Below are 70512 nucleotides of genomic sequence, written 5' to 3'. Positions count from 1 at the left end.
TTCGATTACGTCATGGGAACAAATGGAAAGGTTATTTCATTGCCAATTTCAAAGGGCTATGCCAGATTTGTTGGTAGCTGATCTCTCGACCATGAAACAATTAGCTAATGAATCTGTCAATTAGTTCGTTTCCAAGTTTAAAAGAGCAAGGAATAAGTGTTTAGTCCCTTTACCTGAAAAGACTTTTGTGGACCTCGCTTTTAATGGATTAAAGTTTGAGATCCGAGAAAGAATGATTGGACAACCATATTCAAATCTGTTCCAATTGTCAATCATAGCTACTAAGCATGAAAGTCTCCTCCAGGAAAAAGACAAAAGGTATGATCGACGGGGTGAAGTTCGTTGGGCTGATGCTGACGAGAGCGAGGATGAAACTGAATCAACAGATATAGCAGATATGGCTCTCGCGAAGATGGTGATTGATAAGCCATACATCCGCAAAGCTCTAAAGCCAGCAAGAGTTAGAGAAAAATCTAACCTCATGGCCAAGGCTAAGGAACCCATTTTTTATTCTTTCGATATCAATAAGACAGAGGAAATATTTGACTTATTATTAGCTGACGGACAGATCAGGCTGACGGAGGGTCAAGTTTTAACCACCAAAGAAGAATTAGCGGGAAAGAAGTATTGCAAATGGCATCATTCATGGAGCCATGCCACCAATGACTGCATTGTATTTAAAAGAAACGTCCAGGAAGCTATTAAACAAGGGAAGATCAAATTCTCTGAAGACAAAGGTAAGTCCCCGATGGAAGTTGATGTCGATCCTTTTCCTGTAATGGCAGGGATGGTGTTATTAAGGACAAAGACCATGGGGCATCAACTATGTCGTTTTTGCGAAAAGTGTAAACGACTGTTGGAACAAGAAAAACAGTACTCCAAAAGTCGAAGACGTCTGCCTAGTGAGGTTGTCGACGGATTTCGTGATTTGGTACTCATTGATTCATATGATGAACAAACTCCTTCTAGGGGTGTTAATCATCATAGAGGTCGTCGAAGCCGTAATAAGGCTATTAAGTCATTCAAAAAAAAGTACGAAGAAGGTGATCCGACTATCGGTACTTTGGGAGAGCCTAGTGGTAAATATGATTATTATGTTAGTTATGCTCCACCACCTATATACAATGGGAAGATCGAGCCAAGTGGATGGGGTTCTAATTTCCCTGATCGAGAAGGTCTTCACACGGACTCTCATCCACCACATCGACAAACTCTGAAGGTGCCAAGAGACCCACTTGTAGATCGATGGTATGAGACCAACCGAACTCAAAATCGCAGTTCAAATCTAACGCGGACTCAAAAAAGGAGAATGCTGAGGAAAAGAAAAGAATATCAGCTCCAACAACGGGTAAATCAAGTTCACATCAAGCAGGTTAAACCAACCTTGATCGTAGAACAAAAGGTCAAGCCAAAGTATCCTAAGCATGGGAATTTACTCTGCAAACGAAAACTAAGAATTCAAGCGTCGACATCTGGTCGACGTCAGCAATCTTCACCAAAGCAAGACATTGAGCCTGCGCGGTACGAACCACAATAATTGTCAAGATCAATATCATCGTTGAGCTCTTGCATGGTTCGAGTATGCCTTCCATCGAACCTTCGGGTTATGACGGTGGAGCCAGATCATCTGACAGAAGTTACAATGGAAGAGAAAGAAAAAACAGAATTTCACTTTGACATAGAGGAGATAGTTGAATTTGAAAAACCTCCACCCAAGGGTTCAAATCATTTAAGGGCTCTGAATATCAACGCAAAAGTTAATGGCCGACCGGTGTCTCGAGTGTTGGTGGACGGGGGATCTACACTGAATCTCATCCCATATCGTTTCTACAAGAAATTAGGAAGACGTGATGAGGAGATTATTCCCTCGAATATTCAATTGTCCGACTTTACTGGAGAAATCTCCGAAATTAAAGGAATTTTCGTTGCCGACTTAACTGTGGATACCAAAACTTCCAGGACGTCCTTTTGTGTGGTCAATGCATATGGGTCTTACAATTTACTATTGTGCCGAGATTGGATCCATGGTAATCAATGCGTACCATCAACTCTCCATCAGATGCTAGCATTTTGGAATGGAGATAAGGTAGAATACGTCAAAGCAAACACCAAATCACAGACAACCTATGCACATGCCTCTCCAACTCGTCAATTGGCACTGGAAGACAGTATATCCATAAGTAAGCCACCTCTCGTTGACCCCAATAGTATTGCATTCTGCCGTTTCGACAAAGGGATCGTTGAGTGGGTCCCGAAGAGTCAACTGGCAGCACAATTAAATGAGGTTATCCATGGAGAACCTTATATTGTCAAAAGACCTCATTGAAAGGTGCTCGGCCTATCGGGCCGAGCTTGCAGAACAATCCGCAGAAGCTGTTGATGGAATCCTTGAATTTGAAGAGTCACCCATAAAAGAAATTAAAAAATCAATTGAAGCTCAAGACCCGTTGCAAGAGGTTAACCTTGGGCTAGGTAATGAACACCATCCTATTTACATAAGCTCGTTGATCGATGATGATTTCAAAGCTCAGTTGATAAGACTCTTGAAGAAGTATTAGGATTGTTTTGCCTGGGACTATAAAGAAATACCAGGATTAAGCAGAGATGTTGTCGAACACCGACTATCCATAAAAAAGGGGTTCAGGCCACATAAACAGCCGTCCAGACGATTCGCCCCGGAGGTTATCCTTAAAGTAAAAGAAGAAGTCGAGCGATTGCTAGCAGCAGGGCTTATTAGAACGGCATGATACGTTGAGTGGTTGTCTAACATAGTCCCAGTAAAGAAAAAGAATGGGAAGCTACGTATCTACATTGATTTCCGAGACTTAAACGCAGCCACCCCCAAGGATGAGTACCAGATGCCAATGGCGGATATGCTAGTTGACTCAGCTTCTGGAAACGAAATTATGTCATTAATGGATGGTCATTCAGGCTACAATCAAATATTCATCACTAAAGAGGACGTCCATAAAACCGCATTCAGGTGTCCTAGGGCTATTTGTACTTTTGAATGGCTCGTCATGCCATTTGGATTAAAGAATGCAGGGGCAACTTACCAAAGGGCCATGAATTTTATTTTTCATGACATGATCGGAGAGTTTATGGAAGTCTACATCGATGACATTATTGCCAAATCAGACCAGGTATGTCATTTAAACTATTTAGAACAAGCTTTTATTAGGATGCAGAAATTCGACCAGAAAATGAATCCATTGAAATGTGCTTTTGGAGTAAGGGCTGGTAACTTCTTAGGGTTCTTGGTTAATCAAAGAGGAATTGAAATCGATAAGAATAAAGCTAAAGCCATCCTAGAATTGCCGCCCCCACAACCAAAAAGCAACTTCAGATGATTTTAGGGAAGATAAATTTTTTGCGTCGATTTATCGCTAACCTGTCAGGAAAAATTGAGGTGTTTTCCCCATTGTTGAAGTTGAAAAGTCAAGAAGAGTTTGTATGGGAAGACAAACATCAACATGCTTTTGACCAAGTCAAGCGGTACTTGGTTAATCCGCCAGTATTGATGCCGCCAAGAGCGGGTCAACCATTGAAATTATACCTGACCGCTACCGATACTACCATCGGATGTATGCTAGCGCAGGAGAATGGTGAAGGCAAAGAACAAGCAGTGTATTATTTGAGTCGGATGTTGAATGATCCCGAAACAAGATACACTGCGATTGAGAAGCTATGCTTGTCATTATTTTATGCATGTACAAAATTACATCATTATATGCTGCCGACTACGGTACATGTGATATGTAAAATAGACGTGATTAAGTACATGTTGACTCGACCTATTGTTAAAGGCCGAATTGCTAAGTGGGCATTTGCTCTGATCGAAATAAATCTGGTCTATGTACCACTTAAAGCAATAAAAGAACAAGCAATAACAGATTTCATTACGGAATATCCTAGAGCTCGAGATGAAAGTTGTGAGGGATACGTTCACATGGTCCCATGGAAGCTTTACTTCGATGGATCTAGTACTCCTGGATCTGCTGGGGCTGGGATCATGATAATATCCCCTCATGGACAGAAAATGAAACTTATGTTCAAAATGAATTTTGAATGCTCTAATAACCAAGCCGAATATGAGGCCTTAATTGTTGGCTTAAATATCTTGGCCAACATGAAAATACGTTTCGTCAAAGTTATAAAAGATTCTCAATTAGTGATAAAGCAATTATCTGGGGAGTACTAGTGTCTTAATGAGAATATTATATCTTATTATTCACTGGCCAAAGAGCTCCTAAATCACTTTAACGACTTTGAGTTGATCCATATTAAAAGAGAGCATAACACGGAGGTCAATGATTTGGCACAAATGGCTTCCGGTTATAAAATATCAAAAGAACTTGTTGGCCATATGATTACTCAGACCAAGGTCTTACCATCGATGGACAATAGAGTCATGTTTACACAGTCGACAGAAACTCTTGTCGACAACACAACTGTTGACAAAGTAATAACCCAAGATTGGAGAACCCCGTTTATAGAGTATCTCAATAACCCAGTCTCTACTGATAAAAACTTCAAAAGAAAAGCCTTCAATTATTTAATGATTGGAGATGAGTTGTATCGTAAGACTATGGATGGGCTATTGCTCAAATATTTGGGACGACAAGAATCTATGATAGCAATGGCTGAGGTTCACGAAGGCATATGTGGGGCCCATCAATCAGGGATAAAAATGAAGTGGTTACTCCGTCGACATGGTTACTTTTGGCCAACTATTACCCGAGACTGTATAAGCTATGCTAAGGGATGTGAAGCTTGTCAAAGGTACGGACCCAATCAACATGTTCCTACAGCCATAATGAAACCTATCATCAAACCTTGGCCATTTAGGGGATGGGCTATGGATATAATAGGAAAAATCTACCTCCTTCGTCAAGAAAACATAGCTTTATTCTGGTTGCTACCGACTATTTTACCAAGTGGATTGAAGCGGTCTCGTATAAGAATATAACACAAAAGACAGTGAAAGAGTTCATCGAGGAACGTATTATCCATCGATTTGGCATTCCAGAATCTATAACTACGGACCCAGGCATGGTTTTTACTGGACAAGAGGTGATTAGTTTCGCCAAGGCTAGAGGCATTAAAATGATTCATTTAAATCCTTATTATGCCCAAGCCAATGGCCAAGTTGAAACCTCCAACGAAGCCATCATCGCACTAATTAAACGACACCTGGAGGATAATCCCAGAGAGTGGGATGTGTTGCTGTCGACTGTATTATGGGCTTATAGAACGTCCAAAAAGACTGCTACCGGAACTAGCCCATATATGCTCACTTATGGACAAGAGGCAGTTCTCCCTGTTGAAGTTACGATTCAATCCCTACGAGTCAAACTTCAAAGTAACTTGGCCAAGGAGGAATATGACGAGTTAATATTCGCCAACGTCAATGAATTGTGAGAAAACAGAGCGATTGCCCTGGAAAAGCTAATCCTCCAGAAAGATAGAGTTGCCAAAGCATATAATAAACATGTAAAATACAAACAGTTCGAAATTGGCGACCTAGTCTGGAAGACCATTTTGCCAACGAGTTTGGACAGTGAAAAGTTTGGTAAATGATCTCCAACTTGGGAAGGACCATTCATGGTAGCCGAAGCATTTGTCGGAAATGCTTATCGATTAATGGACATCGACGGAAAGGAATTTCCCCGTACTATCAACGGTAAATATTTGAAAAAGTATTATCCTACTATGTGGGAGATGCAAGACATGGAGGAAGAAGAGAATGAAAATTCTGAGTAAGTCCAATTTCATTCACAAGCAAAAGACAAATTAAAAAAAAAAGACATTGTTTTTTGTTTTCTTCTTTCCCTCTCTCTTCTTCTTCTTCTCCTTCTTCTTCTTCTTCCTTCCTTTTTTCCTTCCTTCCGAACCCAGACCTGCCAACCATCTTCACTCTCCCGGGCCGAGATCAACATGTTCTCTAAAACGGGCCACGAAGTGCTGCATCCGCTCCTCTAGGCGTTGATTCACCACTTCAGCCTACTCCTTGGCCTCCTCGAGTTTGGGAAGCATCTCCTCCAGGTTCGATATCCGTTTGTTAAGCCCTCGGATAAGTTCAAGGTAGGACTCCACTAGTTCATCCGACTTCTCGGCCATTCTACCCAAGGATGTGGAAGTGGAGTTGATGAAGGTTTCACAACGGGAATACATCGAGAGGTCAATCTCGATTTCATCCTTTCCGGGGCAAGGAACTCCTCGCCTCAGTCTTTTCTCCACCCCCCGGATCCGCTCAACAATCGGCTCCCGATATTTATCAAGATGCTCTCGGGAGGAGTGGAATTGGCCCAGCACGTCAGAGAGTGCGTTGTACACCACATCAGCATGCTCAACCTCCTCTTTGAGACTCTCGGACAAGCGTTCCGTAACGAAGTATGCATGGATGGCCTTCCCATTGTCCTGGAACTGGGACACCCCATGCTCGAAGACGGTCACGAATTCCTCATAGTCAGCCAGGAAAGGATGATCGGAAGACAGGTCATCGGGTCTCCCTTTGCGAATCAGCTTCTCGACCTTGGCTACCGCCTGAGGCTTGAAGACCAGAACGGCATAGGTCAAGCTCAGGTAGGAGATAATCTCCTTCCATAAGGCCTTGAACTTGCGAGCACTCAAGGTTGGTGACGAGGTACTGGATTCCATCATCGATCGGCACAATAAAAGAAATGAGATTTCTCTAGAGAATGAGAAGTTAAAATTCAAAGTCCAGTGGTGAAGTCTTGATCGCAATAGGCCCACTATTTATAGCCCGCAACTGGAGTCCCAAATCGTCATGAATAGGTACGAGAAGATTGACTGACATGACGAATATCTCGATAGGCACGTTCGTATCCGATTGATTAGCCCAAGATATAGGGATTGGAACGTTGCGAGTAATGGGTATTTATTCTTTGAAGGTTACGAAGTAAGATTCGGGGAAAAACGTGCCGATGATTACTTCTAACCGTTTGATGATTTACACGTGTACCGATGGGATTCAACTACTACTCAGTCGGATGTCCATACGACGGCAGAAGTAAATCACACCGATATAAAGTGATTACGCATCGTACTAATTCATTAAATGCAAGTACAGAAGATTGTACACTGACGTCTTTTCAAGAGCATAAAAAGAGGGTAGTTCGGTCAATAATGCCATCAAAGCAGGCGCAGACTATGATTATTCAGATAAAAGGAGAAGCCGAGCAATAAAGATATTTACATCAGTGCTATTCTCGGCATTAATGACATGAAAAAGAAAGAAAAAAATGATACTAGTTGTAAACTAAGCGAAATGTTGTTTAAGGCCCAGGATGAAGCTGTGAAGTTGGACTTCTCGATCACAGTTTAATTCCAGGATTTCGTCCTTTCTGGCTTGGCTGTCCTCCACCTCAATGCTCAGTTGCTTCACGATCGCTTCAAGGTTTAATATAGCCTTGCTTTGATCGAAGAGCGTCGATAGAGAAATGCTTTCATTAATACGGAATGCCTCAAAGACCTTACGGGCCCCATCTGGTTCTTCTTCTTTAAGACTCAAGGTCTTCTCTTTGCCCTCGACGTTATTAACATATTCAAGCCCTGCCTTAAAAGCCTTCATAGTTACATCAAATGAATCAGAGAATTCATGGAGAGCAAAATCTAGAGCTCGACAAGGTAAAGGGTAAGGTAAATTAGTCAGATAGTCAAGCAAGGACCTGACTTTGCTTTCGATCTTTGGGACGTCGCAAATGACGTCGTACCCTTCCTTTAATAGCTTACAAAGTTGAGCTCCCTTCGAGCGAATTTCATCATGATTAGTAGGAGGGAAAAAGTTGCTTACCGAAGAACGTTTACCCCCAATGACTCGAATGTTGTTAACCTGAGGAGCTTTAAGGGAAGAACGATCCATGGTAGAGCTCACTTCGTCCATCGATTCGCTTAAGAATTCATCCATATCGGAGAAAGATAATGATGGCGTGTTCGGAGATAAAGGCATATCGGACATAGAAAACCTCCTGAAAGGATGTAATAATCCCATTGGGAGCAAGGTTATCCTCGACAAGGTAGAATCCAGGTCTTCAGGAAAAATCAAGACCTTATATTCATCCCACTATTGATTAAATGACATTGAACCATACGGAGTGTTGAAATTATCGACAAGCTTGAACTATCCCAGGATATATTTGGCAACTTCATTGTAGCATGACTGAGCATCATTCCGTGAAGACAAAGGACAAGGGAAGTTCACCGAATAGACAATTGGCATACGAATACCTTGCACCAATCCAAATTGACAGGCACAGTAATGGGGGTTGTATACCTCAAAGCCAATAGAAAACTTTCCTCTAAAAGTGAATTCTAGTGGAAGATCGGTGGAAACAAGGATGCTTGCCCAAAATATTAAGGTGTCATGTTGTATAGTCGATGAGTCACACACAAAGTTTACGCCAAACCTATGAAAAGTGAAGTCCTTCAGGGTAAACAGAATGCCTAGGAAGTATTGCAAGACCGGAAGCCCTCCAATTGGCTGGAAGAAAATACTACAAAACTTTCAAGGCCCAAAAACGGTCTCTATGGGTTGCTTATGTGCATTATACCAGTCGACGGGTGTAGAACCGTAAGACGTGAACAGATGAGGAAAATATGATCGAACCCAACCATACAATATCCACAGCGGACCAATGAAAGGGTCAGGATGCGCACTAAATAATGAAGATTGTGTATCGGTCGGGCCTCTATACAAGGCGGACAAGACCATTCGACCTAACCCCACATCAACACCTTGAGTAAGGGGGTATGCGATGTCCACAAATCCATATGATATGGAGGTGGTGCAAAAGATATATCGACAGAGCCAACAAAGCAGGAATGCAATATGTTCTTGAGGAGTTATTGGTCCGTCTGGCTTGCTAAATTCCTTGATGAAGTCAGGAAATAAGATATCAACGAAAGAGATACCATAAAAATCTGGACATGACCACGACTTCTGATTATAAAATTCCACAAAAGGTGATAGGCCAGTCAGTGACCACATATCGAGCAAAGTAATGGTTACCGGACCAGGGGGTAGGAAAAAGCAATTAGTCGATGGTAACCAGAGACAGCAAAGAGCTCCGATAAACCCATATTCCACAGGATCTATGGAAAGACAGCTTAGTGATAAGGCCTCATCTATCTTTGCCGCTTTCCAAATACTAGACATTTCTGGTTTCATCCTTTGGTACCACCAAGAGAATTGTTCGTCATAGCACGGATACGAGTTGAAACGAGAATTTGGTGATGCCCAAGTGGAGATGCTAAGTCGCGATCGACTAATAGGAAGAACCTCCTTATAATGACGTGGAAAATGCTCGGTAAAGATGGATGGTGGAGGTGGTGATTTGAGATACGGACCTAGAATCACGTGACGAGCTTTCGCATTGTAATCCATAAAGGATAGGAAAAGGCGCCTTTGTCGTTCAAATCTCCGAAGGTTTTCAAAACAATTCAGGCGAAGGAGAGCTTAAGCATTGATTGGGGAAGAAGAAAAGTTAGCCATTGTGATGGGCCAAGTGATGAAGCTTATTAACGGCTATTAGGTATTTATATTAGCCTATTTGGCCGATGAGTTAGGCCCACTAACTGGTGACGTGCACATGAACGAAGGCGCAAGGTTTGGGATCCATTATAAAAAATTGGTTATGAATGATCGTAGCACATGTAGGACACTCAATGAAAATAAGGGTATTTTATTGAGGAGAAGAAGGTTTATCCAATAGAAAGTCGTGAATCCCTCATTGGAGCAAAAACAACTGAGATTCTAGTCTACTCATCTCTGAAATACATGCGCTTCTATTTTGACGATGTTCCATTGCAGAGTTCAATACTCACATGTGCTCTTGTTGCTTCAAGTTCTTCAGAACACCGATATGATGATGCAATTCTTGCTCAATTTCTAGCTATTGACGAAGCTTCATCTCTCGCCGTCAACGAGTCTCTTCGAGGATCGCCATAAGACACCTTTCCTTCTCAACAAGGACATTTCGTCCGTAATAGCCCGAAGGGATTCGCGACGAGTGTTTACTGTCTCATTAGCCTCATTCATAATGTCAGCCGGCTCTTCATGTATTTCTGTAGGAATGGCCATCTCTCGTACGTGGCCCAAAAGTTGTTGGTACTTATCGAATATAGTCTGAAACTCTTGATAGAAAACCTTGAGTCGGTCCCTGAGTGCCGAAGGAAGAATAGATCTAACTCCGGCATTGTCATTCCCAAGACGCTCAATGAGGAGTTTGAATTGCTCTAAGGCCGCGGCATCTTACGACAGCCTCGCAAATCCTCCTACAGAGAAGTCTAAAAAGCGCGTCAATTCCATCTTCTTCTTGACAATGGCTAGTTTTGATTGACCAGAATGAGGCGACAAGTCGTATGGATTAAATACCAAAATAAATTCAGCTTCATTTATAGCGTGCATTGCTTTGCCCGTATAAGCGGTAGTCGACTGATGGTCAGGAGTTGATAAGACAGGCGTCGATGATAAGGCCTCAGCAGAGTTAGTCGTGAGAGAAAAGTTACAAACATTAGAGTTGACGTCGACGGTGAGACTATGGAAGGATTGATCACAGTGGCTGGAATAGTGGTCCGTTGAACCATGATACTTGTCGATGGACCACATGTTGTGAAACCGGAATGACATCTCAGTATCAGGATTAGATAAGAATTGAAGACAACGTAATATTTGAAAGGCACGTACTTGTCTCAGGCATAGTTGTCTCGTGTCCAACCATATTAAGAGCGATAGTGGTTCCTACAGTGGAATCAGGAATTAGAGTAGTTCAGACAAGTGGAGAAGTAGGAACAATTGCTGGTATAATTGGAAAGAAAAGAAAAATAAATAAATCCAGTAAACAAGACGAGCAGAATACGCCAGATAAAAATAAAAAGTTTACCAGGGGTCACAATAGTGGATGAACTAGGCTGAATGAAGAGCTGTACTCGGGATGGCATCAAATTGGTAATAGAGGCGCTGGAAGATATCAAGACGGTTGCGGCCGGTGTGGTGCTAGAAATGCCAGTCGATGGAATTGAGATGTTGCTAACCCGCTCGACAGAAGAAAGACCAGTAGATGCCAAAGTGGTAACAAGATTCTGAATTGTGGGAACAGAGATACTATCTCTTGGACCTTTATCCAAAGAAGTAATGGGTTCTGAAGAAACCGCATCGCGTGTAATCGGCTCAGCAAATGGTTCGACAGATAAAGTGCTGGATTTCTTTCTTGGAAAAGGAGGAGAAGATCTTTTCCTTTTCCTTTTCAACAATGATACAATCTCTTCCAACGTTTCCTCTTCGTTTATTCCAGAGATGATTTAAAAGGGAGAAAGACCTTATAAGTAACAAACTGAAAGGATAAAGTGAGCCGACACAGAGGAAAAAAGACAGAGACTTACCATCAGTAGGATTTTCTGCAGCATTGACACCCTCTACGTCAGAATCTTCTTCTACTTCTGAGTTAAGAAATGGAAAGTTAGAAGATGCACCAGATTAGAACAGAACAGGGACGTAAAGTGGTGTTTATACCTTGGGTAATCGGTTTCTTAGAACCATTCCGCTTCACACGACTAATTGTGGATCGGAGGGCCTCTTCGTATGTACTTTCAAATGCAAAGGAATACCACCAGGTTTGCCACTCAGCAAGGTGTCCTGGACGGGCTTTGAAACCATTAGGGAGATCTGCACTATAATGGGTGTGCATTGTATTAGCAATTTTAATACAACAGAGAAGTGGGCTTCGATTTTTTAGAGAGTATTATTTCTTCTTGGTTCCTTCTGAGAAGCCCATTAAATAAGGAATTGGCATGGGAATTGCTTGCCGGAGTCCAAATTGTCTAGCATAATATTGTGGAGAATATACCTCAAACCCATGATAGAATCGACCCTTTAATGAAGTCCATATGGGAAGATCTACCGCAGACAAAGCACAATTCCATAAAGGCCTATAGAAGTTGAATCAAGCTGGATCAAACAAATAATCAAACTCTCCATGGCCATACTTAAAGAAAATGACTTGGTCATGATTCAGTTCAAGAAAAGCTCGGAGATAGAAGATAAAAGGAGGCACTTGAGAAGCAATATGTCGAGGGGGACAGTTCAGCAATCGACAGCCCAGAAGAAGAGGTACAGGTCTTCTATACCCTTGCAGAGACATATGGAGAAGGTGATGAACACCTTTACTGAAAAGGGAAGAGAAATACAAAGCCATCCATGCTTGAAGTATCCAAAAAGCACCCGAGATGGTTTCAGAATCTCCGAATTTCATTGCCTGAGAGGCGTGAGTAAAGCCTCTATATAAAACTGCAAGAACAAGAGGAGCCAATGCGAGGCGTTGTCCCGTGGCTAAGGCTGCGGCAATTTATAGATAGTCTTTGCAAACTTTAAGGGCGGGACTAAAAAATACATATTTTGATAGCCAAAAGAGCAAGAAAAAGAGATGCTCATCCTGGGTAATGGGACCCGAAGCTCGGTGAAATCGAGATAAGAAATTATTGTATGCCAGAGCATCTTCAGAGATAAAAGGAGTGGACAGTACTGGCAAATCCTCAACGGCATGACCAATCAATTCAAAACCCGCTATGGCAAACACATCGAGCATAGTGATGGATATGTGTCCACAAGGGAAAAAGAAACAGTTGTTGGAAGAGGACCAAAAAGTGATGGCGAAGCCCAATAACCCACGTTCCAGGTCATAAGATGACATACTGAACTCGAGAGCGATGTCGATTCCGACAGCTATCCATAAAAGTCGAGTTTCTTGGTCAGCCTTCACCCGAATAAACCATTTGTGAAAATCCTCTTTGTAAGAAGGAAAACTTCGAAATCGAGAAGACCCAGTGGACCACACATCCGTAATAGAAGAATATTGCAGTGCCAAAGTCTCACTGTGCTTATACGGGAAATGGAATTGGAGATTCACAGGTATATTGAGACGGGCCATGAAACTGGGGCCCAGAGAGAAACAATTGCATTCATCCTCGACAGTTTTCAGTAAATGAAAAAAGCAATTACTAGCGTGCGGATCGTCTTTAAACTTATCAAAAGCTGCGATGTAATTGCTGGCTAAATATTCAGACTTTTTGGACGCCATAAGAAATGATGGATCAAGATCGGAAAAGGGTTCAAGAAAGGATTTTTAGGATTAGAGAAGAAGAAGCGACGGTGAAACAAGGCTTTTACAAGAATAAAGGATGAAGAAGACGATTTGAAAAGTCGCAACTGGTCGAAGAAGATACGAAGTGATGTGTCCAAAGGATATTGGATGAAGAATTCGAATGGACTGCTCGAAAGGACGTCAAAGGACAGAAAAGCATGATCGTCGCCTAGGGATTTGTACATAGACATGGTACACCTTTAAAAGAAATAAATTCAAATTTATTCCTTTTAAAAGGGGGCATATGTTGACACCCAAAATTACCCCTGGTAGGAGTGGGCCGTTTACAAGTTACAAAAGATATAAAGTACGGCCCACATGGCGAAAATCCGAAAAAGATCGCAAGTTAGGTCCAGAGGTATTAAGAAGACCTAAGGTAATTATCGACAGGACACGTCATAGAGGTGTCGACAAGTTCAAAATCACGAGCCTTGCACGTGACATTGACGAGTTCAAGATCATGAGCCTTGCACGTGACGTCGACGAATCCAAGATCACGAGCTTTGCACGTGACGTCGACGAATCCAAGATCACGAGCTTTGCACGTGACGTCAACGAATCCAAGATCACGAGCTTTGCACGGAATCATGGTAATACGTGGCGGAAAATTCATTTACACGTGTCAAAAGGTAAAGATATGACCGTGGGCATGAAGATCAAGGAAGAAATAAAGAGACACGAGAAAGAAAATTAGCTATTACGTGATGCCCAAGGAGCGTAAGCAATGTCGACAAGTCAGGAAACGGTTAAAGCGCGAAACGTAAGGAAGTGGAAAACGACTATCAAGGAGAAGTGTTCGGTCAACAGTTATCAAGCTGCTCTATAAATACTCAAGGATTTCCAACGTGGAGGGGACTTCGAAAAACACACAATACAACACATCTTTTATCTAGTCTTTATCCTTAGCGCATTATGAGTAGTTTTAGTTATAACTTACATATTCTTTGTCGTAGATTCAATTCCGACGAAGGTCTTTATCAGGTTCAGCATTGTTGATTAAATTCCAATGTTGTGCCACTAGTTCAGCGTCGTCAATTAAATTTTGGCGTTGTACTTGGAGTATAGCTGTTGATTAGATTCCAGCCATATTCTCTCAAGTTACGTCATTGATTAAATTTTGGCGTACTTTGAATGTATTGTCGAGTTTGGCATCATATCAAGTCAGGGTGTAAGATCTATTGGGATTAATAAATACATTTGACATTCTCTGTCCAAGCTTGACTCAAGACCCTGGTCTCCCCTAATAAAATTCGAAACGCAGGGTTCGGTAAAAGATTTTCGACGGAATAAAAACCGGCGAAACAGATTCATGTTAACCAATCCACGAGATATAGAGTTATGTTGCCCCAGAGCACAATACAGAACAGGCAGGGAACCGACGCATCAGAATTCGATATACTTCATAGTGCATTTGTCCATTACAGTATTACCAGCTCTTTTCTAAAAGTACTGTCCTGATACAAGTTACTATCGAGGTACCGTCGTGTTTACTATGCTGGCACGACAGAACTTCTCTTTAATTTTTTCTGATTTCTCGCGGAATAATTCGCAGATGTAACTAACACTAAGCATGATTAGCATGGCCAATCAAATGGTATGCTTCACACGATAATATTATTATCCCGACATATATCCAGGGTGGTACGTACGATTAGAACCGTCATCGATGGATTGTCCTTCTCGATCGGCGCCTTTTCTACAGTTTTAATTTATCTGACCATTCTGGCCAACAACATTTGTACCTTGTTGACATACGATAAAAGCTATTGATCAACCACAATTTCTAATTCAATAAACCTCCCTAACGTCGACGCATGCTAGCAACTACACTGACTCCAACATTCGATATCTCCGAATCTACTGCTATAACAATGTGGATAACAAGGAAGGTCATTAGTAGATGATACAATTGATAAACACATACCAATGTATGTAGACACAAATTCAATCAGACTTGCACATTAGCAAGAAAGCTCGTCTTTTATAGAAATAAATCCCGGAATCTAGACTAATACCCCTCATATCAGTTACTATAGCACAATGATAAGATTTTTCCGATGCCTAATGTGGCAGGGTCTTTTATAGAAATAAATCTCGGAATCTAGACTAATACCCCTCATATCAATTACTATAGCACAATGATAAGATTTTTCCGATGCCTAATGTGGCAGGGTCATTATGTTCCTACATTGAAAATTATCAAATGAGAGATATTCATCTGGGTTGCATGATTTATGTACCAAGAAAGGTGAGCTTTTCGCTGCTTATAAAGCAACTCAAAACGGTTCATACGGACATATGCCTCTCTACTATACTTCCTACATCGTCTTTGGAAAACAGAGAGACATGCCTGCTTGTGAACATCGTCCTTACCCACCTTGTCAGGCTAGTGGCTGCTGCGGTCCAGGTATAAAATATGACTTTGCATTCCTATACAACGAAGCATGAATAGTTCAAGAGTATTTTCTTATCTCTGGCAAAAATATATGGCTACGTACTCTCCCTAACATCTATGTTTAAGGGATCTCATCTGCATATTGCGTCTGCATCATCTCCTCGAAGATGCCTTACTCTTTCAGGCTGAGCAAATACTGTTCTCGATTTCAAGCACGGTATTAGCATGCATCTGAGAAAAAGGGCCATGTGTTTGTGTTGATCAACAGAAGGCAAATTCAGTTGGCCGGAGTGGGTGGGACAAAATGCAGAGAAAGCAAAGGTAACTATCGCGCGGGACAATCCGGTGGTGACGGTCGTGATCTTACCGCCGGGGCAGGTCGGGTTCAAGGACCATTGCTGCAATCGGGTTTATGTTTCGGCTGATGTCAATGGCAATGTGGTGAGTGTACCCGTCGTCGGATAAAGAGGAGAGACAATGTGATTGTTTTCCCGTTCTCTTGATAATAAAGCTCGTGAAGCTATTTGATATGAGGCAAAATATCTTTGAAAAATCCTCAATTTATTACTTTCTTCTCAAAATCTAGAAGTACGTTTTAGGATCGGTTGCGCGCACAAAGAAAACAAACATGCTTCTCAAGCACTCGATACACGAAGTGCCCCGTAGCTGTGTGGGTCATGTGTGTTTTTCTTGTTTAGATCTTATTTAGATGAGACTCGTGTTTTAAATTTTGATGGAGATACGTAATTGATATTGTACAATCGATACGGTTTTCACCGATTGATTCATTAATGAGAAATTAGAATATTATAAATTAAAGAATCATTCTTTTTCTTTTTCTAAATATTTCTTACTTGGATTAGATAGACTCAATATATTATAAATGGGATTATATTCATACAGTTTCACTATGAGAAAGCAAGATACAATTATAATTCCCATTCTCAAGCGACCTTTCCATCACCTCGTACTTTGACATGGTATCAGACATCCTTTTCTCAATCTAGCTTCAAGGGCAAAAAAAACCCGATGAAAGGCAATCAGACCCGGTTCAGCCGCTAGTGCAATTTTTCCTAGGCCCCTATGTCCAATGGGTCCTTGTCTCTCCATCCCATTCCCGAGGGGGGGGGAGGGGGGGTGTGGAAGTACAAAAAAAGTCCTAAACCGATTGCATTGATTTCAATTCAGTCATAAACCTTTCAATTAGACCAATTTACTCCTAAACTTTTTCGCATTGGTACCAATTAAGTCCATCCGGCCAAGTTAGGCCAGAAATCGCTGACGTGGACGTCGGCAGTCTTACGTGGCACCGCCGGCACTGACGTGAACAAAATTTATAATTTTTTAATAATTTTTTTCTTTTTTTCTCTTTCTTTTCTTTCTTTTTTTTTTTTTTCAGAAAATGGTGGTCGCCGGCCAACCATCGCTTGCCACTGGCAAGGGCCGGCGACCCTCGCCCAGATCTAGGTGAGGGGAGGCAACGCCCTCGCTCGTGGCGGGCGAGGGCATTGCCGCCTCTCACCTAGATCTGGGCGAGGGCCGACGCCCTCGCCCGTGGCCAGTGAGGGCCCGTGATCGGCGAGGGCGCGGGGGCCCTCACCCAGGCCAAGCAAGGGTCGCCAGCTCTTGCCAGTGACCGGCAATCGCCGGCTACTGGTTTCTTAAAAAAGAAAAAAAGAAAGAAACAAATATTTAAAAAAATCTGAAAAATTATTGAAAAATTATAAATTTTGTCCATGTCAATGCCGACGGTGCCACGTAGGACCGCCGGCATCCACGTCAGCGATTTCCGGCTTAAATTGGCCGGATGGACTGAATTGGTACCAATGCGAAAAAGTGCAGGACTAAATTGATCCAATTGAAAGATTTAGAACTGAATTGGTATCAATGCAATAGGTTTAAGACTTCTTTGGTACTTTTCCCCACTCAGGGCAAGATGAATTAATCAAGCCCAATTCCAATGGGCTCTATGGAAAGAGCCTATATTGAGAATAGTGGACTAGGAGAAGGCCCACCTCTCACTACTGAACCCAATCCGGTCTCCGGATCGGGTTAGCATTTTCCAAACCAAACCAGTTCGAGTCCGTCGGGTCTTTGGGCGAACCCGGCCTAGTTTTCAACACCAGTTTTTTTCCTTTTGGAAGCGTCACCAGCGGTCCGTTGGTTGGAACCAGGCGACCTCCTCATTATGCAACAACTCTCGGGATTGGAGAATTACTCCTCCGTTTGGTCATAGGAATTTCGATGGGCTTTAATCACAAAGGACAAGGACGGCTTTATTGATGGCACCATTTTGATTCCGTTTGAAGAGCGACTTGCACGACACTGGATGAAGTGCAATAAGCTTGTCCGAATGTGGAATACTTGAAGGTCGGTAACCGCGCTTCCGAGCAAGGAAGATGACGCTCCTTGTTCACTCCAAATGAAAATCGTACAATCTCAATTGAGCAGCCTAGGACATGCCCAAGCCCTAGTCCAGATGAATGGCCATGATTTGATTGCAGGATCGGATAGTTTAGGGCATGAACTTGATTGACTTGACACAATCACCATGCTCATACATCCGGCATAGATATAGTATCTATCACTCACAAGCAATTTCTACACAGATCAATCATACATGCATATTGGTCGAAAGACCATGGAGTATACTTGCACTAAACTCGCATTGGTTAAGGTTATGTAGAAGCCACAATAAACGATTTTACTGTACTTTATACTCAAAAGGTGTGCTTGACTATATCAAGCATTCATAATCAGACCATTACCACTTAAGGTAAACGTGACTGGCTAATTGGTGAATGCATGTACCGCTATAACACGGATTGGTCTTCCTTTCATACTCAAGTCTCTCCATCTTAACCTACTTGCTTTTCTAACAAGTATCGAAATTTTTTTTGTAACACTCCGGGTCTATACTGTATAATATTATCCGCTTTGGGCCCACTGACCGTCACGGATTTAAAATGTGTTACACAATTATAGAATCTCAAACTTAATAAGCTAGCCCGGAACTTTCTCCCTAGGCGATGTGGGACAAGAGATGTACCCCACTTCCCTGCGCACGTCCGGGGTAGTGGGTGCGTCCTCCTCCCCGCACTCCACCACTTGGCTTGGACCGTCACACTCTCCACCCCTTACGGGCATAGCGCCTGTGCTATGGGCCTACACGGGATCGGAAGTCTGCTCTGATACTACCTATAATACCCCGAGTCTACACTATGTAATATTGTCCGCTTTGGGCCCACTGACCCTCACGGCTTTAAAACGCGTTACATAGATATAGAACCCCAAGTCTTATAAGTTAGCCCGGAACTTCTCCCCTAGGCGATGTGGGATAAGAGAGGTACCCCACTTCCCTGCGCACGTCCAGGGTAATGGTGCGGACGCACCGCCATCCCTCCTCCCTGCGCTCCGCCGCTTGGCTTGGGCCGTCACATTATCAATTAATAAAAATGAATATCTAGCATATAAGTTGCATATAATGTTCACTCTCTCTCTCTTTATAATCATCTAGTCATGTTGAATTTACTTTGAATTTCTCTCCTCCTTAATACGTAGCTTTTATGACTACTTGGTGGCTGGCTCGTTCCATTAGATCTAGGAAACGAACGGGTTGCGAATTCACAAGATGTTAATTAGTAATGACAATTGAAGTTCAATGTGGAGATTTCTCTTAAAGATAACCAATATAAATTCATATTGGCCCGTGGAGTTTTTAATTTGTAAGTGCTGATCGATTATAGAGGGCCAAGTTTCTTGAAAAGCAGTTTAGTTATTTCATTTATATCAAGAAAACTAATCAAATATTTTTTGGTATCAATGAAGAGAAAAACTGAGTGTCCATTGAAGAAAGAAAGTATACAAGTCACTTTTTTTTTTTGGTCAGAGTATACAAGTTACATCTAACGTTCTCTTATTCTTTTTTTTTCTTTGACCCAGTTGTGTTGAACTCAAATGTCGAGCACAACCTCGTTTCTTCATGAGAGATTCCTCAATGGCCAAGTTGACAATTTTGACAGTGTAGACGAAAAATCCTGAATCAAAAGTCGACCAAAGCAAACCGCAAAAAAAAAAAAAAACTCACTTTGGCTTCCGTTGATGACCTCTTGTCTTCCTCCCTTTTCTTCTTCTTTCTTTCCTTTCTTCTCACCTTGCTCCAATAGATATTAGAACCCTAGTGGCCTTGTTATCGGAGCAAGGTGTAAAAAAGAAAGGGAAAAAAGAAGCCGTTTTCCCGGGGGCCGAGTGAATAGGGCTTCAATGTACAAGTCTCTCAATCATTCTAATTCTATAAGGCCCATTTATTTCAAAGAAAATGAACGATTTGAAAAATATTTTCCTAAACATAATTGCTTAGATCACTTGCAGCTCCATAAATAATCTTATCAAATTCTTCCTCTGTTTGTAATTTTTATATATAGTTCGAGAATATCATTTTTATTCACTTGCAGATAGGGCTCGAGATATTTTCTCTTTTCTTCATCGTTTCATACCTGTAGTACTTGGATAAATTCATCTTCTCTTCCAGCATGATAGAAGTATCCTTCAAGTTTTTTTCATCTATAAGTAGAGAAAGACTCGATACTTTTTATAGTCACTTTATTGATAGGTTTTCTATAATGCTAAAAAAGGATTTACCATGTGGCACGGGATGTTTTTGTCTTCTGCTCTAATGTGTTAAATAGTTAACTATGCGAAGTCGGAAAAATATTATCGACCAAAAAAAAGGTCGGAAATATATTTCAGATTAATACCTAACTGATATAGCTTTTTCCTATATAACTTAAGATAGAATTCGCTAATCAAGCTAGAAAACGCAGAGGACAAAGTTTCAATAGGTCAAAACCAACATTGCTTTAGTTTTTCTTTATTAATAGAGGTTTCCAAAAAGTGAAAACATAATCTCACTTTAGTCTTACTCAAATCACTCTATTAGCATATAAATACTTTATCAATGGCTTTTCAAGCATCCAACGGCTTCCCCCTCTCGTGTCGATGAATCCCGACTTCATTTCAAAAAAAAACGAGGGTAAGGAAAAAAATCACGGCACGAATAAAACACTCGGCACCTCTATTTGTATATATATAGTCAAAAAGTGAAGACAAAATGCACGTCGAAACGATGGAGTTGTCCTTCTTAAGTTCAATTTTTTTTCATTCTTTAGAATAAGGTCAAACAACTGATTGTCACTTAATAAATAAATAAGGAGTACATTGTATTGTTCCAATGCTTATCAAATTAAACCCATATATTTTTCACTAGAGTCTTCTCATTTTTTAAGACTACGGTCATCGGTCGCCACTATTTTAGAGGAATTTAATTAGCAGACTAAAATAGCCTTTGATTTTATTACACCGACAATTCATTTCGAGAGAAAATAGATAATGAAACGTATCCTTTCTTTCTTTTTTTCGAGAAAATAAAGTTGTAATTTACAATATTTCATTGGTTTTGCCATTACAAAAATTTAATGGTGGGAAGTATATTGCCAATAAAGAGAACCTTTAGTCACGATACAGTTTCATCATCATCATCATCATCAGAAGAAGAAGAAGAAGAAGAAGAAGATAATTTCCACAAGAAAAATTCATCCATGGCCAAATCTTTATTTCCACAAGAAAATTCATCCATGAAAATCGATTTCACACAAAGAGAAACCAACTAAGGAAGTGCCTAACAAAACCCTAAACGACGAAGGAAATGCACGAGGAAAGAAACCTAAAATCATCATCCTTTTGCGAGAGAGATTTCAAGAAAATTACTGCATCACATTGCTAAGGAGCTTGCGGTCCCTCTCCATCTCGCTTCCGTCTCCTTTGTTCCCTCTTTTGCTCCTTGGCTCTCTTCATCTTCTCACCATCCTCTACTAAACGCGCAAACAGTTGTCCCCATTTCGTCTCCGTTGATCCGCCGGCGACGGCACTCTTGCTTGCGACGGCATCACCATCGCCCCTCCTCGCTTGCGATCTCTGCATCGATTCTTGGCCTTGAATTGCCGCGCTTCGATCTTCAATTCCACGTTTGGACCCGACTAATGGCCACTCCCTCATACTCGTATCAGTTTGATCATAAATCATGGTCGACCTTCCATCACCATCATGACCAGGAGTGTCCTCTTCATGTTGCTCATCTTCCAAAGCATTGCTGATTCCGCTCATTTCGCCTGCGACGACATTCTCGCTTTCCGTTTGACGCGATCCCTCTGCCGATTCTTGACCTTCAACCCTCGCTGCTTGATCATCGGGAACGACATTCTCCCGCTCTTGTTCGGCGCCAACCCTTTCCCTTGGAACATCAACAACATCACCGCCGCCTACCCTTTGACGCGATCCCTCAGTTGATTCTTGATCTTGGACCGTCGCCGTCTGATCATCATCGGGAACATTCTCTTCCTTCGCAGTTCCATCGTCTCCAGCTCGATCAGCAGCATCTCTTCTTCGCAAGCCGAGAATGTCCTCTGAAGCTTCGGTAAACAAGGAAAACCCCGGTACTGAAAAATCAAGCCGCGGGCGCGATTGCGACGGCGTCGACGTTTCTCCAGACCCGTCACCATTGCCGCTCGCCCCTTGCGAATCCGGGGCTCTTTCCATCGGATCAGAGAGAGGAGAATCCTCTCGGTTCTCTAAGGAAGAGAAACTCGTGTGGCTTCTACGGAAAACTTAAGCTCTTGTGTGAAGGGTTTTCTCTCTGATACTCTTGGGAGTATTATAGAATATAGAATGGCTTGTGGAGATTCAACTGGCAAGTGCCGATCTCTTTATATATGGGCGCCAAGTTCTTTGAAAAGCGGTTGAAAAAACAGTTTTTTTTTTTGGTTCTTTTACAGTTGAAAACAGTTTTGCTTTTGATGAACTTAGAGCTGTTGAAAAATAATTATTACAGCGCCCGAGTTTAGTGACATTTATTTGCACCATCGTATTTTCGACATAGTATAGGTTTAACTATGCATCCGCTGACAAAGTAGCTCCATAATCGGTTCATCAAATTGATTTATAGGAGACTACTACTAGCCAGCAGAAAATCGATAGATAGGCGGAGTCCCTTTCATTCTTTTATCGCACATATTGATATCGAAATGGATTTTCGGCGTATTTTTCGAGTTCAAGGTAAAGTGACAGTTCGATTTAGCGAATCAATTGGAGAAGTTACTATAAGTAAGTCGCTCCGATGGAGTGGATTATATAAAAACATGGTCTACGGAAACATATTTCATGGCCAATTCACCTCGTACGCATATTTCATGCAGCTCTACATGCATCGATAATAAAATAATGGAAACACGAAAATTTCCCCGATAACGAGTAAAATCTAAATACACCAGAATTGCAAACAAAACATAAACAAAAAAAAATCAATAGTCATCAAATTTTTAGTTATATATGAACACTTTGCAAATCGATTAGACGAGAGACCGACTTTCCTCCCTTCTCCTTGACTCTATGCTCCTTTCCTTCCGACGGCGCCGCTCCCTTGATCAATTTTGGTTTCATGGTCAAGCCGAAACACTCCTCCGGCGTTGTCGTGAAATAGGAAAAATTAGGGCTGTCATCCTGATCGTGAACCTCCTTGATTATCTAGAGAGCGGTCTTTCCGCTGGAAAGATTGCAAGTACTCTCTTCACCGCCATCGTCTCTCGGTCCATCCGTGAGATGGGCCAGCAACCGCGCGGAACGATTTGGTCGACGTTGTGCCATCACGGAGGAATCCGATCTCGTCGGGAAGATCCCTCTAAAATGCAAGTTGTCCTGAGACATAATTAACTGAAAGAACTTAGTTATGGAGTATATGAAGAATTCCCTCTGTTTGGTCAGGAGGATTGTATATCCACACCGCGTGATTCCTAGATCCTTATATCTTCTAATCTAATTATGACTCCCAGTAAAGTCGTTCTTTAAATATTGTAAGTCCTAATTGATTTAAATAACTTGGCTTATCATATCACATATTTAGATTTTTTTGTTGACATGTTTATCACATATGTCGCTAAATAAATTCTTAATTAAAAAAATAAATCTACTGTCTAACGTCAGATAATAAGGTGTTCCCACCTCGAGAACTCAATTAACTTATACAAGCAATAATAGTCAATGCTAAATTTTGTTTGAAAGCTTCTTGATAGGCCTTAAGACAATACCATGCATTGATATTATTAGTGAACTAAAGATAAAAATGATTGCTGTTGCCTGCAAAATAGACCTACAGATGGGTCCATTGTGGTTGAGGCCTGTTCGATCCTAATTCTGCTATTGAAAGTCACTCATAAAAGAATTTTAATTGATTAATTTTTGTCCCAGAACGGTCTAAGGTACTTATTTATTTGCATCCCATGTTTTTGGCCAGCTATTTATCTTAATTCTGTAAATCAACAAAAAAAACTTACAGATATTTATCTATCCATTAATCTATTAAATAAGCATATAATACTCACGTGGCTCAACTTCATGTGAACTTCCTATTAAGTTCCTTTCATTGTTTATTCTACAGCGTGTTCTAGAATAAACCTATGTCGATGAATTAGAATTCTTGAATATGTTATGGATTTAGATTTCAAAGATCGTAGCTATCTGGAGATATATGAATGACCATGGATATAACCGGAGCCCAAAAATATACGGATATGTATAATATGATACTTAATTTGATGTACGAGATGAAAAACTAAGCCTCATACGTATTTGATACGTTTGTTCTATACTTATTTTAAGGAAAAGGTCCTAATTCCTAAACATCTTGCAAATTAAGCAAGTACGTTCTGTTTACGTCTATCCTCTTTTCCTTCGAGCTGCTCCATCTGCCGATTTCAGTTGAGCCGAGATACTCCTCCAGCGTCTTCATCAAGGAAAAGATCGAAGCCGTCGTTCCGACATGGGAGCTGCTTGATTTCCGTGAAAGCGCTCGCGCAATTGAAAACCTCAAAACCAGAGTTCCTTGTCAACAATCCCGCCATCATCGTCCCCGAGTCCAGTGACGAGTGAGTAACACAGCCGATCCAATGAACTCAGCTGGCGACAGCGCGAATGGTGGTTCTACGGGAAGGGTCCGGACCGATGAGCCTCGAACTACGCTCTTCTTGCTCCATTAAAAAGAAGTTGGGGTTACTTGGGAAGGTGAATCTGGAATTGTTGTTCTCATGTGACATGTCGTTTGTGAAATGAACTAGGTTAGAATTTGAGAAGTTCTTTGGATTATAAAGCACGCGATTCCTAATCCTACAATAAGTGAAACGGTTATCAAGTGTTGCTCTCACTGGCTCAAAAGCCTTCTGATCCATGTAGCTTGTTGATTCCTAGTCCTAATTAGTCACCACCAAACCCTGGAGATCCAACGTTTCACAAGTTTTCAATCATATAGGTTAATATTCCACGTGTATGTCCAATTTTTTTCTTCAAAAAGTATATCTCCATTTAACTCCGCAATAACAGGATAAGCTTTGCATATAATACGTCTTAACAAGCCCAAGTTACAATATGACGCCAATTCATGAAATAAGTACAGTAGGAGACCTAAATATTTTTGTTAGGAAAATTACGAAAAAAGTCTTAAATATATTGCGCTCTTGTCGATTCAGTTCTAAATCTTTCAATTTGACCAATTGAGTCCTAAACATTTTAACAATATGCCAATATTGTCCATCTGGCCAAAGAAGATCGCTGACGTAGACAATTTTTGTAATTTTTTAAAAAAATTAATTTTCTTTTCTTTTCTTTCTTTCTTTTTTCTTCTTCCTCCACTGGTCGGCTGAGCCTAGGCGATGGCGGCGATCAACCACAAGTGATGACTGGCGAGGCTCACCCTCGACGGGATCTGGCAAGACTCACTAGAGGCCAGCAAGGGTTGGCCTTGCTTGCTTCAAGCAAGGCCAAAGAGGTGGAGCCTTGTTCGGATCTAGTGTATTTATTAGACACTGTGCGTTAGCACAAGCAACCAAGCCTAAGTCGAAGCTCCCTTCCATTACCTCTGGCGCGGGAGGCTATTATATCTACTAACCCGACAATAGGCAACCGAAGCTAACGTGGCTTCTACCTTTGCCACCTACAGGTCCCTATGTTCTCTCCCGTTGTATTTCTTTTCGGGAGAGAAGGAATACAAAGAAAACTCACAAGGAGATCCCTTCGCTATACCGAAGAGTTCCTTCATCTGTCTCTCCTTCAACATTTTAAGGACCTACTCAGGTCCAATCTAATTATTATCAAGGAAAGTGGGAGTAGATGCAACTTTGCGACCATGTGACACAAAGACAAAGTTCCATCCCACCCAACTTTCTTATTATTTATAGGTATTGAGATGCTCGATTGTTTAGGTTAACGTTGCAACCTTGCTCTTGGACCATCTCTCTCTCTCTCTCTCTCTCTCTCTCTCTCTCTCTCTCTCTCTCTCTCTCTCTCTCTCTCTCTCTCTCTCTCTCTCTCTCTCTAGCTATCTATCAAATGTATATTCTTGAACGTCTCCTTCATCGTCATGCCTTGTACCAGCGAAAGTTGAGCGAACAGTGCAATCCCCTCGAATGCAATGTGTGCAGTTCGAGTATCCATGGCTCCACTTCCATCTTCTGTTGTGAACGATGCAACGTTTACCTTCACCGGTCGTGCGCCACCGGAATACCTTCTCAGATACAGCACCACCCCCTCCATGCCCATGGTCTTACTTATTCTTAGAGAAACAGCAACTCCAACTCACAATGCAGAGCCTGCGGTAAGAGGTGCGCGGTTGACCTCTACAGTTGTGAGTTGTGCAAAGTGCATATTCACTTGGACTCCCTTCAGCTACCGCAGACCATCAAAAGCAACCATCACATTGATGAGTTGACCCTCCCCGAATCAACAGTTGAAGATGATTCTGGTGAGTATTACTGCAACATTTGCGAGCGAAGAAGGGATCCGGAGCTTTGAGCTTACTATTGCGAACAATGCCAGTTGATTGCTCATGTAGTATGTGCAGTGTCTCCGGTAAGCTAATCCTCTGGGTATGGGTTGGAGGAAATGAATATGATCAGAAAAGGTCGAAAGCAAGAAGTTAATGCATCAAATAATGGAATACAAAAACAGACATCTCCTAATAATTAGCTTAAGTTGAAAATAAGTTTGTAAGAAATTAGAACCGAGGTTTGTCAAAGTTTTAGTTTATGAAACTTACAAAGCACATGAAGTATGTATCATCTGCTGCGTAGAAGTCAAAAAGCATATGCACATAAACTTTACTCTCTCATAGCAGTCGTCATCAACCATTTTATGATCTTTTCGCATACAATATCTGAAGGAACTTGAGCCATTTTTCTGGTGAAATTGGATGTAGTGGGAGAAAATCCTGAGCTTGAAGACCTGGATGAAGAAATTGAAGGCGTACAGAAAGAAGAGGACCAAATGAAAGCGAATCTGGAGGAATTGATGACGAAGCTGGAGGCACTGAAGACAAGACGTGCAGCAGTAGCCTATGAATGAAAGGAGAGATATTTGGGTTGTAAATGTACTGTATAAATAATGTTCAAGTTCCCATGGAATCACATCAAATTAAATCTGTCCGCACACTAGGCTGTGTTCGTTTGCGAAAAAATATTTTTCCGAAAAATATTTTCCTCGTTTTCCGGTGTTCGGGGGCGGAAAATGTTTTCCGTGGGAAAACATTTTCCTTCCCCACCCCCAAATCCTTCATTATTTTGAGGAAAATGATTTTCTCTTTTCACAAAGAGGAAATCATTTTCCCCCAAATTGAAGGCAAAATTGCCCATGGGAGGGAAAATATTTTCCGTGGGAGAGGAAGTTGATCGCCGGTCACCACCGTTGGTCGCCGGTCGCTGGCCGCCCGCCGCCACGGCCCCGCCGGTTGTCGGCCGCTCGCCGCCGCCGGTCGTCGGCCACCGCCACTGCGGTGGTAGCCGGCCGCCGCTGCCTAGGCCGGTCGCGCGGCCGCCGCCGCCCCGCCGGTCGCCGGTGAAAAATATTTTCCGAAACTTTTTCATATTGATCGCGAACACCGGAAAATTATGTTCCGGGAAAACATTTTCCAGGAAAATGACTTCCGGGAAAATATTTTCCAAAAGGAGAATATTTTCCGCCAAACGACAGTCACTCTGAAATATTATCTGTTGCTATGCCTCGTCACAGAAGTTGCACTCACATTATGTTCTCTTGCTTACTATGTGAACTCGGATTGCATGCTAGTTGTGCATCCAAGAACTAGCTCCACAGCATCACTTCCATCAGCAGAGTCTTACCTATTATAAGGAGGGCTTGCGATGCATCGCATGTGGTGGCAGTTGCAATGTCAATCTCTACCACTGTGTGGACCGAAATTTCAATTTCACTGTGATTGGATTTGGCTACCAAAAATCTTAGAAAGTACACATCACATTGATCTGTTGACCCTCTATTAATTGCACGTTTGGTAAGGACGACTCTGGTGAGTACTACCGTGGCCTTTGCTAGCAAAAGAGGGATCCAGAGTTATGGGCAAACATGCTAGTTACCCATACCAAATGTGCAACATCTACGGTAAGCCAACATTTCAGAGCTATTTTCTCTCTGAAACAACTTTGGCTGATCAGAATAACATGTGTATGTATTTCCAATCAGAATAACATGCGTCTCAAGCAGTTGTTCATTTTCTTCCAGCGAAGTTTAAGATCCTGTTTTGCTCTATCTGCTGTGTGCCTAGAAGGCCAGAACTCCTTCCACTTTGTATCTTATTCAACAAATCAAGATGATCCATAAGCGTAACAAAAAGGTGATCCATCAGCCATTACTGCCCACATACGCATTTTTTCATTTGCAGCAAAAAGAAGAATCTTTGCATGTTTTAGCCTCGGGCTGTTCACTATTTCCATTTCCTGAGTAGCAGGTACATTGATTCACCGTGGTGCTGTGTTCCATGATGTCTCAATACATCCTCAACCTTCCACGGATCATCACATGTGCTTTTTGCGGTTGTGGTCTTTCCTAAGTTCCCATTGCAACAAGTGATACGAAGTCAAGATTGGAGCCGATATCTCCACTGGAAAATGATTTAATATCTCTAAATCTAACTTCATTCAATTTGAGGGTGATTCCATTGCATGCTTTCCACCTCTCTATGGTTGGCATGCTATCAAATTTACCGTAATTTCATCAAGAAATTTGTTTACATCATAACCAACATCTAGGTCACTCAGCCATGCATCTAATTCCATCTTTTGAAGGCTCCATTTCTCACTAAACTTTTTCTTGACAGTTTCAACTTTTTTTCTCGAGAAAGACACCAAGCTTTTGGAACGAAGAGGACACTTCATAGACTGACAATTCTCCAGCTGTTCTATTGCTGCAATAGAATGATCTATACTTAAATTCTTTATTCAAGAAGATGATAGCAGTTTGCATCCTGTGTCGAGCCGAGAGAATATAAATGTACAAAAAAATATGGTTTATGCCTTAAACAGTCATGCTGAGATCTATGGTCGATCATTCAACTTCAGAGTTACTTTCAACAATATCACCAAATTTTTAAGTTCTTCCACTAAATTGCTTTTTATTTGGAAAACTACGGTGGTATTTAATGGAGGCTAATGTGGCATTCGCTTTTTGTATCACGTTTCACTTATTAAACAGACGGCTGAAATGCACAATTTAGATATATCAAACTCACAGCATTTGTAAGTCATCGTTCTTACTCTGCAGAAACTCTTCTTAAGTTGCCAACTGAACAGAGCAGATCAATAAAGAAAGACTCATCGCATCTCACCAACTTCACTTGAACATACAAGGTACGAAGTTCATGATAAATGGGCATTTCAGAAACCAAAATACAGCATTGCTGGATTTTGACACGTAACTTTTACAGCAAAATTGGTTTGCCATGTTGGATTTGAGCATTTTCAATCATAATTTTCAGGCCACGCTTTCTTTTTACTCCATGTTAGAAACTTAGAATTGAAGGTTTCCCTAGCAAGATATTATGTCTATTACTGGAGCCTCACCGCTTCATTTCAGGTGCCCATTCAACCCACACCTTTCTGGTCAACTTTCATGATTGGACAATAAGTTTCTCGTTATACCAATGGCTCCAAACAAGTTGAAAATACTGTGTGAAGACAATCATATTGATGAATTTCGCATAAGTTGAGTTTATTGAAACTGTCACCAAAGAAACTGCACAAGAGAGACACATATGTGAAGAAGAAAACAGCAATACAAGGTGACTTCAACCATGTCAATGCATTTAATTGAAAATTGGAATCAAGGAATACGTTGCTCATTAGGTATTATTACGTACACCCAAAAAGAGTACCAGATAGCTTCACTGAAAGCGTGCTTCCGAGCTACATGCAATTCTACCTCCCCTCTAAAGTACTCTCCAGCCTTGCTGCAGATGGAGTTTTCTGCATAACAAGAAAGCTTGTTAGTAAACACTGCCAACTAAAACATTTTTACACTGATTAGCCAAAATCCACAGGTACCTCTTGTTCGCATAACAACAAAGCTTGCACGAAGAGCCCAAGTCCTACTCCACAGCTTGCCCAGTGTGGCTCCAATAACTCCCCACGGTACCTAAAACAGGTGATTCGTCAGGAGTTCGGCCTCTCAACCACCTCGGAGATGTAGAAGCAGAGAACTGCCTGAGGTCTTCTACAATAGGAACTTCCACAACTGGCTGGCCTTTGTCGCTCCTGGGCGTGCTAGCTCTTTCTGAGGGCGAATTTCCCACCGAGTCATTGCTACATTTCGACTTGGGCGTGGCTTCGGAATCGACCAACCAGCTCGAAAGGCTTGTATCAACTGCAATTTCTTGGCCTGTGAACCTAGAATTGTTTGAAGTTGGTTTACAAAGGTGATTGGCCGGTGCGAAAGTGGGCTTTGGTCCAGTGGACAAAAGAACCTCTTTCTCCTTGTGGACATTCTCTTTGTCCTGGTTCTTTATTGGAGAATTTGCTCTTGCTGTGACAGCTTTCCGCTGAGGAAGATTTTCAACTGGGTTCAACACCGAATCGATGTGCTCGATCCTAAGGCGAGCACTCTGGTTGAAAGCCGACGTGTTGAGTTCATTTCGCCAAGAACTCTTCACAGGGAATGGACTGTTAACCTCCTCCTTGTCCGCAACTTCAGCGACAAAGGAATGTTTTCTAGAATCTATTGACAGAGAAAACAGAGACTCGGATGATTCCTCTTGCACCGCAATCTCTCCATCACAAACACCAACTCCTTCGTCTTCAACACCATCCTCTTCTACATCGATTTCCTCAAGGTCGGTGCCTCCAAGCTCATCATCACTGCTTGCGCAATCCGTGTATCTATTGTTCCAAGCACAAGATGACCCATTTGGTTCTATTAAAGTCGAACGACAGACTGATCCGCTTTCTCTCTCTTTCGCCTCATTTACCTCAATCCAAACATCACCAACTCCAACTTCTTCTTCTTCTTCAACAGCAGGCGAAAACTCATACGTCTTGACATGCAAATCAAATGCAACTTTCTTCTTGCCATGGTTGAGCTGCTCCAACTGCTTCTCATCACTTACACTGCAAAAAGCAAACGAACCCCAACTCCTTGAAAGACTGCATTGACTCACCAAACAAAACGCTAAGAAAAATCCCAGATGAAACACCTCAACCCACCAAACCCGTTACCGTGATTCTCTTCTGATCTCAATGAGAGCTTCAGCGTCTGTTTTCTCTGTGGATCCGGCAGGTAAAAGAGCTTTGGCCTGGCTCTGGGACGCGAAAGGAACCAAGATATCAGAGCTCTATAGCGACAAGGGAAGGGAATGTAAAGAAGACGAGAAACTTCAAAAGAAAAAAGTGAAAGACCATACCTGAGGCTTGGAAGGAGAGATTTGAGCCGATTTGGGGCGTCTCTGATGCTTGGAAGCATTAAAACAACCCAAAAGGCAACCCATTATGAAGGGTCGAGTTTCAAGCAGATGCTTAGCAAGCGTTCATTGACTTCTGAGAGAGAGAGAGAGAGAGAGAGAGAGAGAGAGAGAGAGAGAAGCCGGAAAGTTTGAAAGGAGGAGAAGTAGGCGGCCCAAAAAGTGACCGTTGGAGATGAGGAGTTTCATTTGTTTGTTTATACCGTTTGTTGTCTTTTCCAATTGCAACTAGTTATATAATTAATTAGGTTTTATTGTTATTTCAATGTAGAGTGTAGTGAGATATTCTAACGTTTTAAATCTATTATTTGGGGTCCAACGTTTGCTCGTGAAAGTATAAATTCTCTCTCAACTTTATGGATACAAAATTTGTCTGATTTATCTCTCCGACAAATAGAGATAAAAGCAAAATCCTCAACGCCATCCTCAACACCTACTCTTTCTCTTTTTCTCTATTTCTTCGGTCTTGCCCACTTTCTCGATCTTCAATTTTATTGAATTTCCTTCTCTTTCTTGCCCTTTCGTGGTTGGCTGGTGTCGTTTTGTGGTTCCTCGAGTATCCTTCTTACAGGCCACACGATGTTGGGGTTTAGTGCCAATTCCCTCATTCTTCTCTATGGTGCCTCAGGACGTTAGCATTACCATGATGCGATTCCCCTAACCGTATGGAATATTCTTAATACAAAGTTAATAATACTTCGTGGTGATCCGGGACCTATTGGTCCCTCTAATGAAGATTTCATGAGGAAGTGGAAAGGCCCTTTGACGAGGTGCAACTCAGCTAGCTCTACACCTCTGACCAGCCTAGTTTAGCAAATCCATACTATTTGGATGACATGATAGCAGTCGGTGATCAAATATCTAAATGCATTATTATTGATTCAAAGCGAACTACTGAGTGGGAAATGTTCATCATAAGCTGCCAAATATATAAATAGAGATTGAATATGGATTTCAGCCTCTTGATAGACAGATAAGACAGGATCCGAAGACCTCTAAAAATTCAAAAAGCAGAGAGGATAATGTAATATGAAGGCGATAAATTGAATGGAGACGAGCCAAGTTCAGAACAAGCACTGGACTACAACACAGCACTTCTAATAAGCTGTAACCTTATATTTGTACCTTCAGAAAGATAGAGGAACTATGAAACTAAAGATGTCCACACTCTTTAACTTAGATTTACTGTCAAATTCTGCAAAACCAGAAGTACTCTCCTGTCATTTTTCTTAGATGATAACAAGCGGAGAGTGACGAAAGAGCACTACCAATCGAGTTTTGCTGAAAAGACGAATAAAAAAGAATACTCATCAATCATCATGACATGTTTATGCGGGACAATGGAAGATTTAGATACAAAGATCGTTGTTTGACAACAACTACAATAGAAACAAGCAGTTAAAGCAATGCGAAGATTGAATTCTATCACCGGCTCCTCATCACATGAGCCATACAACAATTGAAGAAGATCCTACTCTTCTTGTCGAGCAACCACTGATCTTCCACTCTTCAGGCAGACACAATTGCCCCCCAGAAATCTCTCCCACAACCTCTGAGGTGAATTTCAACCAGAACAATGATGTTAGATTTTAGACACAATGGCCTTTTGCTCTCCTTCAACACTGAGTTTGAAGCTAGGAGTAACAAACAAGCTATTGTTCTTCCATGTGTTCACTCCTATGATGCCCCACGTCCCCACTTCTGGCAGCTGCTGGTTTCTTATGCTTCCTGCTCTTGGCTTTCTTTGCTTTCATGCGACGTTTCTTCTCATTCGCATCAACCCAGGTGTAGTCTGATGGAATGTGGAACGGGTCGAAGTCATCCTTGTAACGATGACTATCACTGTCACTAGATTGCCCACCACGACTCCCTCTCATCCAAGAAATCCATGACGACGACCCTTCAGATTCTTTCGATTTCGCATCCTGGAAATGCGCTGGGCTCGAGGGAGGGGTCGAAAATTCTTCCAGGGGTTGAAGTTCCTCGAACTTTGTAAATGTGACAAGAACTCTGATGGTGGGCACAATAGGTATGGCAAGCTGCAAGGAATATGCTATATTCAGTTAGGTGATCATCTTGATGACAGAATACAAGTGCCAACGCTGCAACCACTACCTTTTTCTAATTTGTTTTCAAGTAATTATCCATGGCTACGTTTCTAGTTGTTGTGACCACAAGATGTAAATCTGTTTGTCATAAATTCTTCAATGTATTTGCAAGTTACTCATAACTTTTCATCGTATTGTTGTCAAAAACAATGATCTCCAACAGCATTTTTTAAGCTTAATCCAGCAGAAAAGAAAACCATCTAAGAAAGAGCACAAGTTATGAGATAGACATGATGTGTTTCTGAGATCACAATCCCACAAATATGCCAAACCCAGTTATTTAACAAGTAACAACAATATACGTTTCTTCAGCTTGACCATGATAGGTCTGGAATACACCAATCCGAGAGCTTTCTTGACTTTCTTTCTATTACAAAGACCATTTGAAAACCAATCGCACATTATACTCATGACATGCCCTAAAGCAGTTTCACCACATTACATTTATGTACCGTGTGACTCAGCCGCATGCACATGCAGGTATATGAACATCATACACGTAAACAAGCAGATAACTGTTTCTTTCCATCTAACCAGTTCTCTAAAAGAAAATTAGAGATTTAAGATTGCAACATGGCAAACCATGAGTTTGGTGCAACCAAAACACAGAATAACATCACAAATTACTCCAACCCAAGCCATGAAAGATCTGCATAACCAGCCTAAACAAAAGGCTAGAAAAGCCAGTACAACAAACAAAATTAGAATCGACAGATACAGAAAACTTACCTTGACAGGAAATGTGCCAGATGGAAGTTTTGTAGTCAGAAGCTCCCTGAGTCTCCTAATAGCCTTAACTTTGTTGGCCAAGATGTCAAGCAAAGGTAAGAGCTCATCTGTTTTCAGAGGGAAGTCTGGTGTCAAATAAAGAACAGGTCTCAGACCCTTTTTATACTCACTTTCATGCTTAGATTCACCATTGACCACTTTCTTCTTCCTTTTCTTGGCAAATTTCTCCTTTTCCTTCTTAGAATCTACCAAGTCATCCTTCGCAAGCTCAGAGGATGCTTTTTGATGATCCATTGACTTTTGATTGCTACCTTCCGGAGCCAACTTCGAGAACTTCTTTAATATTTTTGTATCATCAGGATCATCAGTTCCACTCTTTGCCCCCTTCTTCCAACCAAACCAGCTCTTCTTCTCCTTAAGAACACCATTGGATTCACAATTTTCGTGAGCGCCTGCTGAACCATTTTCATGACAGTCATCCATCGCATTATCGTCATCCTCAAGACCATCTGCATTTCCCATACGGAGCGCAGATTCTAACTGAGCCCTCTCCTCAGCGGTCAAGACCTCATCATAATCATCATTTCCACCACCATGAACCATCCTTTCTTCATCCTCCACAGCAAAAAGCTCCTCATCTGTCATAGCACCAGGAACCCTCCTCGACTTCACACTGACCATCACATGGAGCATATCGTAGACTTTAGCTTTCCAACTCCCAACCATCTCAGTCCTTTCTTGCCGCCTCCAATTTAAATGTGGGACAAGCTCTGCCTGAGTAACATCAATGCCTGGCCTATACATATTCGTTTGAGACATTAACGCTACCTCATGCGCAACTTCTGCCTCAGTTGGTTGGGCACCAGCTCCTTCCAAAGCATTTGTGATTTCTTTCTCCTTGTGTGCAAGAACGATTAAAGACCCCCTTGGCAAAGATAGATTACCATCCTCAGAAGTATAGCCATCTCCAAGAAACAGAAAAGTCTGATCCGATCTCTGGATTCGAAAACCATCAAAACCAGCTAGGGTCATATCAGCTCGAAGGTTGGAACCACGCTTCCAGATGCGATACGTATCCGATGGAGCAATACGACCAATAAATGGAATCACTGAGCTTTCAAAATGAAAAGTTATCTCCATGTAGAAATCACGTATACGAGCAGCTGAAGCAACTATACGAGGAAGTCTCCGGCACCATTTGGCCCAAGCAAGGGGCTGGTAGTGGCGTGCGATAATCATAGCAATTGATTCCTCTCTAGTGCATACGGCTTCTTGCAGAGCGCTCCAGCCATTCTCATTCTGGAGACTCCAATCTGCACCAGCTGCCATCAAAATCTCCGCAGATACTGGATCCCGGATACGCACTGCAAGGTGGAGCGGGGTCTCCCTTCCAGGAACATCACGCCGATCAATGACAGCCGAGACAGCATCCGCCCTTTGCTCAGCCTCGAGGGATTCGGGTTCAGTGTTAACCTCACCCGCCTTTGCCAGCCGAGGGAGGGAAGAAATGATGCGCCTGAGGGAGGTGTGGTCACGACGCAAGACTGCCAAGTGAGCAGGACTGTGGGCATATTTCAAGTAATCTTCCATAGCTTCTCTCTAGAACCCTTTTCTCCGTGTTCCGATACTTCTAATTCGTATACAGCACCATTTCTGTCATAACCCAAGCTGTAGAACTAATATCTAAGCGACGACAGTAACCTATCCATCCTCCTCCAGTAGACTTCAATGCGACTTCTATGACTTCTTCCTCTATTCAAACGTCTTCCGCCACATCTAGACTCGCAGTCCACCACTTCCCGTTCATCTCGAAAGTTCAGACTTTTCAATCACGAGCAGCGAAGACTCGGGCTCTCGCTGAACGTAATCAGCCCTCCAGCTACACCCATTTCAGATCCTTCAAAACCCAAATTATGCCTCAAAAAAACCAACCAACCAGCAGCAGCATCATTCAGCAAGCACTGCAATGACCCAAGAGCTAAAACCTGCCCAATCGAACAAAAAAACAAGAAAGCCACGGCGTAAAGCTCAAATCGCGCAACACAAGCCGAATCTTTACATCTTCTTTTTCTTGAAAAGAAAGAGAGCCTAAACATTATCGCACTCACTTCAAACCAGCAAGTCTCGCACTAACAGCAACCGCCCATCTCAGAAAACCCCTCCTTTACAAATCTTTAACAAGAAAAAGAACGACCCAGCTTCTCCAAAGTCGCCTTTCTTCGACCAAATCAAAGCTTCGAACGGACCCCCCAAAAGCAAAAGCGAAAAAAAAAAAAGCAAAAGAAGAAAAAGCGATCACCTTAGAACACCGAGGGCGGCGGCCAAGAACTCCCAAAGAGCTCCTCTCCCCCCACCCACCCGGGGGCGCGGTCAAATCACGCGGGCGAGGCCACCGTTGACGGGAGGAAAGGCAATCGGCAAGACGGGGGCGGCGGGGAGGAGAGAGAAAGACGAGGGCGGCGGTACGATCCGCACGGGAGGATCGGGCGGCTGGGCGCGAGCTCGCGGGGAGGCAGATCCAACGGTCGGGACACACGCTCCCTCCGTCCGAGGAACCGAAGAGGGAGAGGAGAGGAAAGGAAAGGAGTTGGAAACCCGGAACCCCCTTTTCCCCACTGTTCGACGCTGACCCCCCCCTGGACGAACTCGGTGGTCGTCGTCGACTCGCCGACTCGTCGTCCCCGACTCAGATCTCTCTCTCTCTCTCTCTCTCTTCTCTCTGTGGCTCTGCTACTGCTACTGCGTATGTTGTTCAGGTGGGTGGTGGTGGGATGTAGTTTGTAGAGGAGAAGGGGAGAGAGAGAGAGTAGTCATCGGACTCGTTCGCAACTCTCCGCTCCTCTAGAGAGAGAGAGAAACCAGTACGCCCCTGGAGTTCCCACCGAATTACGGGGACTGCCACTCGAGATCGCGCCTGCCGAAAGTGGGGCTCGGGTTTGGGCGGAATTGCGAAAGTGCCATTTGGCGAATTTTTAGGAATTTTTTGTTTTTTTTTCTTCTTCTTTTTCGGGGAAAATGACGAAGATGGCTCCTGAACTTTGGCCCGATGTGCAGTGTGGTCCCTGAACTTTCAATTTGTCCAATGCGATCTATGAGCTTTTTAGCCTAATGTGCACTGCCGTCCCCGAACTTTAAACATGTTCAATGTAATCCCTAAACTTTTAGTACATGATTAATTTAGTTTCTAGTTTAGGGATCATATTGAACGAATCAAAAAGTTCGTGGATCATATTGTGCATTGGGCCAAAGATCATAGACCATTTGTGTTAGGGATGAGCATGGTTCCAGAGTAATAAGGGAATTGGAGAACCGGACTAATGTCAGGTTTTAGAATACGTAGGGTAGGTTCCAAGTTCCAAAAGTCGGGAGACTAGTTCCGACGGGCAGGTTTCTAGAACAAGTCTTTGTGTGTTTTCTTGCTTTATGTCTTGGCACAATCCCACAATATACCCTAGCGACTGATGAAGAGTGTGTGATTTGGAACCACTAATCTGAGGTTCCATTTCCAGCAATATCCATTTCTGAGACTTTTCCTTTGTTAATGTTTTCAAATTCTTTTTTGTGTCTAAATATGAGTTGTGGCCAATAGCTGTAGCAGCAAAAGATGATCATTAGAGGTGATGATTCACCACAATCGATAGAACCTGAGTATATCCTGAAACCGACCTTAAAACCTATGATGGAGTGGGTTATAGGGTATGTTCCAGGTTCAGCAATTCCGACGGATAAGTTCTAGGTGGAACCTGAACCGATCCTGGATCCGTCTTCACCTAATTTGTGTCATCCTCTCTTTGTTTTTCTCCAAATCGATTTAGTTAATCGAATTGATTAATCGGGGTGTATTGACTTTTCGATGGAGACGGAGGACCCTCCAGCGGGAGATCCAACGGTGGTGGAGCGACTTAGGTGAGGCGAGCGATGGTGAGCCCCACCATAGTGGCAAAAATCAAAATTTGGAGAAACAAAGGTGGGGGCTCTTCCGAAAAGCCCTTTTTGGATGGTTCTAATTCAATTCCTTTTGGATCTCTTCACCAACCGAATAAACCATTCAAAAAAAAGATATTTTTGCCGGTCCTCGGTGACATTCTACACCCGAAGCGAGGCCTTTCAAGACCCGGAAGGTCGGATCGCCCCGCATATCACTGATGCGGCGGCGTCACCCTTTCATCTAAATCCGCACGCAATAGCTTACTATAGATCAGACCGGGCAATCCGACATTATATGGATTCGTACCAACCTCTCTGTCTTGGAGGTACATTCTTCACGCTCCTTGAGATTAAGATTTTCCCTTTTTTTTTTACATGTAAACACCCAATAACACGCGGATCGCTTCACCAACCGAATAAACCGTTCATAAAAAGATAGTTTAAACCCGTCGCCGATGATATTTCTATACCCGACGCAAGGCCTTTCGAGGCCCGGAAGGTCGGATCGCCCCGCATATCACCGATGCGGCAGTGTCGCCCTTTCATCTAAATACCGCACGCAATGGCTTTCTACATATCGGACCCATTCGTAGGTTCATATCAACGTCTTTGCCTTGGAGGCACATTCTTTATGCATCTCGAGATTAGTATTTTCCCACTTTTTTATACATATATAAACACCCAATAACGTGTGGACACATGTTATGTCGTAATTAATTTCGTGCTAAAAATGTTCGCGAAATGGGGCAGATCTTGTTAACACTGGATGATGCTAATCAAAGTTCCTAATCAATTTTCCTGCTACCGACAGTTTGACTCGACGAGAGGCTGCTTGGCCACATCTACCTGTAAAAGTCGCATGGCGTGCACGAGCGTGATCGATTCCTTGGCTTCGAACCAAAGCCAAACATGGCCTTGAAGAGTCCACGAGAGCATCTATACCAGACTTCCTTCTTTTATTATAAATTTTCGTTCGTCCTCGGTGGGACAGCTTCGAAAGGTTTTGAAACGAGCAAGAATCGCTAATAATCGTAGGAGACGTCTAAATCCTCTTCGTGTGGAATGTAGTAGTTGTGGAGTTTATCGGTAATCGGCATGATACGCGCATCGATTCAGATGGATGGATTTCATCGAGAGACGACGGCGCGAGTTTGCGAGACCCGCCACTCGCGACGGTATATTGGGATTCTCTTTTTTCTTTTTCCAGAGTTAGGAATCTCATTTGGAAAGCCCGTCTCCAGATGGAACTTCGGATCGTTCGTTATAATCGCATGCTTTGGAGGAGATGTTGTTAGACGGTCATGGTCTTAGGGGCTTGTCGTGGTTAGTTCATGAGGGCATTTTGCACGACTTGTGGAATTCGGAGTATTTCTCGGCAATTGCTCCGCGTTTAGCCACGGAAAAATCAACTTCCAAAATGTAGGGGACCGAGTGAACGATAAGATGACTTCACACGCTCTCAAGAAGCAATCGATGCGGAGTGGAGTTTAAGAGATGATTGATCGTTAACACATTTCAATTCGTCGCAATCGCGCGAGCAGCGCCGGGGAACGAAACAGCCCGAGTCGGCGTTCGACGGACCAAACGAGCGGCATCGTACTTTTAACCATCTCGTTGGCCAGTCATTTTAATTTCTGATTAGGTATGATGATGGACTTAGGTTGTCAAGTAGATCTCGAGACAATGAACATGGTACGGTGGATTTGTTTCTTTCTTTCTCTCTTTGCTTTCCCATGACTTTGATCGTACTCTGCCCTTAAAGTGTGGGGGGGCAATCCAGGGACCACCCCCACACGGTCGTGACACCCTTCGCTTCTCGATTCACGTTCGATGATTTTTTTCGAGAGTTAATATCACAAAATATTTATCAAAAATTCTAAATTTGTACATATGTGATAAATTTAGCCTCTCTTAGTTTTAGTTAAATTGGATTAATATTACAGAAAACCTGCACGCATGTGACAAACGAAGCGTAAAACCCTAAACTGATTTACCCGTCAACTGTCATTTTTTTTTATCCTAGATGGATATGACGATCTTTCATTCGCGTACTCGTAATCATTATCATGGCATAATTTGTAATCACGATCACTTGGTCGAATCTCAGATCTTGAGTAAGAAAAAGAAAATACCATTTTTATGTGACTCCTCGCATTTATTCGCCCTGAAATGACTTGTGATCGTAATCACTAAACAAATTAGGAATTAGGAATCCTCAAACCAGAGACCGAAGCAGGGCTCGACAAACAAAAAGTGTAAGCCAAGCCTAGACAAATTAATCGATTTCGCACTTACCCGTACCATGAACTTTCGGCAACTTAAAGTCTCAGATTCATTTTCGGATTAACGAACTGAGAATTTGGCATACCTATGAGCAAAGTGTAGAGTGTGAGGATTAGTAGCGGTGATCGATTACTGGTCCGATCCAATATAGAAATTTCTCAACCATACGATAAAATAGTAGAGTCCATGCATAATCAGCAGGAACATGGTGAAATTCCCTAACCATACATGAAATCAACATATGCTCAAAAGGGATGCCAATTAGGCGAAGAAGTATTTGATCCCCTGGCAACTGGGAGAAATAAAAATGACAAGCATGTCAAGGAAGTCAAACCGAAGATGTACCCTGACATTTACATATAAACCTAAAGGAAGGGAAAAGCCAGGCGAGCCATGAGCGTGAGGAAAGGGAAAAGGTGAGCAGATTATGGTTTTTTAATAAATTTAAAATATATATATTAAGTCGGTCCGGTTCCTACTTTGGAACAGAGAACCGGACCGCCCATTTACCGGTTCCACTTTTAAGAACCGAGAACCGGACCGACACTCTCAGAAAATCGGATCCAACCGGCCGGTTCGGTCCAGGCCCGGCAGTTCTCGGTTCGGGCGGTCCGGTTTGCACACTCCTAAGGATTAGCATGGAGATAGCAGGGCAACAAGGGGTCTTTGCATCAACCATTACAAAAATGTGAAGTTGGTAACAATTTCTGGGATATCGAAAAGGAACCAATCTCGAAATAATAATAATAATTTAGTGGATTTGAGCCAATGAGATGTCACGTTAACGCTTCTAAGGCTAGTTGCAACTTGGTGGGCAAGTTGGGCTCTGAAAACACATGCCCTGTTTCTCTTACACCATCTCTGGTCCCCCCCTCCCCCCTCATCTGTTCACCACTGCCAAATCCTCTCTCTCTCTCTCTCTCTCTCTCTCTCTCTTCTGTATTCAGACATTTCTTCCTCTTTTCTTTTCTTTTTTGGGGGAGGCTTTGTCAGGGTGAAAAAGCTTCCAAAACTCACGACCCTCTGCTGTGCTCGCCTGAAAAAGGATGTGGGGGCTCTCCTCTGCTCTGGTGTTCTTCACTCTCTCTATTCGATGAGGTTTTTGAGTTCCCTGATCTCATCATGTTCTGTGCTCATTCCTAGACCGACATTATCGGGGTGTCATCCCAGATTTTTGTGACCCTGCGAAAATGCCGCCATCATGATGAAAATGGAAATGAAAGATCCTGCCTATCTATCTACCTGTGATTCGCTTCCAGTTCGTGTTCCCTGGTAACCTAATCTCATCCTGGTCGCTGTGGAGTTTCTGTTTGGCCTCAGTATGGGCTTACACAGAAATCCTATTTGAAATTGCAGATCTGCCGTATCCTGCTAGGAGCCCCACGGTTAACATCATTCCAAATCATGCGTCTTCGCAACCCGAGAAAGAAGTCGATGTCGATAATGTCAGTTTTCGATTCCTATTGAAGACAGTGGTACGTCATTTCTATGCTTTACGTGCTTAATCTCCGAGTGAAGAAGCAATAGCTAGATTGGATTTACTCAGCCGGAGATTCCGAGTGTAACTCGGTATGCATTAAGCAAGAAATTTGGTTCCACCGGCATCCTATATGATCTGGACTTATGCGTACCGCTCGAATGATTCGGAATACAAGAAATAGAAATCGTAATGTCACACGACGAGCATCAACAACACGAGGGCAGGTATTCCAGCAGCATAAAGAATTTCGACTGCATGAAGGGATCGGACTGTGGTTCAAGACACGGGAGATTTATCAGACGCCGGATCTGCACTTGTGCACGTGCTTTGAACACAAGTTAGTCTGAAGACGAACAACAACAAGAATTTGCCTTATGATGGATCCATCCGGCGTAGATTTCTGTTGTTCTATTTCATAGGCAGCAAGTTCAGAAAAATCACCTCACAGCTACTCCATTAAAAAACCATCAAGAAAGATCGCTCGGAATAAGAGTCGAGGCGATTCGACAAAAAACTGTCGCATCAACTAATAAGTTAAACGGTTATCAATAATATGAACAAAATTTGCTAAAAAGAAAGGACTCTAAAAGAAGACAAAAATGTGCCTACCTACTTAACAGTTAACACTCGGGGTAAATGAACATACACACACAGTTTTTCTTAAGGAACAACCTATGTTCAAGAAGGGACGACCAACCCACTACCATAGGGAAAAAAATGACATAGCATACACATAAGAATAGAAACTCGATGTCTCCGGAACTACCCCTTTTGGGCCTTGACGCACTTAAAACTCTCTCTGCTTACACCTTCGCAGAAACTTTGCCCTCGTGCTTCGGTGCTCTGAAATGTTCCACTGTTAGTCCCTCGCTATCAGTCAGCTAACACAAAAAAAAACAAAATCAAAGGCCATCTTCTGAAGGGAAATCCAAGATAGGACCAAACAGCTGACGCCAAGTTTGAGTTCTGATGGATGCACAGCCACTTCTGTTTTAATTTTGCAGGATGACTCCCCAGCGCAGTAACTAGCATGGAGAATGATCGAAGCTTCTATTCATAACCTACAGGAGGAGCAAACAACTACTTGAAGCAGAAATTCCAAGAGAACAAGTTCAAGAAAGAAAAATGGGAGGGAAATTAGTTAGGAAATATGCATATCTCAGACAAAGCTGTATTACTTTCTTTATTAGTCCTTATATATAAAAAAAATGACCGGACCAAGAAAGTATAAGTATCACGCATTAACACTCTACAGATATCAGCTGGGCATATTGTCGAAACTTTGCTGGGCAGGATCTCTTGAGCAGGCAGCATTGAGATCTAATGAGTAAAAAGCGCAGAAAATAACATGTTTCACGCATGAATTATGAACTTCTATCTCATTTTTTTATTTTATTTTTTTCCGTCACAAACTTATCAAAGGGGGCGGTTCAAAGCAGGGAACTTATAAGTTTATCCTAGGAGGCAATATGAAGTCGCATTAATCTAACTAGCCACAGCCTTGAAGGGATCCATTAATTTATCAAATTTCAATGTTCCATTCAACAATCCTGAATGATGCCCATACCGCTATCTCAAGATAATTGTAGGAAATCTAACTCACCCAGGTGGTCTCAGAAGGGAGCCTCAAGTGGTTCATCCCAAACTTCCGCACTTCCATTGGATGCATCTTCGACGTCTTCTTCCATTGACAGCCTAATATATTCTCTGTGCGCAAAGCGATCCCACTCAGTCAAGGTAGGGTTCTCCCTCTCCTGTTTCATGTCAAACAAGAAAAAGAAATTATCAAGCCACAATAAACCTGGCAAAGAAGCATGGCACTGTAATTTTTCTGTTGTTGACATACATAAAATTAAATTAAGCATATACCTGACGAATCAGAAACGGATCACGAGTTTCAAAGGCCATAAATTTATTGAGGTTGAATAGGATATTGAAAACACTTCCGGAGAGTTTACAACCTTTGAGATCATGTAGTGTGATATAACTCTCATTCTGCAAGCAAGGAAACTTCAGGTGTTACATGATGCATTCACAAATAAGCATCAATTCAGCAGCTGGTTGGATTAGTGTCTCCATACTGGGCATGAAAAGACCAACTACAGCATGGTTCGACCAGTCCACGAAAAGAATTCCCTATTTTGAAACAAGGATGGGAAACCTGCTGGCTCGGAGGGGTTGTTTAGATGAGGCCAGGGACATTCCATATTTGATCAAGTCATATACTTTGAGTGAACTCAGGAACTAAAATGAAGAAAAAGGTTAAACCTCAGGTCCAATCATGTCGATGATCTGACACAAAATATCCTCAAAAAGCACTGGTTCTTGTGCCATGCATTCCATTCGATGCAACTGCTCCTCATAAAAGAATTGCATTTCGTTCCTTGTTATAACTCCATTGCCATCCAAATCTATGCACTTGAACCTACACAAAAAAAATCCAACCTCAAACGGTGTATTGAAGAAAACAAGATGGTACAAAAACAAATCAAGATAAAGGAAATAGTTAACTTGCTTTTTCCCAGTTTCTGTAGCTTACTCATGTTAGTAGCTAATGCGGGTTACAAAAGGACAAAAAATGATGTGTAGAACATTCCACCATCTAATTAATGTTTTTTCAGTGATAAAGACATAGCAGGAACCCATACTTTCACTGAGATGAATAAAATTAACCCGACATTAGCATAAAGTAGTTAATGAGTATCAGCTTGAGAGACAAAGCATTCTACTTATGATACTAAGACCAGTGCACCAGCAAAAGGAACTGTCATTTGACTGGCTCTCTATTTTTACAATCTAAGTTTAGTGCAAGAACCTCTAATTGTAGGATCAAAAAGTTAAACATAAAGATGACGAAGTAGAAGGTGTCAACCTACACATAGACCAGCCAAATATATTCTACAGTTGCTATGTTCCAAAGGTGACATTTCTCAAATAGAACTCAGAAAATAATATTTTTGCTTTCAACAGCTTCCATTTGATTATTCGGAACCTCCAACTTGTTGCTTAGGGCAAATTAAGACGATCAGGCATTTTATATCCTCACCAATTTAGTAGAACCATTTTCATTTCAATTTTTAAAGCAATGAAACAAATAATTATGTTGCATTGAGAAGATGCCATTAAGAAAATTCAAGCTCACAGCTATAAACTACCTTGCTGCTGCACAAGTAATGGCCTTGAGTAAACCTTAAGATTGTATCCAACACCACTTGGCAAAAGATAGCTTCTAAATTCTTACCCCAACATTAATGTGTGGCTGTGTTCTCCACATTAAGAGTAAAAGAAGGTTACCATGATCTGAAAATTTTTATTCCCTATTGAATTTGGAGCCTTTGTTAAAATGATTTTAGGATGATTACAACACTTTCCTAACAAGTTAACAGAGTAATATTTCCATCTGATGGCCTGAGTAAATTGTAATAATTTGATCCCCAACATAATTTATGATACCCAAACTTTTTTATACTCAACCATGATATAATATTTAAAGGAATTCTAGCCGCAATACCAATATTCAAGACTAGGCTCGGATGACTTGTCCTCCTCAGATAATATGAAGAAAACAAAATCTTCATATCCCATTTTTCCTTCAACTTTGCTCGTAAACTTCCTCGGGACCTGAGATGATAAAACAAAGCTATCAGAGAGAAAATCCTTGATGAAGAGAACAAAAAAATACAGGCAAGAAAGCACAGAACTAACGATTCCATATCTTTGCAAGGAGCAAATAACTTTTTGCCAAAAGAAAAGTAAAGTGATCCAGCTAACACAAACCTGAGAAAATATCCTGTCGACTATTCGGTAAGTCAACGCATGGTTACCATATCTGATAAGGTTCTCCTTGTCAATTAAGAAATCGTGATCTGTGTCCAGCTCCCAGAACTTGCAGTATATTACATAGAAATGCTCATATGAGAAGTACCTGATGCGAAGAATAAGATAAGTGCCAAACACCACAAAGATACTATCTAACAGAAAAATTTCATAACATCACTTGCTAAAACTTTTTAGTCACCACTCAAATTCAAGTTAAGATGCCGGACTGAACATGGCAAAATAAACTACTTCATTTCTGATGAATACATATTAAATCTTTTTAACACAACTTCAAGCAGTTATGTCAAAATGGCACTTATCTGCATTTGATACAAAACTTGACAAACCATAAGCCCTGCGTATGAGGAAAGAATTATGGCATCTTAATGGAAGCATCTTTAGTTAATAATCAATCTACCTCAGTACTTTGTTGATATCTTCTTCTTCATCAGCATGTTGCATTGCATCTATTATGTTTCCACGTTTCAGCTCCCTCAGGGAAAGTTGCCCATTTCCAGACCTATTTATGTAGTAAAATATTCGATATATTACAGTATCAGCTGCAACGAAAATGAAGAGTTGCATCAGATAATGAGGAATGCCTTCAGTATATCGGAAAACTCGAGATTTACTGCAATAGTCAACATCTGCATAGGGTTCTGTGTTCTATCTGCCTCATGCAGCAGCTCATATGTTAGACTCAGCAATTCTATAAATGGTAACTTAAATTCAGGTAAAGAATGACAGATACCAAGCAAAGAGCAAAAGGTCACTAGACTGTGAACGTAAATGAAAGTGCTCTGATTGCAAAACCCAATTCCATACATATATAAGTGTCCTCTTCAAGAAATTTATAGGCAGCTAGTTCCAATCAAAAGGACGGAAAAGAAGAGTTTTGTCGCCAATCAAGCTGATTGAAAGGCAGAATAAAAGGATCAGTAAGAGTTAACACTATCGTCTTATATCGAAATACGGGGCAGAAATATGACTTCTACTTTTTTTTTCTATGCCAACACAGATATCACTAGGCGGAATTTCTCAAAGTTGTTAATTATATGTACCAAGTTATCCCAAGAGAAAAACAGCAGACATAATTAACCAAAACAGTCTCTTCGTTTATATAATATCCACGGGCCAACTTAGTTATATAAAGCAACGGATCATTTATCTTACAAAACATAGGAAACTAGAAAATGTTCCACCATCTTAACCGAGTGGAGGAAGGCAATAATTAAAGGAAACCTGTCCTTTTTTTGTTTTTTTTTTTTTTACCACCATGATAGCTGTTTGAAAAACACATAAATTAAAAGAACCAGAAAACCAATCAAATATTAATGGTAAAAGGAGGAGAAATTTCCACAAAACAATGTGTGTGTGTGTGTGTGTGTGTGTGTTACCCCGTTAACCAAGAGGAGCTTTTCATCAGGATACCAAACAGTTGAGCTACTTGAGATCAAGTATCGAGTTCAAGTAGCTTGAATGTCAACTGCGAACCTTGATCTTGAAAACACTTCAATGGACAAACTTATGAGCCTAATCGGGGAAATTAAACTTTTCCACATTTTAAATATCTTCATAAGCCTCCATGAGTAACAGCAAAATTATATTCAAATTATAATTGTCACTTGAAACTCGAGTTTGACTCAAGCTCAACTTCAAGTTTTTCTCAAGCTTACATGAAACTTAGTTTTTGCTTATTGAGGCTGAGCGCATCAAATGCATTATTGAGCCCATCTCAAGTCCTGTTTTGAGTTTAGAAGTCTTGTCTCGAGGTAAGTTTGAGGAACAATTTGTGTCAACTCAATTTGGGCCAATTACAACAATATTGTAAGAATGAAAACTTTAAATTAGAACCTGAAAAGGAATATAAGACACAAGGAAAAACCATAGATATACTTTTAGAAACTATATTTCCGCTTGACACACTATAGTTTAATTCATCATGCAACTTCATCCCCAAAGCTTGAACTCATACTTTTACTTGTTGATGGACTGAACCTTTTCCTTTCTTCTGACAGACTGTACTGGAGGATCCTAAATTCATAGCTTTCACAGTTGAAAACTTCTATGCTTCAAGAGTTCCCTGAGTCTGTGAAAGTCTAGTAATTACGCTCTACAACAACAGACTCACTCCAACAGGAAAGTATTTAGCAGCTTCCTTAAGTACTTCGTGCAAGAATCTTTTTTATTTCCTGCAATAATTCGATGATATCCAAACATGCAACTGTGTTACAGCAACAGTTGAGTGGCAAAAATTGGTCAAACACATTTCATTTGGCCAGTATTCATTTGAAACAGGAATTAACTACAACCAAGGAACTAAGAGAAGCTGATCAACTGGTTTTAGAACGAACCATATCTATCCTGAAACTCGGGCGTGGTTTGCAAAAACTCCAGACCTCGATGAGTGGCCAAAAGTTCTTGAAGCACAGGTCTGAAGTCATCCTGTTATAAATAAGGAGAATTTTGTAAGAGACAATTTAAGAGACTAACAGTGTAACAAAAGTATATTTGTCAAAGTAAATATAATATCATCACCAATTTCAATCATAAAACACCTATTCAAATAACCAACGAGGGCTATAACGTATAAGAAAGAAACAGACAGCAGCAAACCTGAGTAAGATGTCTGAGCTCCGGTTGCTTCAAAATTGTAAATATCTGAGTAGCTATATCCTTCGTCAACATATTGCCATTGACCCAATAATGAATAAATGCATCCCTGAAGAGCATTTAATAGAAAATTTATACCAAAATCATCTCACAAAGTTTTGCTAACAAACCAGTATCTTGCATACTTCTGGTAAAGATTGTTTGGAAGGGGCGTCAAATAATTTGTATTTGCCTGATTAGGAGTGCATACCTCGTCACAAATCCAGTACCATTAACATCGATTTTCCGGAACAGTGATGTTGAGAAGAATGATGGCAGCTTGCATATTTCCCGAGTTACAAGCTTGAACTCTGTAAGACCAAAAGACAATCAAAAGACCACTTCTAAGTGTGTCACATGGACTGAAGAAGGTCTCACCAGTTATCTGCAATCCTTCTGAACGACCATAGAAAAAATGATTGATTCTATACAAACATTGTTCTTTCAGTTCAACTGGAAGGGGTTGACCATTCTGAAAGTAAAACTGCAACAGCAGAAGCACAAGAAAATTCATCATCAAAAGGCAAGAGAGGACTACAAAGCTTACACAATACAACTTATAAGCATCAGGAGAACCTGGGGGATTATTTCTCTAACTGGCTCACTCACTACTTTCAAAGGAGAGCCCAGATTAGAAGGGCCAGCTCTCTGCTTTGTCGTGCGAGGTGAACCAGAAGTACTTTTTGGAGAAAGTGGAGGTGCACTGCCAGCAGGAAATAGTGAAGGTAGTGAATTGCTAGCAGAAGTAGTTGCAGTAGAAGAATTTCCAAGTGCATTCAGAGGATGACCTGCCTTTGCATCATTAAGCAATGATGTCACCTACATCCATCAAAATAGCAGCATTAATAAACACCTGATAAGGAAAGCTGGAATTTCGACCAAAAAAAAAAAAAGGAAAGCTGGAAAATAAGCAAAGAAGGATATTGTTATCGAGTGGCATGCTAAATTAGATCAGTTCCATGCAGTCAATGCTTGATGGCTAGATCATAAACTTAATTCTCAAAAAAACTGACCGTCAAAACTAAGACGAACTTTGTAAAATTTATGCTTCAGATGAAACAGTATGAGCACTCATGTTTAATAGAAAAGGGACCCTATCCCAGAACCTCACGGAGAATGAGGACAAATTGAGCAGTTCAAGAAGATGTTGTGGTTCACAAGATTCAAGAGGAAAGAAAGAAAGCAAAAGCAGCACATTCCACCACAAAATACCATTCAAACTGAACGGAGAGTATAACAACTATGATAAAGTTTGCTGCACTTTATGTGGTGGATTCTCCAAAAAGGCAGTTGGAAATTAACCCCAAGGTTAAATTAGTTTATCTAAGATGAGAAGTTCTCATAAGGCATTTAAGGTAAGGCCGATTTAGATCTGAGTTGCCATGATGGAGTTCAAGATAAGGGATTTGTGTAGTCAACTGCAACAGCCTACTATCGAACCTTATTGTTTAGCGGTATGCAAAGTGATCCTAGACCAATATCCCCAACAACTCCGGTATCACTCCTACCAATGGCCTTTACATTGCAAAGCTTCAAAATTAGCTCCATAGAAAACAATTCTATGTCATTGGACGGAAACCATTTCACCAACTTCATTTAGCGGTGTGCAAAGTGATGCGTGACAAATATCCCCAGCTCCAGTCCCACTCTTATGGCCATCACTTCGCAAATTCTCAAACTTAACTTTATACTAGAAAACAATTCCACATAAAGACAATGAAAGTCAACATCATACAGTTCAAATCCAGCTCACTTTCAATTGCATCTCAATCCTCAGATCAGACAATGCACTTACAATTCACATACCAATCCTTCTAGTAATCAGAAAGGCAAGGAGAAATGCTTGCAATGATGAGCTTCAACTTCAAGCAACACTAAGAAGCCAAACAAATAGGGATGGTAATCTTTTATGCCATCGAAAACTGACTCAGCAAGCATGTTGCACATCACTATTCAGTACAAAATTTATTTCTTGGAAAGTCAAAAATGTTAATTAAAGAGCATGAGCCCGCCTTTACCACATCATGTAAGAGATCCAAAAATTTCAAGAACTGAGCACCCAAAAGGGCTAGGACTTTCTTTGTTTCGGGGAGACTTCCTATTTCTTTATCCAAATGACCTGAAAAACATGCAATTTCCACTTTACAAGAAGTCATCCTTGACCAAGCTGAGAGTTCCCCTCTCATAAATCCCAAAAGGGCCCAACTGATGTGGAAAGAGTTGCATGGTTTGATTCCAAGATTTTCAATCTCTGAGCAATGCTAATGAAGATGAGATATAGTAAATTCTGCTTAGTGAGGGAATGCCTATTGGACAGCAGTAGCACTTGACCTGGCTTCTTCAAATTGTCTTTCGTCAGGAATCCAAGGCAAGCACCCTTTAAATTAGAAAGCTCATCCTTCCAGTGCTCTAATATCCAAGAAATGATCTATGGAGAATGTAGATAGTCACCTTCTGTTTTGTCCAGGAAATAGATCCTACAAGCTTATATTACTGTAGAGTTCCCAACCCCAATGTGCAGCCACTACACATGTTCAGTTTCCCAATCTTGAGCTTCCTGGAGAACTCTAGGTCCCACACCGTCCCTCCATCTGCCTGTAATTTTTATTTGCCAAAGCATCCTCTTATCCTCCTAGCTATAAAAAAACCAAGGAACTAGTATCCTTTGATTTGATCCATAGAACAAAAACCATATCCCCACGGCGCACTCTGAGTTCTGTGGATGCCAGGAATCCTCCCTTTCCCTCCTCATATATCCATCTCAAATGGCTCAATTCAATGCTACCCCCCTCATGGACATCTGGCATCATAACAAGCATGAAATAGCATTGCCCAAAAAGTCTCTCCAGAATGGCAGATCACCCTTTTGCCATTTAGAAAGAAGAGCTTTTCTGGAGCTTCCGTGACTAAACCTCTTGAAATAAATAACAGTACTTACTATATGGACAGTTTCTAGTCTTTTCACCATAAATTTTTAAGTAAATTATTCACGTATGTCTCCCGCCCTTTGAACTCAAGAATGCTTCTAACAAGCACGTCCTCCCAAAAACTTTCTCTTGATGAGTTCCCACGAGCTTTCTCCCTTTCCTTGCCATACTATATCAAGCGCATCTGATGCACTAGCATGGACTACTTGATGGATAACAGTACCCAGAGAGATGAGCTCACCATTACACAAGTTTGTTTAATATCTGATTGTACAATATCACTATAGAAGAGCATCTGGTCTTGAGAAACTAGTCGCACCCATGCCCAAAGCAAATTTTACATTTTAATCAATCACGGAATAGGAAGGGGAAGACTTCACAAAAACCTCACATTGCTTAATGAAATCCGACATAAAGCTCATGTTTCTGGAGACCTCGGCAGCAATCCCTTTTAAAAGTATGGGTCCTAACCTTAAATATTAACGATACATGTACTTCAGCGAAATTCATTTAAAAGCAAGGGTTGTCAAATTCACTAACAAGATATACATGATAGATTTATTCTAAATGAAGGGCTATCCAAATCGAATTTTGTTAATTGCATGTTTGCAAAACTAGTATACAAAAGAGAATCAGGTGAGATTTGGTTCCACAAACATGTATTCACATCCCATGTTTGCAAAATCCAACCAAGGTGAATTGAGATCCCAGAATAAATACAGATATCAAGATATAAAGTATGAGATTTTCGTTCCTTTGTATGAGAGTAATCTATTCATCTTTTGGTAAAATTTGTCGCAGAGAAGGAAACAGCTGCCTGTCAGTATTCTGCAACCTCAGCATCCAGTCGAAGGCAGATACAGAAGCTAATTCCAGATCAGTAAATCCAAACAAGGTTTAATTGGCACTAGAAGCACAATTAGTCAGGGTGGGCATAACTTCTTGAACAATCATGGCAGATACATTTTCCCCCTCATGAATGTTCCCTCCATGGTTGCACATGGCAATACCATAAGTGCTTTCCAAGCCACCATCCACCCACTACGAGAAACCTCAACCATTCATCTTTTCTCCACGACCAGTGACTTGCATGATCAAAGGATTATACTTATTACCATAAAAGCATGATCACTTGGCAATATGCGGAATATATCTGCCATTTTATCACTATTTCTACAAGGAAACTGATCGTGTAATCTGCTGTACAAGCATTCACCCTCTGCTATCTTCAAATTACTCAATTAACACCTCCGGTTATTCTCATCAGCATGTATTAGATTTTCTTAATGGATGCGGTACTTCACACTTAAATGCATCATGCATTAGCCCCGATGTTACCATGCTGACGTCCAATTAACAAATCGAACACAAGCTCGTAGTTTGTAACGTTATGAAAAGCTTCAATGAGCATAAAAACCTTATCCCATTTAGATGAGGGGACAAATAAAATCTCACGATACCAAACAAAATGCACTATGGTTTAAATGCATAGAGCAGCACCTTTTGCCCATCCAACCATCAGGTCTCCCACTATCTCTTCCCAGCTACACGACGATCAATCAACAAACAATTCAACTTCAACAACGAGATTAACCATGCCATCAGCCACGACAGCCAAACAAACAAACAGCTTGCCAATACTAAAAATTGACAAAAACACAGCCGGTGCCCACAAAATCAACCTCGAAAAAGACCGAATAACAAAATGCAAAGGATCACATGAAAAGCAACTACTTGGAACGCACGCCCCAGAAGCATGCTCGAATCACAATAGCCGCGAGGCGCGTACCAGGCGATTGGTCTCGGGAAGCGCGAGCCACTGGTTGAAGATTCTGTCGACGAAGCTAGGGTTAGATTTGAGGGCCACGGGGGAGAGCTCGCCGAGCTGCAGCAGGTCCGCGTCGAGGGACGCGACGTCGCCCCCGCCCCCACCCCCGCCGACGACGACCGCAACCGCAATGTCCATGTTCATCGGACCCGGCAACACCAAGCTCTCATCCACGACGGCTCGAGGCGCAAAACGATGCACAGAGAGATCGCCACAAACCCTAGGATCCGAGAACCGGAGGAGGCTACCGGGGGAGCCCGCCGCGCCGCCTCGAACCCGCGCCGGGGACCGCGGTTTCTGCGTACGCGCACGAGGCGATTTCGAGCGTCGCGAATGCCGGCCGCCGGCGGAGGAAAACCCGGTTCGAAATCGACGGAATCTTATCGCTCTCCGAGGAAAGGAACGGGGAGGGGAGGAGGGGAAGAAAGCTGGGAGAGAAAGTGAGGGAAAGCGAGGGAAAGTGAGGGAAAATTCCGGCGTCGGGATTGATGCAATCGGGGAGGAAAATTTTCAATTTTCCCGAGAAAATTTATTCACGGACCAAATCATTTGTAGAGAGAGAGAGAGAGAAGGCGGGGGCTTAAGTAAGCACCTGATGACGGCAGGGGGAGGAAGAAGAAGATGGCTACGGCTTTTGCACGTGACCCGTCACGTGCCGCGGCCCGTTCGGTGGAGATAATATTAAATTTTTATTTTTATTTGTTTTTGTTTTTGTTTTTGCGTGATTTCTCGGTATTTTTGGAGCCAGAAAATATCTGTGAGCTTTCTAAATATGGGTATGCTCTGTATCCTTTTCGTTTTGGTGGGCGAATGCCGGGGCCATAAATTTCGGTGAAAGTGACGCAAGCGATTCTTGAATTTTGATCCGATACGCAATGTGATCTCTAAACTTTTAATTTATTTAATATGGTCCTCGAATTTTAGTCCAGAGTGCAGTCTTGTCCTTAAAATTTTAATTTATTTAATGTAATTTTTGAATTTTCAGTATATGTTTGATTTAACACCTGGAGCATGTGAAAATACTCAATGCAATTCCGTCAATAATCCAAATTTAGAAATAATATTGAACATTTTCATATAGTCCGGGGATTAAATTGAACATAAATAAAAAATTCAGAAATCATATTGAACAAATCAAAAATTCGACGATAACATTACATATTGGGTCGCGTTCATGAACCATTTGTGTCGTATTTTCAAAGTTTCGATATGATTCTATTTACTAAATAACGGCGATCGAACATTTATCCGATTGATTTATATTTGAGAATCTAGATATAGTACGTTGTGAATTGTCAAATCTTTTATCGCATGAGGATCAAAGCACTTCGACCATGGATACGGAATAACTTTCTAATCAACATTAAATTACCGGTAGCCTACCCATTTTTTATTGTTCAATGTAATTCATGAATTTTTACTATATGAAAATGTTCAATTTAGAGACTATATTGAACACAAATAAAAATTTTATAGATTATACTGAACAAATTAAGAGTTTGAGAACGACATTACACATTGGAATAAAGTTTGGGAGTCATATTAAATAAATTAAAACATCAGGGACGATATTACAAATTTATCTAAAGTTTATGGACTATTTTTATCATTTACCCATTTCGTATATTGTATCCTATATCCGAGCCCGAAAATCTGAAGCGGGCTGACCCGGCGCCCCCCGTGCCCGGGTTGTCGGGGCTATTCGGGCCAGGCGTTTCCAGCAACTTCATCTTCTTCGTCCGACAGAGAGAGAGAGAGAGAGGCACTGCAAATGGCTGACCAACCTCGCGTCGACGACGCCGGCGAGAGCCCATTAGCCGAGCTCGAGCTCATCCTGGAGTCCGATCCGCTCATGTGAGTTCGCCGCTCGACACCCTTCTCTCCGTTCATCATTCCCTTCCGAAAGCGCAGAGAAAAGTTCGAGCTTTTGCTTTTCTTTTCTTGCTCTTTCTTGCGATCCGTTCGGTACCATGCTCTTGATAATCGCTTCTTTCTTGATCATATCTTTTCTGGGTATTGGGTCTTGCCTCGTTGCAGCGACGAAGTCGGGTTCATTCACCCGACCCAGCTCGCGTCGCTGAGCGAGGAGGGCGTTGATGCGCCTCCGGGTCCCAAGAATTTGAGATTCTGGAGCAGGGACCGTAAGCTGGGCATTTCGACCGAGGTAGTCTTGCCGTTGTACAAGGAGGCGAAGCGCGCGTTTTTCGATGCGGTCCGAGATTATAAGACGCGTCGCGGCTCGTGCGGCGATGGAGGAGGGGATGGAGGGATCGGAAGTGATGTGATGAAGCATAGCAAGGCTTTGTTGTTGGTGAGCTCTGATTTCGGTACTGCTTGGAATTCAAGGTCTGTTGCTGGTCTTATTGTACTTTGTCATTTGGTTCTCTTTGCTTGAGTCGATATGCGCTTCGGAGTGCCGATGTCATTTGCTAAGCGCGGAAAGACTGCTGTTTTTCATCATACGATAAACTTCATGTTTGGAATTGTAGTGCTTTCCTAGTCAGTCTGGTTTATGTATGTAATGTGAAGGGGAATCTGTCATCCTTGTTGTATGTGTCTTTGTAACGTCATTGTAGGGAAGTTATGTAATGGGCAGGATAATCTTGCCAACATTCCATTTCTATAACAGGAAAAAACTAGTTCCCTTACATTAAAGCATTGGAAGCAGTAGTTTCGGGAAAATTGGCTTGTGAAGCGGATGCTACATCATGTTTCGTGCTAGTGACATCTGCACCGGTGCATATTTTGTTCCCGTGAATTTTCTAATCAGGAAATCCCTTCGGCAATAGTTTAGCTGGGCAATGTGGTGACTAGTACGGAATACTCTGCACTGATGGTCCTGCTAAGTTACATGGCCCAAATTTTGTTTGATAGGATGTGGTTGAGGGCCTTGAGGCCCCACTGTGCTTCTTTCCTGCCTACTAATCTTGGTTTGGAGTGAGCTAAAGCTATGATCATGTTGATTTCCCTGGCTAGTTTCCATTATGATGCCTGGTAATTCTTTGTCCTTGTCATGCTGATAACCTTTTTCCTGATGCCTGGTTATAGTTTCTGATTTCTCAAGCAGAAAACTAGTTGCATCAAAGAAGGAGTGCTTCTCTATGTACATGGATGAACTACGCTTATCAGAACTTATCCTTTCTCATTCTCCTAAATGTGAACAAGCATGGAGCCATAGGTATATACTTGACCTTCTTTTTTCGGTCATCTTACAAAGTGACAATACATGCTTTGACGCCTTAGACTTTTAAAAGATGCTATCCTTGGAAGGAATGTGGGACTCTTGATGATATTGTTGGTCTATTATTTTCATGAAAGGTTAGCTTCACCAAGAGTTAGGTGAAGTGACGCCTACGGTTTGCATTCTACATGTTAATCCTTCACTGGGATTTTGCCTTCTGATGATTCTCATGATTCATTTGCTTTATATGATGTTACTGGGTATATAAACTCATTATAGCATTCCACTTACTTGCTAGGCGTTGGGTGATCAAGAGGATTGCTGGACAAACTTCATCTCTACTGGAGATTGTTATGAAAGAGTCTGAGCTAGTGGAGCAGATAGCTGAGGTTTAATCCGAGTCCAAGAACTGGATACTATTTGATAAAAAAAGGTTCAATAATATTCATGTGATGTGATTGTCTTTTTCATTTTTGCTAGGTGTTATGATGGTCTTATTGCAGTTGTTTTTTAATTATTTGACGGTAGACAGGATGCAACAATATATATATGCACTGCATATGTCCAGGAGACGGCATGGTTATGTGATATTTCTAACTTTGCAGGTGTTCACGTATTGCTTAGTGTAACTTCACTTTGTCTTTTTGAATTTGAAAACTATTAACGTCATGGTAGAGGAATGCCATAGGGAGGGAATGTAGTCAATGTGTCAGCAGGGGACTGTCAACTTTGTACTTGCCACGGTTCTTCTTGATTTCATTGTGATTCCTGTTACTAAATTGCTTTTGTTATTGTTTCATATCTTGTGCTAATTATGTGAATCCTTTTTTTTGGGTGGAAATGTTAGATGTGCTGTTTTTAATGTCTTATCCTTTGTGGGATGCATGTTTGACATAAATTATGTTCAATTGGTTGGTCTTCTTTGCGTTTTGGATGTTTAAAATCTGTTTGGATGAAAATTTTTAAAATTTTAATATACTTACTCAATCGTAGCAAAATAAACTTCAAGAATTGACGTGCGAGCCTTTGACATCAAATGACGAGACAAGTGATGGAATAGAGATCTAGAGGAAGCTTTCTCTGTATTAGTTCAATGAGTTCTTCTCTACGCCTTTCTTTATTCTTATTGTTTGAACCAGTGCAATGTATTAGCTTGGGAGTTGGGACACGCCTTATATATTTTTTTTCTGTGGTAAGTTGATGGTCTTGTGCTTAGAAGTTCTATCATGTGAGATAATGATGGAATTTGCTCTTCTTCTCAGTCTTTATTCAATCGTGTGCAGAGATTAAAAATGAATTACCGTGCCTGGAATCATCGCTGTTGGTTGGTTTCATATATGACAAGGGAACAGGTAAGCATAGAAATGGATCAATTATTACAAAACAAGCTGTTGTTGTATGTTGAAGATTGAATAAATTAAAACCCTTTGTAAAATGCATGTGCACGATGGTTGAAGTTGACTGATTTCAAAATAGTGTCTCTGCTTCTCATTGAGGAGGGGATCATATTATGACACTTACCTGGATTGACTTCGATGGTTTCAATTGGATGCAGTTAGTTACCTCTACTAACAGATGGTGTTGAATATTTTACTCTCAGGTTTTAGATGAATTGAAGAAATCCAAAACTTGGGCCAGCTTGCATGTTGCTGATAGTTCGTCCTTTAATTATCGCAGAGTGAGTTCTCTGTCAAAGAATTTCATACTCCCATTCTGTTGTATCTGATATGATAATTGAATCACATGACCAAATGACAAAAATATGGGCTTTAATGATAGCAAGAATTTTGAAATATTTTCTTCACATACCAAACTGCATAGAATTATGGAAGTGTTAATTTGATAATGAACAAAGAGCGCTTCAAAATTGATTGTTGGACCAACTGTTGATATAGCCTGCCCACACTGAAGGTATTTTTAGCCAAGCGACATCCCAAAATATGGAGTACTCAGTACGGTTCCACTCAAAAATATGTTTTTAGAACTTGCATTTATTCATTATTACAAGTCATGCCGGCAAGCTTCTATGTTGTTGCGACTCTTAGTTCTTGCTGCTTTGCTGCATCGAATTCTGTTGGTTGGGTTTGTCAGATGGAAGGATTGTAATATGTTATTTTAATTATTAAGTGATAACAGCACGATGAAAGGCATTTCATAGTTTGACAATCACGCATAGCTATCAATGTCTATATGCTGCAAAAGGTCATCACTGATCCTGATTTTTGTTTATGTGGTAGCGGCTTATGACGATGATCCTGGAGGATCTCTGCTGCAAGGATGGGGTTGCATCTCATGATTGCAGTTTTGAAGTTTATCAACTTTGGAAGGTGTGACTTTGTAAGTTGCTATAGAGCTCACATTATGTCTATGCATTTCAACCGCGTTTTTTTATTTCACTTGCTCGAATTGTCACAGGATGAGCTTAATTGGGATGAAATTTTGATAAACAGATACATTGGCAGAGAGGTAGAGTCTTCATTCCCTCCCTTTCATTATGTTTTATGCATCTATATTGCCGAAGTTGGACTAAGAAAACAACTAGAGTTTCTACTGCTTTCTAATTGTTTTAGAAAAATGAGCGTCCAACATCTGTCATGAAATCCAAGATTCGGAATGTTCAAAGAAATAATTATCCAACAAATATAGGCTGTCATATCTTAAAGTAGTTGCGCAAGTAGTTTCTTGCAAAACATCATTGTTTGGGATTGCACTAACAAGGGGGCTTATTTTTGCTAGAAATCTGACTATACTTGTTTCACACAAGCTAATAGAACGAGGCCGGATCCACAATGACATGCTCATAATTCATTTGTTCATGCTTTAAGTTCATTAAAATGGTCATTTGGTTTCCTGAGATCTCAGCACTTAAACCTTTACAGGCTTTGTGGCTCTATCGTCGCTTCCTTTCCCTATGCTGGATAAGACATTTCACGACTCATGCCGATTCTATGTCCTGGAATTCCAATTACATTGCTGAACAGACCACGGAGGCCAGCGTCTTCTTGGATAAGGAGCTGGACCTTGTCGGCTCCTGTTTGGTTGTTCAAGATGCTCACTTTGATGATTTCCAAGCGCAAGCACTATATTCCACTACTTACATCTTATGGTTGGCAAAGGTAATAGTCAGTTCATGTGCACAATGCTAGTTCATGCCAGGTTTTGTAGGAATATGAATGAAATTTTGTTTTTCGTACTACGAGCAGAATTTTCTCGTATGCATTTTGAAATTTTCTTCATCTTCTTCTTGGTGACGAGACACCGGTTGTATGCTGATATTCCTTTCTTAATCAGCAAATGTCCAAGCCTCTTGAGATTGAACTCCGACAGAAGCTAACAGCGAGGAATATGAATAACTTGCTGAGAGAATTTTGCCCCAATAGCTCCTTCCTCTGTGGGTCTTCAGCGGAAGATACAGAAGTAACTCGAGCTGCACAAGGACAGAAATAGTCGGAACCATAAGTAAAAGTCAAACTCATTGCTGTCCCTCTGCTCATTTACTGTGTCCAGCTGTTTTACATTTGTCAATTTGGGTGAACCTTTTTGCAGATGTGGAACTCCAATACCTTATCCCTCTTGCGTTTTGCTTTCAGTTTACGGAAGGCGACATCAGTAGTGACAAACATAATCGTTGCCGTTTTTTTTCTTCTGTTGGGTCTGAGCATATTTATCTGATGGATGAGATGGCAAATATGGCAGCTGCTGCTGCTCTTTCTTAGTAAATTTCATAAATTAACTCTGCTGTGGTCGTTTGGAGACTCACATGCCGTCATTGACTTTAAGTGAATTGGACGTCTTGTAGCTCTGTGTAATGAAGCCAATGGTTCTTCAAGCCATTGGGGGATGATAAGTGAGTGATTACTTTAGCCGTTTGTTTTCAGTTGCATAAATTTCGTCAAGCAAATCATATGCTCAAGTATATCAATGTATTCCGAGTCTGAAATTGACGTGCGGATGTCGCATATACTTTGAATATTTGTACAGCTTGTATGATGGTATCCGCTGAAATGACTACGGGGAGAAGATCGAACTATTAATTTTCGAACTTTATACCGGCATAGAGGAATACATCAGAAATTGTGCTAGTTCTCATCCCGTCAAATTTTAGCGATAAACCTGGGGAAAAACGTCATAGAAAAATTTGGTATAGTGATTTTATGCAAAGTGGCACATATATATAGGATGCAGATTAGCTCACTAGGAATAACTAGCAGCAAGTTTTTAATCATGTTGAATGATCAAATGAGTATACACAAAACTAGGAGGTCTGGCAATTGAAAAAGAAGAGTAGGGTGAGAATAGTGAGACATGAACAGGTAATAGAGGGAGAGTGGTTCTTGTTGATACTCCACCCGATCCTCCAGGAGGAATTAGACTCATTATAGTGTGGAAACTGTATTTGGTCTCGCAGAGGCGTGCCCCAACATGTTTTATAAGTTGTAGTTAGTTCTTTCTACCACATCAATCACGTGGTATCGTATATAGTATCTGCAGATAGATCGTACAATCAATCCAGTAAAAGATGCAACAGTACCTGTGTTCCAGTCCCAACTGAGTATACATTGAAACAGGTAGTAAAAAAATACAAATAAACAGCATACAAGATTGGAGGAAGGTTTGGACCACTAGAACTCAGTTTCTCTGCAGCTCATGATCCACTCTTTGGCTGCCATAATTTTCTGCTCACAAAATTACTGAAAAATGCTGTTTGTTCACTTCTACGAATGTCAGTCCGGCAAAATAGGGCAAAATGCTCGCAATTATTTCTCAGTAAACAGTAACAGTCAAAAGCATTGTCGGCGTGAAGTCGGGTAGCCGTCTCGACGACTTGTTCACGCGATTTTGTGTAGGGTAAGGTGGTGCATGTTCCACGCCTTGCCAGCATAAATCCTAGCCGTGACCGCCCATACCCATAACGGTAAAGTGATCGGAGTTTGTTGCCATCCCGGCGGAAGCAATCGACACAAGTTCTGACAACCCCGCGCTTCATCGTCTCTTGGCATTCACATTCTGGGAAATTGGGACAACTTTGTTGCTCGTGGCTAGTCTTGGACAACGACGGGCGTATAGTTTTTTTGTCCTCCGTTCGGGTGAAATGAATCACTAAGCCGTTGCCGACATAAATTCCTGCAGCATATTAACCGTGTGGAACACGGTAAAGAATCAAAATTTCATTTTGGCTAGGGAAGATTAGGCGCGAACTTGAAAACCTGTTGGAAATAATGACAGAGTTCTCTGTTTCTTGATTCAAAAGAGCGAACATAGGCCTGTTCCTGCCATTTGGGCTTTTGTAGTTGGGTTTTGCGGAATGTATATAGAAATCAATTGAACAGTTCCCCCAGCCCACAATGTACGACAAATGTGTATGTGGTGAATAAACATTTTGATTAGGCAGGGGGTTAATGAAATTGAGTGTCATTAACAGTCATAGTTATCCATTTGAATCTGGAATTTGTCGCTGACAATTTATTCGTTGTTAACTTAAGCACTATATGAGTAAGTGTGTTTGGTGAGCCTCGCACGTGATATACGACGGATATGTGGATGTGAATTAGAGGGAAATCATGAGCTCGTTACTCGATCTTATGACCTATGTTTTGATACCATGCCACTTGCCGAGACAAACTTCCTCGCCGCCCAAAAGTTTTAGATGTCAAGAAACAGACTTAAACAAAAACTTGAGATTGTAAATCTCAAGAAATTTACAATTCAAGAACAATATGTGAGTATATAGGAATAAGAGAGCTTTTTAGGTGCACCAACATCCCCATTGACCCAAACCAATCAAGAAATGGCTCATCCGGTTGAAAGATAAAACATTAAAATCACGGTACACGACTTTTGACTTTGTCCTCGTTATCTCATGCGTAATTCAATTAGATTAAGTTAAATCGAAAGGCACGGCCCCTTTAAAAATATCGATCTAATTCTTTATTAAGTATATCGACATCATCTCAGGTCCAAAAGAGGACATGCTACGATCAGAATCAATTGAACAAGCATTATTCTTGGCCAACCGGATTGTAGTGTGCGAGTGAAGTTTTCGTAATCTTGAGGTTTTAGCGAAAGAGAAAAACAAAAATATAAGTAATGAACGAACGACAAGTATTAAATATTTAGTAATAAAAAAAAATGAGCCTCATGAAATTTTTTAAATTTACATAAAGAGGAGCTCTAGAAAGATTAAAAGTGGAGAGGAGATTGACTTTTGGAGGATTAGAGACATGACTGTTGCCTTGTCGTTCATTTTGGGCTGCGGATACTGTTGAAGTAAGCCTCGTCTCCTGGTGGAAAGGAGGGTGTTTAGGAAGAGTTCTCACAAGCTACAGTGCAAATGTTAACTTGAACACCGAGCCGGAGTCGAAAGGCAAAATTTGATTACATGGTATGAACCCGATCGAGGGAAGCTCCGAGTCTCACAAAGTTTTTGGGAAAAGAGAGGATAAAACAGTAATGCAATAGCCAAAGGCACGAGAACCGTACCGTGATGCGAATAAGCGCCATGCATTCCATATCGGAATATATGATCTCCGACGTCCAAATCTTCCGGCATCTCCACCTTCCCCATCGCTTTGCTCTCCATTTTCTGCCCTCGCTTCACACGCTCCGGCTAGTGCTTCGGAGTAGCGGCGCTGCTGAAAGGGTCGATGGAAGACAGAAGAGGAGGGAGGAGGATTTCGGCAGGTCTTGAGAAGAGAAGAGGGGATCAAAGCGAAGAGAAATGAGCTTGGGAGGAGAGGGTCTGAGTCGAGGCACGGACGGGGACTGAGGTGAGGAAGTTCATATATAGACGAGGTGCAAAGCACCCGGAGCCTCTGGTGATCATCCCATGCAACGCCCAAACGCAGTGAGATGATTGAGAGGTGGCCTCCCGTCATCATCTTAGACTTTTCCCCATCCGGTGTCGAATTTGTGCACCAAAGTCAAATGGTACCGAGAATGTTTGGGCAATCCAATTAAGTCTCAATCGCTCGGAAAAGACGGCCCCTCCCCTTTGTCTTCTTGTAGCGCGTTAGACGTGGACTGATTTGAGTCGCACAGGACAACGAACCACACGGCTCGTGCATATGATGACATCATCATTTTAGACACTTTAGTAGTGTCGCCTGTTAAGGATGCGCGCATCCACCGGGAGGCGCGCGTCTGCATGTACCATGGGGTTCCTTAGTCGTCGCCACGACTTCCTTAGGACCCTCGAACGCCTGATGCAAACGAAGAATCCGATCGCATCTCTGGGTTGCTGCACGGTTTTCATTCTCATAAAAGGTGGACCTACTTACACATGAGCTTGGATGGAGGCAGGATTCACTTGCGGAGGTCGGCGAATTGAAATCCAACCTGTGGGTGTAACTCACGCCCGAAGGTTTCGCATTGACGGATGAAAAATTCAAAGGTTACGTCCGTTTTTCCACTTTCCATGAGAAGCTTCCCTAGTGCACGCAAATCATGAAAAGTTACGACCAATTTGGCGCGAGGCCGTGGGTTAGGTGAACGAGTGAGTTGGTATGGAAAAGCACCCACGTACGGGGGCATCAACTCATTAAATTTGTCAATAATAAGACGAATGATGAAGATAAGATGATACTGATATAAGAGGCTTCTTCACTCACGTCGACACCACTTTAGTTTGCATCGACGTGACAGGTACCAAATCGAGGCTGGCACCAAATAAGGGGAAAATGGAACCAGAAAAGAGCATTCATACGAGCGACTTTGACCGTTCCCATATTCTTGGGCCGTAGTTCAGGATATGTACTGTGAAAGGTGGCGTTGTCAATCTATTTATTTCCAAACCATCTTTCATTTTTTCCATTTCTACGTTCTTCTTAACACGTCTCGATTTCTCTGATTCTACTCAAGTAGCGTGAACCGGAGGATCCGATGCGGCTTCACCTCCAACTCCCAAATACAGGAGTAGGTTTTGCGTCGTTGCTCACAAATTGTTACTAGTAGTCATTTCGTAGTGGTACTACAGGTTTTCATTTGAGGGAAAACAGGCTAAACATTATTATCTGACCTCATCGATCTGATCGTTCTAGCAATTTTGCGCCATGGTTGGATCGCATCGTGATTTTCGTAACTTCGATTGGGGTCAAAATTTAACATCTAATGGGACCGGTGCTAATGGGAGGACGGACGCCGCTATACAACATGCCACGAATTCGCGCTTTCTTTTTGAAGACCCATGACTCGCTACGTATATATGTTATGTATATATTTAAAAGCAACTAATCTAATATGACCCTTTTTTTTGTTTAGTGACAACTAATCCAATATGATCATCATAGACAAATGATATGTGATTTCCTGGTTTGAGTTGGGCAACATTCAATTTAAAAAATAAAAATAGATAAAACAATGTGGTCCGACAAAGAGAAGGTGCAACTAGTGTAGTGATAGCAGAATAGTGTTTAGATCGATTATTTGTCCATACCGAATATTCATATGGTTACGTTAAAAATGGCTAGATATGGGCATGCACCATCGGAACTTTTGAGTCGTTCCTCGTCACTTTCCATCACCTTTGTCTCAATCACTTTAGCATTATTGCCTCTTACGTAGTGTCGAATTGGTCATGCTTTTCCATTTGTTGGTGCTACAGCTATATGATCTTTTCCTTGACTTTCTTGCCCCCCACCCCAAACCAATAAATGAATAAATAAATCTTCATGAGCCCAACCAATTTCCAAATCTTTGAAGACCCCGCCATGATTTTATTTTAAGAACAAAGAACCCTTAGATTACATTAGTTTTGATAGTTTCCTAGTACCCATGTGTCAGTCATTGTATACATCTGTTTCGCCGGAAATGTTCTTGCGCCGAAATATAATTCACCGAAAGTAGTTTTTTGATTTTTAATTAGAGGAGACCGGATTCTGTGGTTAATTCCGGACAGGGGGAAAATTACCAAAAAAGTCCTCAACCTATTGGATCTGTGCCAATTCAGTCCTAAACCTTTCAATTTGGCCAATTCAGTCCTAAACCTTTTACATATTGTCCAATTCAGTCCTATTGCCCGGAAAAGTCTGACGTGGGATACCCAGTCAGCGCCGGTCATCCTACGTGGACGACCGGCGCTGATGTGGTTGCCGGAAAATAAAAACGTCATCGTTTTCTTAAAAAAACTAAAAAGACTCCACTTTACCAAAGCCCCAATTTGGATTTCGTCGGATTGCAAACCACAAAATCGTGAAGAACCCTAACTCCTCTTAGAATTTCTCCCTGTTGGGTCTCATCTTGCTACAATCACGATCGTGAACCACAAAATCGTCAAGTCCCCCATTTCCCTCGAGCCGCGTTCTTCTTCCATCAAATCGATAGTGGTCAAGTCCCCCATTTCGCCCAACGCTCGCCCGATTGCGAAGACCCGATTGCGAAGACCGAATCGAGACCCGATTCGTCCGTCACTAATCGATCGAGACCCGATTTGTTCGTCACAAACCGCAACAAACACGAGCAAGTTTGTGGTCCCGGTTTTCTTGTGTTGTCAGCAGTGTCGAGTAAAAGCGACAACTCTACGTGGTGGTCCCGAACTTAGCGAAGAACGGTCAAAAGGTATGTTGTCCTTGTCTTAGTCTAAATAATCCATTTGCCTCAGTTTCTTCGCGCGTGTTGTTTTGTTTGGAAGAGAAATAATCCTTGTCTTCTTGCACTCACCGTCACGTTTCATAGACTACACGATGACTGAGAAGATGTAAGAATCATGCAGGACCATAAGCCATGGAGTTTAAATTCATAAGTCTCAGTCTTGTGATTGAACTGTAAATCAAGTTGAATAAAAAATTAGTTTGCAAATTCTCACTTCGAGCCATTAAAACACAGTATGCTGAGCGTTTTAAACTATATGAGTAAATGCTTTGTCATAACAATTGATAAAAGAAACAAATTTCGATTATCTATCCTACATATAGGTGGATTTTATCATTCTTAACAACTTGCCCTGCTGATATTTTCAATAACCATAATAATATATGCTTAAATAAACATTAGATAGGTGATATGTACTTTATGAGCATTATATGGTGGAGATAGAATACTCGTAGCTGTTTTAGCACTAACTCTTAATAACTTTCAAGCTTATCTCACATGAAAAATTTACAAAGGAAGATATTGTATGCAATTATTTTTGTATGTTATTATGCTGTTTCTCCATTATATATATGTTTATAACGCAAGTTGTGTTTTTGTGTAGAGTCAAGATGAGCGACAAGTTCGCATGGGTCTGCCTTTTCCACGGGGGAAAATTTGTCCATTGCCCAATGCTTAAATATGTTGGGGGGAAGATGGATTTAGTGCAAGTCAATATCAATTCAAGGAGTTACGAAGGGTTTATCAGTGATATAGAAAATGGGGTAAATAGTACATTCCAACACCTTTATTTTAAGTTTCCTGGAAAGTCTATAGAAGATGGATTGAGATACATATGGAATGATAGCAGTGTTGTCGAACTAATTTTCAATTATTTGCATAATGGGTTGATCGAAATATATGGAGAAAACTTTATAGTCGATGAAGTAGGTGAGGATGATGGTCAAGGTGTCGGTGTAGGTGTCGGTGAGGGTGCTGGTCAGGGTACTGGTGAGGGTGCTCGTGATGATGCTGGTTTGGGTGAAGATGTAGTGGTTGAGAATGAGGGTGATTTAGATCACGATGGCTTAGTTCATGAAGATGATTATTCTGGCATAGAGGGTGATGAATTTATGGTGGATGACGATGGGGATGACGAGACAGACTTCTTAGTCGATGCAAGAATTTCGACTGATGATGAAGAACATGATAATGAGGAGCTTCTAGAAGCAAGAAAGAACATCAAAGAGTTCCGTAACAGGGCCACAAAATATTTGATTACAGGAGAACCATCAATAGAATTGGTACCTTCCCAACAATATGTAGTTGATGTGGATAATGTAGTTGATTCTGAAGTTGGTTACCAAACAGAGTACTATGAAACCGATAGAGATGAGAGTTTAGGACTAGAAGATGATGATTTTACTATAAGGAGAAGTAGTTTTCCAAGGTATGATTCTAATTGTGATGTGCCTGTGTTTATCGTGTCTATGATGTTTGATAGTAGCAGGCAATTCAAAGATGCTCTCATAAAGTATTCGGTGGCTGAACGTAGAGAGATAAAATTTATAAAGAATGAAAAGAAATGTGTTAGAGCAAAATGTGTTAGTGAAAGTTGTCTTTGGAGAATCTCTGGATCTATTGATGCTCGTAGTGGATCATTTCATGTGAAGACCTACTATTCAGAACACACTTGTAGCATTAGCTTCAAAAATAACAGAGTGACGAGTTCTTGGTTGGCAAATCACTATCTTGCCACAATAAGAGCAATGCCAACTATTAAACCTAATGCTTTGAGGGAACTTATCAAGGAACAATTGGGCTTAGATGTAAGTATCACTCAATGTACGTACGAAGGCCAAGCTGTTTGCTTATAAAATGTTGATGGGAGACTACAAGAAGGAATATGCAAAGTTGTGGGATTACGCAGAGGAGCTTAGGATGAGCAATCCTGGGAGTACTATTATATTAAAGGTTGAAAAGTCCGATATGCAAACTAAGGCATTGTTTGAGAGAATGTACATTTGTTTTGCTGCTTGTAAGAAAGGATTCCTTGGTGGATGTAGAAAAGTTGTGGGGTTGGATAGTTGCTTCTTGAAAGGAATTTGTCAAGGTCAGATCTTGTGTGCTGTTGGAAGGGATGGAAACGATCAGATGTTCCCAATTGCTTGGGCAGTTGTTAGAGTTGAGAGTACAGACACATGGACTTGGTTCTTGACAAATTTGATGTATGATCTCAATATTATACACACATATGGACAGGGTTGGGTCATAATTAGTGACAAACAGAAGGTAAGTTCCTTATTTATTTATTTTTTGGTTATGCCTATTGGATGGTCAAACTAGTAACATGTGATTTATATTGTAATCATCTTTTACAGGGTCTTCTACAAGCTATGGCTAAGCTGTTGCCTGCAGCTGAGCGTAGGATGTGTGCCAGACACATCTATGCCAATTGGGGCAAGAAGTATAAGGGGATACAGATGCAAAGACTGTTTTGGCAATGTGCTAAGAGTAGTACTATGGCAGAGTATGATGAACACTCTCAAGCATTGAAGAAAATCAGTCCTGCTGCATATCATGACTTGGTTCAAACAGAGCCAAGGCATTGGTCCAGGGCTTTCTTTACTACTAATGTGAAATGTGATATTGTTGACAACAACTTATCTGAGGCATTCAATGGAAGAATTATAAATGTTAGGTGCAAGTCCATTTACAGTATGTTGGAGGACATGCGAATAATGATAATGACAAGGATGCATACACAAAGGGATGCATGTGTTAAGTGGAGAAGGGACTGTGGTTCGAGAATTGTAAGAAAGTTGGAAGAAAATAGAGTTGGTGCAACTTATTGCCAAGTGATATGGAATGGTAATGCTGGATATGAGGTGATGGATAAGGGTGAGAAGCACGTCGTGGATGTGTTCAAGAGAGACTGCTCTTGTAGAAGATGGCAACTAACTGGCATCCCTTGTTCTCATGCCATTTCTGCTATAAATCATAGGCAAGAGGATGCATATGACTATATTGATGAATATTATAAGAAAGCCAAGTTTTTAGTTGCATATGAGAACATGATAATGCCAGTTCAAGGAGAGAAATTTTGGAAAAAGACTAATAGGGAGCCATGATATCTCCTTCTGTATCTCGGGCAGCCATGATATCTCCTTCCCCGATTCTCCTTCGTACATGCTGTTCGTAGAGGAGATTTCAGACCACAATAGCAAAACATGGACGTATCATTGTCAATTGGAGGGACCGACAACCTCGATTGTGACAAATTTGCGGATCTCGTCATGAATTCGTTGGTCTCTTCTTGTGATGACACCTCACTGTCAATTCCAGTGGAATTCGTATTTATGCTTTCAGAATTACAACTGCAGTTTCTTCTTGTGATTCTAACATCTGTAAAGGGAAAAGTAAGGATAGGATAAGACATTGCATCTATAACATTGTGCACTTATCTTTTTGCATAAGCACATATTTATGGGGACTTAGCCAGTCCATTAAAATAGACATATAAACAGGAGAAGCACTTACTACTAAACACGATATAGCTTTTGCCTCAATAACCTTCCAAGTCATAGAGCTTCAAGCTGATTTCCTGGTTATTTAATACAAACCAAACAACCTCCTTAACATTGTGCAATTAATCTGCTGTAATCAGAAATGGTAAATAAAATCAACAATAACCTACTATTGCGTACATGCTAAAACACTCATACTTCATCCTAGTAACACGAAGGACTTTTACACAATCGAAGTATGCGATGTTACTTCCTCTTGATTTTTTAAGGCTAGAACTCAACCAATTATCATCAAAACTTAAGCCGCTTTCTTGACTGAAGAAGTTCAACTAGACCGCAAGTGGATCCAGTATAGCTATTGCAAAAGATGAACAAATGCAGCATCAGATAACATATCAAACAGTTCAACATTACAGGGGAACAAACGATAGGGCTAATCCATATTTGAATATAACCATATAGTGCTCAAAACAACATTTGGCAAGACTTGGAGTATTAAGTATGAACGGAGAAAGAGAACTCCCAACATATATCAAAAGGAAACATAATATTGACTTTCCATATTACAATGCTATTTAGCTCTGGAAAAAGGCCTCTTGCTTTTGCAATGTGCAGTCCATGACTTGTTCATGTACATCCATTTTGGCTACTATCCATACTAAAAGACCTTTCGACAGTTTCAGTCAAAGATATGCAGTCTCCAAGCTATGCATATCTCATCCACTCATGTTAGAGCCCAGAACAATCAAATCCCATAAGAGTACAATCTGCATTCCCCCACCTCCACAAACAAAAATTATATAAAGAAACTGCAAGCCAAAACTTTCGTCTGTCAACAAGGCAAGATTCATATTTCCAAACTTCAACAATTGCATGAGCTTTGGATTTGCATTACCTTCCATAAATAGTTCTTTTGAGTGATCACACAGTTACCCAAAACCATGTAAACAAAGCAAGATTCATGTTTCCAAATCTTCGCGGTTGAGATGAGCGAATCTGAGCGAAGGTACCGAGCGGGCGTCGGGTGAGCGTTGGGCGAAATGGGGGACTTGACCACTATCGATTCAATGGAAGAAGAACGCGGCTCGAGGGAA

At 41.3% G+C, this 70512-nt stretch overlaps 6 protein-coding genes and 1 long non-coding RNA gene across 12 annotated transcripts; 3 read left to right on the top strand and 4 right to left on the bottom strand.

Annotated features, from left to right (window-relative positions):
• Window positions 1-21211: 21211 nt before the first annotated feature.
• On the bottom strand, window positions 21212-22254 carry LOC130138537 (uncharacterized). The gene has a single exon (XM_056312803.1). It carries the CDS (start codon window positions 22147-22149, stop codon window positions 21334-21336), a length of 816 nt encoding a protein of 271 aa, XP_056168778.1. The 5' UTR covers window positions 22150-22254; the 3' UTR covers window positions 21212-21333.
• A 7469-nt stretch (window positions 22255-29723) lies between these two features.
• On the bottom strand, window positions 29724-31517 carry LOC115690077 (uncharacterized). 3 transcript variants are annotated; one of them, XM_030616314.2, is made up of 4 exons: window positions 31337-31517; window positions 31152-31234; window positions 29985-31043; window positions 29724-29906 (listed from the first exon to the last, which is right to left on the bottom strand). In XM_030616314.2, exons 1-3 carry the CDS (start codon window positions 31418-31420, stop codon window positions 30029-30031), a joined length of 1182 nt encoding a protein of 393 aa, XP_030472174.1. In that variant the 5' UTR covers window positions 31421-31517; the 3' UTR covers window positions 29724-29906; window positions 29985-30028. The 3 variants fall into 3 exon arrangements, with proteins under 3 accessions (XP_030472174.1, XP_056168577.1, XP_030472173.1); XM_056312602.1 differs by having other exon boundaries at window positions 29724-29890; XM_030616313.2 differs by having other exon boundaries at window positions 29724-31043.
• Window positions 31518-32669: 1152 nt separating this feature from the next.
• On the bottom strand, window positions 32670-36479 carry LOC115690088 (uncharacterized). Its single transcript, XM_030616325.2, has 2 exons — window positions 34231-36479; window positions 32670-33432 (listed from the first exon to the last, which is right to left on the bottom strand). The coding sequence occupies exons 1-2, from the start codon at window positions 35818-35820 to the stop codon at window positions 33046-33048; spliced, it is 1977 nt and encodes a 658-aa protein (XP_030472185.1). The 5' UTR covers window positions 35821-36479; the 3' UTR covers window positions 32670-33045.
• A 5107-nt stretch (window positions 36480-41586) lies between these two features.
• On the top strand, window positions 41587-42331 carry LOC130138427 (uncharacterized). Its single transcript, XR_008816825.1, has 2 exons — window positions 41587-41712; window positions 41797-42331. It is a non-coding gene; the product is annotated as an uncharacterized LOC130138427 (long non-coding RNA).
• A 91-nt stretch (window positions 42332-42422) lies between these two features.
• LOC115690089 (serine/threonine protein phosphatase 2A regulatory subunit B''beta-like) lies at window positions 42423-53713 on the bottom strand. Of its 2 annotated transcripts, none has more exons than XM_030616328.2 (13): window positions 53108-53713; window positions 49001-49210; window positions 48770-48875; window positions 48603-48702; window positions 48356-48461; window positions 48094-48184; window positions 46158-46299; window positions 45698-45845; window positions 45432-45541; window positions 44189-44345; window positions 43790-43915; window positions 43524-43674; window positions 42423-42981 (listed from the first exon to the last, which is right to left on the bottom strand). In XM_030616328.2, exons 1-12 carry the CDS (start codon window positions 53288-53290, stop codon window positions 43534-43536), a joined length of 1620 nt encoding a protein of 539 aa, XP_030472188.1. In that variant the 5' UTR covers window positions 53291-53713; the 3' UTR covers window positions 42423-42981; window positions 43524-43533. The 2 variants fall into 2 exon arrangements, with proteins under 2 accessions (XP_030472188.1, XP_030472186.1); XM_030616326.2 differs by having other exon boundaries at window positions 48968-49210; window positions 53108-53712.
• A 1139-nt stretch (window positions 53714-54852) lies between these two features.
• Window positions 54853-60204, top strand: LOC115690118 (uncharacterized). Of its 3 annotated transcripts, none has more exons than XM_056312751.1 (11): window positions 54853-55000; window positions 55184-55492; window positions 56214-56324; window positions 56626-56716; window positions 57611-57679; window positions 57928-58005; window positions 58565-58654; window positions 58743-58793; window positions 59207-59443; window positions 59619-59786; window positions 59918-60204. In XM_056312751.1, exons 1-10 carry the CDS (start codon window positions 54918-54920, stop codon window positions 59772-59774), a joined length of 1275 nt encoding a protein of 424 aa, XP_056168726.1. In that variant the 5' UTR covers window positions 54853-54917; the 3' UTR covers window positions 59775-59786; window positions 59918-60204. The 3 variants fall into 3 exon arrangements, with proteins under 3 accessions (XP_056168726.1, XP_030472230.1, XP_030472229.1); XM_030616370.2 differs by having other exon boundaries at window positions 59874-60204; XM_030616369.2 differs by having other exon boundaries at window positions 59619-60204.
• A 7565-nt stretch (window positions 60205-67769) lies between these two features.
• LOC115668251 (uncharacterized) lies at window positions 67770-69022 on the top strand. Its single transcript, XM_030589730.2, has 2 exons — window positions 67770-68183; window positions 68273-69022. Exons 1-2 carry the CDS (start codon window positions 67770-67772, stop codon window positions 69020-69022), a joined length of 1164 nt encoding a protein of 387 aa, XP_030445590.2.
• Window positions 69023-70512: the final 1490 nt, after the last annotated feature.

The sequence above is a fragment of the Syzygium oleosum genome, unplaced genomic scaffold, assembly GCF_021117445.2.
Source record: "Syzygium oleosum isolate NSW1041296 unplaced genomic scaffold, Sole_v2.1 Sole_v2.06, whole genome shotgun sequence".
In the NCBI taxonomy this organism is placed as follows: Eukaryota; Viridiplantae; Streptophyta; class Magnoliopsida; order Myrtales; family Myrtaceae; genus Syzygium; species Syzygium oleosum.
This window is presented reverse-complemented; position numbering and strand designations above follow the sequence as displayed.

Bases quoted from the DNA above. Each gene is read 5' to 3' on its own strand.
- LOC115690088 (XM_030616325.2), bottom strand. From the start codon at position 35,820: ATGGAAGATTACTTGAAATATGCCCACAGTCCTGCTCACTTGGCAGTC. The intron at 33,433-34,230 runs GTAAGTTTTCTG...TATTCCTTGCAG, and splicing joins CTGGCACATTTCCTGTCAAG to CTTGCCATACCTATTGTGCC.
- LOC115690118 (XM_056312751.1), top strand. From the start codon at position 54,918: ATGGCTGACCAACCTCGCGTCGACGACGCCGGCGAGAGCCCATTAGCC. The intron at 57,680-57,927 runs GTAAGCATAGAA...TTTTACTCTCAG, and splicing joins CATATATGACAAGGGAACAG to GTTTTAGATGAATTGAAGAA. The intron at 58,006-58,564 runs GTGAGTTCTCTG...TTTATGTGGTAG, and splicing joins CGTCCTTTAATTATCGCAGA to CGGCTTATGACGATGATCCT.
- LOC115690089 (XM_030616326.2), bottom strand. From the start codon at position 53,290: ATGAACATGGACATTGCGGTTGCGGTCGTCGTCGGCGGGGGTGGGGGC. The intron at 48,876-48,967 runs GTTCTCCTGATG...CTGCTGTTGCAG, and splicing joins TTAGAGAAATAATCCCCCAG to TTTTACTTTCAGAATGGTCA. The intron at 44,346-45,431 runs GTATTGCGGCTA...TTTTTTGTGTAG, and splicing joins GAGCCTAGTCTTGAATATTG to GTTCAAGTGCATAGATTTGG.
- LOC115690077 (XM_030616313.2), bottom strand. From the start codon at position 31,420: ATGGGTTGCCTTTTGGGTTGTTTTAATGCTTCCAAGCATCAGAGACGC. The intron at 31,235-31,336 runs GTATGGTCTTTC...TTCGCGTCCCAG, and splicing joins TCTCTCCTTCCAAGCCTCAG to AGCCAGGCCAAAGCTCTTTT. The intron at 31,044-31,151 runs GTAACGGGTTTG...TGCTTTTTGCAG, and splicing joins GAGATCAGAAGAGAATCACG to TGTAAGTGATGAGAAGCAGT.
- LOC130138537 (XM_056312803.1), bottom strand. From the start codon at position 22,149: ATGGAAAGAGCCCCGGATTCGCAAGGGGCGAGCGGCAATGGTGACGGG.
- LOC115668251 (XM_030589730.2), top strand. From the start codon at position 67,770: ATGTTGATGGGAGACTACAAGAAGGAATATGCAAAGTTGTGGGATTAC. The intron at 68,184-68,272 runs GTAAGTTCCTTA...CATCTTTTACAG, and splicing joins TAATTAGTGACAAACAGAAG to GGTCTTCTACAAGCTATGGC.